General features: G+C 50.9%; 1 protein-coding gene and 1 pseudogene across 3 annotated transcripts; both read right to left on the reverse strand.

Moving 5' to 3' along the window:
* Positions 1–16,634: 16,634 nt before the first annotated feature.
* LOC308518822 (large ribosomal subunit protein eL24-like) lies at positions 16,635–17,387 on the reverse strand (annotated as a pseudogene). Its single transcript has one exon. The product of its transcript is annotated as a large ribosomal subunit protein eL24-like (transcript).
* Positions 17,388–17,749: 362 nt separating this feature from the next.
* Positions 17,750–58,713, reverse strand: EEF2K (eukaryotic elongation factor 2 kinase). 2 transcript variants are annotated; one of them, XM_081090606.1, is made up of 17 exons: positions 58,398–58,713; positions 45,957–46,057; positions 43,137–43,197; positions 41,705–41,742; positions 41,117–41,288; positions 38,686–38,832; positions 38,272–38,404; positions 37,894–38,021; positions 36,986–37,187; positions 35,065–35,132; positions 32,531–32,608; positions 31,803–31,865; positions 30,221–30,355; positions 29,886–30,074; positions 25,236–25,360; positions 21,364–21,542; positions 17,750–20,101 (listed from the first exon to the last, which is right to left on the reverse strand). In XM_081090606.1, the coding sequence occupies exons 1-17, from the start codon at positions 58,641–58,643 to the stop codon at positions 19,992–19,994; spliced, it is 2,175 nt and encodes a 724-aa protein (XP_080946732.1). In that variant the 5' UTR covers positions 58,644–58,713; the 3' UTR covers positions 17,750–19,991. The 2 variants fall into 2 exon arrangements, with proteins under 2 accessions (XP_080946732.1, XP_080946733.1); XM_081090607.1 differs by lacking the exon at positions 30,221–30,355.
* Between the last annotated feature and the right edge of the window lie 9,191 nt (positions 58,714–67,904).

Below are 67,904 nucleotides of genomic sequence, written 5' to 3' on the forward strand. Positions count from 1 at the left end.
TCTCTGCAGTCCTAGGGAAACTGTCGATTACGGCACCAAGAGGGAGGGCACAGAATCCAAACAGGGCGGATCAGGGCTCTGTCCGGGTCGTCTGAATCTGAATACCAGGTGACTTAGCTCAACGGCAGGGTCATGAAGAAACTTCCAGCTGGTGTACCTTCTGCTTCCTAGCGCTCCACGCTGGCCCTGGCACCTCCATTTCTGAGGCCTGATTCTTTCCATTTTACCTTCCATTCTGTAAACTTCTTACTTCCCCCCAAATTGCTTCTTTGCTACAGTTAGCCAGCCTTGATTTCTGTTACCCACAACCCAGAAACCCACTCCATCACCCAGGCCTCCCCCAAAGGAACGTTGTTCTTACAGAAGAGAGAGACATTGTAGTTGCATGCAGAGCACACACCCTGAGCGGGGTGACCAGCGCACCTTTTGCCTGTAGCAACTGCTTAACTCAAGGGCATAAATTAGGACTCTCCCTTGTAATCAGGGTCATCTAACAACTTGTCCATTCAAAGTTCCATCTAAGTTGCCAGACCTAAATGCGGTTTGCTGTGTTGAGTCAAATTAAGGCACAGCTCCATGACTGGTAGCACACATCCAACAATTCCTTTAAGTTTTAGCTTTGCAAACACACTGGTGTCCCCCGAGGTGCTAGTAGGTCATGGGAATAGCACATCAGTTAGCATTATGCTGGAACTCTGATGATATGTGACCTTTGAACCTCCAACTTTCCTCTTTAATGAATGAAAACGTTCTTGGCAAATGCTTTCCCTATGAGACCCCTTTAAGCCTCATTTGTAAAATAGTCACGACCATAATGAGATTTGTTGGAGAGTTAGAGATAACTATATATGTCCAGCACAATGTCTGACATACAATATATCATGGTTTCTAAGACACATTTTTCACGTTTCAATATCTCTAAAATTGATTTGCATCTTATAATTAATGGCATATAATTTGTTGTCATTTTTATTAATACATAAACTAATTGTTTTATTTATCTGTGTTTTTAGATCAATTGTGTTTTATTTTATTTATATTAAATATATTTTTATTGATTTCAGAGAGGGAGGGAGAGGGAGAGAGATAGAAACAGTAATGATGAGAGAGGATCATTGATAAGCTGCCTCCTACACATCCCCCACTGGGGATGGAGTCCACAACCCAGACATGTGCCCTTGATCAGAATCAAACCCAGGACCCTTTAGCCCACAGGCTCACACTCTATCCACTGAGTCAAACTGGCTAGGGCATCAACTGTGTTTTAAGTTCAATAGAATAGAATACTCAATACTTTAATTATTATAATGAAGTTTTAATTTATCAAATTTAATTTAGTATTTTTACTTATATATTTCACATTCTTCTTTTTTAAAAATCTGTATTGTTGAAAGCATTACATATGTCCCCCTTCTTCCCCCATCGCCCCCTCTTGCCCATCCCCACCCCCTACCCCAGGCCCTCACCATCACCACTGTCTGCACCCGTGGGTTATGCATATTTGCATACATGGTCTTACTTGATTACCTCGCAATCACCCATCCCCTGCCTTCACTCCGAGATTCTGCACACTGTTCCATGCTTCCATGTTTCTGCATCCACTCTGTTCATTAGTTTATTTTGTTACTTAGATTCCATATATGAGTGAGATCATGCGATACTTGTCTTTCTCGGACTGGCTTATGTCACTTAGCATGATGCTCACTGATGCTCACCAGGTCCCTCCATGCTGTCTCAAAGGGTAAGAGATTCTTCTTTTTTATTTCTGCAGAGTAGTCCATGGTATAAATGTACCACAGCTTTTTTATCCACTCATCTACTGATGGGCACTTGGACTGTTTCCAGATCTTAGCTATTGTAAATTGTGCTGCTATGAACACAGGGGAGCATAAATTCTTTCTGGTTGGTGTTTCAGGTTTCTTAGGATATATTCCTAGAAGTGGGATCACTGGGTCAAATGGCAGTTCCATATTTAATTTTCTGAGGAAACTTCATACTGTTTTTCCATAATGGCTGCACCAGCCTGCATTCCCACCAGCAGTGCACGAGGGCTCCCTTTTCTCCACATCCTCTCCAGCACTTGTCATTTGTTGATTTGTTGATGGTAGCCATTCTGACAAGTGTGGGGTGATACCTCATTGTCATTTTAATTTTCATCTCTCTGATGATCAGTGACTTTGAGCATTTTTTTTCCTATTAATTTTAGAGAGGAAAGGAGAGGGAGACATAGAAACATCAATGATGAGAATCATTGATTGGCTGCCTCCTGCATGCCCCCTACTGGGGATTGAGCCTGCAACCCAGGCTGGTGCCCCTGACCAGAATTAAACCCGGGACCCTTCAGTCCGCAGGCCAGCGCTCTATCTACAAAGCCAAACCTGCTAGGGCGACTTTGAGCATTTTTTCATATGTCTTTTGGCCATCTGTATGTCCACTTTGGAGAAAATTTAGGTCCTTTGCTCATTTTTTAATTGGATTGACAGTCTTCCAATTAAAAACTTTTATTAAGTTGCACGATTTCCCTAGATATTTTGGATATTAACCCTTTATCCTATGTATCATTGCCAAATATGTTCTCCCATACAGTGGGCTCCCTTTTTGTGTTGTTGATGGTTTCTTTTGCTGTGCAGAAGCTTTTTATTTTGATATAGTCCCATTTATTTTCTCCTTAACTTCCTTTGCCCTGGGAGATGTATCTGTAAACATACTGCTATGAGAGATGTCCGAGATTTTGTTGCCTATGATTTCTTCTAGGACTTTTATGGTTTCCTGACTTACATTTAGGTCTTTTATCCATTTTGAGTTTATTCTTGTGTATGGTATAAGTTGGGTGTCTAGTTTCATTTTTTTTTGCATGTATCTATCCAACTTATCCAACACTATTTTGTAAAAATATCTTTTATTGATTTCAGAGAGGAAGGGAGAGGAAGAGATAGAAACATCAATGATGAGAATCATCCTGCACACCCCTCACTGGGGATCGAGCCCACAACCCAGGCATGTGCCCTCGACTGGAATCAAACCCAGGACCCTTCAGTTCACAGGCTGATGCTCTACCCACTGAGCCAAACCAACTTTTATTTATTTATTTATTTATTTATTTATTTATTTATTTATTATTTTTATTTTTTTATTTTTGTTGGGGCTCCATTACTCAGGCATGGCTCATTGCCCACTAGCTGGTTCAGTTTCCAGCTCCTCATACCACAGGATCCAGAAATCCCAGTCTACATGACATTGCTGATCTAAACAAACCAACTTTTATTAAAGAGACTGTCTTGACTCCTTTGTATATCCTTGTCTCCTTTGTCAAATATTAATTGAGCATAATGGCCTTGGTCGATTTCTGCGTCTCTGATCTGTTCCATTGATCTATATGCCTGTTCTTGTGCCAGTACCAGGCTGTTTTGATTACAATGACTTTGTAGTATAACCTGATATCTAGTATTGTGATCCCTGCAACTTTGTTCTTCTTTCTCAAGATTTCTGCAGTTATTCAGGGTCTTTTTTTTTTCCATATAAATTTTTGTAGTGTTCGTTCTAGATCTGTGAAATATGCCATTGGTATTTTAATAGGGATTGCATTGAATATATAGATTGCCTTGGGTAGTATGTTGATTCTACCAATCCATGAACATGGAATATTCTTGCACTTGTTTATATCTTCTTCTATCTCTTTTTCAACATCCTATAGTTTTCTGAGTACAAGTCATTTACCTCTTTGGTTAAGTTTATTCCTAAATATCTTAATTATTTTTGCAATGGTAAATGAAATTATTTGTTTAGTTTCTCTTTCTGAGAACTCATTATTGGTGTATAAAAAGCCATTGATTTTTGGGTGTTTATTTTGTATCCTGCTCCATTGTCAAATTCATTTATTAAATCTGGTAGTTTTTTGGTGGATTCTTTAGTATTTTCTATGTACAATATCATGTCATCTGCAAATAATGAGGGTTTTACTTTCTCCTTTCCAATTTGGATGCCTTTTATTTCTTCTTCTTGTTTGATTACTGTCGCCAGGACTTCCTGTACTATCCTATCTAATAAAAGAGAAACATGGTAATTGGCATACGACCGCTACCCTTCCCATTGGCTAATCAGGGAGATATGCAAATTAACTGCCAGCCAAGATGGCAGCCGGCAGCCAGGCAGCTTGAAACTAACTTGAGACTTGCTTGCTTCAGTGACGGAGGACTGCAACGTTCCCCGCCTGCCTTGCCGGCCTCTGAGCTGGCAGTTTGAAACATAGTTACAAAAATAGAAGCTAAACAAAACCCCAGAAACCAGCTTTCAGCTAGCCAGGATCTCGGACCTGGAGTTGATACAGAGTTTCGATTGTAGAAGCTAAACAAACCAGATACCTGCTTTCAGGAGCGGAGGCCTAAGAGTTGGAGCCTCAGAGCTAAAGCTGGCTCAAAATGAAAAGAAAAAAAAAAGAAAAAAAGGAGCAGTTGGGAGCTTCAGTCCCAGCCTGAAAACAGCCCTCAGCCCCTCACCCAGACTGGCCAGGCACCCCAGTGGGGACCCCCACCCTGAAGGGTGTGTGACCAGCTGCAAACAGCCATCATCCCCTCATCCAGGCTGGCCAGGCACCCCAGTGGGGACCCCCACCGTGATCCGGGACACCCTTCAGGGCAAACCAGCCAGCCCCAACCCATGAACCAGGCCTCTATTCTATATAGTAAAAGGGTAATATGCCTCCCAGCACCAGGATCAGTGGAGCCGTGAGGTCTCCTGGCACTGGGATCAACATGACAGGGGGCAGCGCCCAAACCCCCTGATCGCCCTGTGGCTCTGTGTGTGACAGGGGGCGGGGCCACAACCTCCCTATCGGCCCTGCTCTGTTCCTGACAGGGGAAGGTGCCCCAACCCCCTGATCGGCCCTGTTCTGTGCCTGATGGGGGGAGCTCCCCAACCTCCTGATTGCCCTGCGGCTCTGTGTGTGACAGGGTGCGGTGCCCCAACCCCCCCACCCCATGGGCCCTGCTCTGTGTGTGATGGGGTAGAGCCATAACCTCCCCATCGGGCCTGCCCTGAGTGTGAGAGTGGTGGTGCCCCAACCCCCTGATCGGCCCTGCTCTGTGGGTGATAGAGGGCGGCGCCCCAACCCCCTGATCCGCCCTGCTCTGTGTGTGACAGGGGGGAGCTCCTCAACCCCCTGATTGGCCCTGCTCTCTGCGTGACAGGGGGTGTCGCCGCAACCTCCCCATCAACCCTGCCTTGAGTGTGACAGGGGGCGGTGCCCCAACCCCCCAATCAGCCCTACCCTGAGCGTGACTGAGGGTGGCATCGCAACCTCCCAATCCACCCTGCTTTGTGCATGACAGGGGGCAGCGCCCCAACTCCCCAATCAGCCCTGCTCTGAGCCCGACCAGGGGCTGCACCTAGGGATTAGGCCTGCCCTCTGCCACCGGGAGCAGGCCCAAGCCAGCAGGTCGTTATCTCCTGAGGGGTCCCAGACTGCGAGAGGGTACAGGCCGGACTGAGGGACAACCCCCTCCCCCCCGAGTGCACAAATTTTTGTGCACTGGGCCTCTAGTTCTATATAATAAAAGCCTAATATGCTAAGTGTCCAGTCATCTGTTCAACCAATCAAAACATAATATGCTAATGATATGCTAAGGCCACTAAACCACTTGCTATGACATGCACTGACCACCAGGGGGCAGAGAGTCTAATGGTCAACCAGTTGTTATGATGTGCACTGACCACCAGGGGGCAGACTCTGACCAGTAGACTAGCTTGCTGCTGGGTTCTGGCTGAAGGCTCCAGGACTGCTCGTGGGCCCAAGCCAGGCAGAGGGGACAACCCCCCCCCCCCCCGCATGAATTTCATGCACCAGGCCTCTAGTGTTGAATAAAAGTGGTGAAAGCAGACATCCCTGTCTTGTTCCTGTCCTTAGGGGAAATGGTTTTAGTTTTTGCCCATTGAGGATGATGTTGGCTATAGGTTTGTCATATATGACCTTTATCATGTTGAGATAAGCTCCTCTATTCCCACTTTGTCGAGAGTTTTTATCAGAAATGGGTGTTTGATTTTGTCGAATACTTTTTCTGCATCTATTGATATGATCATATGATTTTTGTCTTTCAATTTGTTTATGTGATATATCATGTTTATTGATTTGTAAATACAGTGGGGCCTTGACTTACGAGTGTCCCAACTAATGAGTTTTTCGAGATATGAGCCGTCTCTCAGCCGATTTTTTGCTTTGAGTTGCGAGCTAAAATTTGGATTATGAGCCAGCTTCAGATACCCCACCGCTAGTTGGCGCAGGGAACGTCACAGTGAATGCCACAACATCAGCCCAGCATCACGTGTCTCACTCGTTCACTTTAATGATTTGACAAATGAGTAATTTGAGTTACGAGCTCTGTCATGGAATGAATTAAACTCGTAAGTCAAGGCCCCACTGTATTGTAGCAGCCTTGTATCCCTGGAATAAATCCCACTTGGCATGGTGTATAATTTTTTTAATATGTTTTTAGATCTGATTTGCTAATATTTTGTTGAAGATTTTAGCATCTATGTTCATCAGGGGTATTGGCTTGTAGTTCTCTTTCTTAGTAATGGCTTTATTTGGTTTTGGAATTAGGATAATGCTGGCCTCATAAAGAGAGCTTGGAAATGTTCCTTCCACTTGGATTTTTTTGGAATAGTTTGAGGGGTATAGGTGTTAGTTCTTCTTTGAATGTTTGATAAAACTCTCCTGTGAAGCCATTTGCACCCAGGCCTTTGCTGGGAGTTTTTTTTTTTTATTACGGCTTCTATTTCATCAGTTGTTGGCCTATTCAGGTTTTCTGATTCTTCCTGATTCAGTTTTGGGATATTGTATTTCTCTATCAATTTTTCCATTTCATTTACATTGTCCAGCTTGTTGGCATTTTCTTACAATCCTTTGTGTTTCTGTGGTGTCAGTGGTTATTCACCACTTTCGTTTCTGATTTTATTTATTTGGGTCCTCTTTGTTTCTTATTTTTTATTTTATTTATTTTTTAATATATTTTATTGATTTTTCACAGAGAGGAAGGGAGAGAGACAGAGAGCCAGAAACATCGACGAGAGAGAAACATCGATCAGCTGCCTCCTGCAAATCTCCCACTGGGGATATGCCCGCAACCCAGGCACATGCCCTTGACCAGAATCGAACCTGGGACCCTTCAGTCTGCAGGCCGACGCTCTATCCACTGAGCCAAACCGGTTTCGGCTCCTCTTTGTTTCTTGATGAATCTGGCTAATGGTTCATCAATTTTGTTTATCCTTTCAAAGAACCAGCTCTTGGTTTCATTGATTTTTTTTTTGTTTTTGTTTTTTTTAGTCTCTATGTTATTTATTTCTGCTCTAATTTTTATTATTTCCTTCCTTCCTCTTACTTTGGGCTTTTCTTGTTGTTCTCTTTCTAGCTCTTTAAGTTGTAGGGTTAAATAGTTTATTACTAATTTTTTGTTTTGTTTTTTGAGGTAGGCCTGTAGTGCTATGAACTTCCCTCTCAGGACTGCTTTTGCTGTGTCTCAGAGAGTTTGTGTTGTTGTGTGTTCATATTCATTTGATTCCAGGAAGTTTTTGATTTCTTTCTTGATCTCATTGGTAACCCATTCATTGTTTAATAACATGCTATTTAACCTCCATGTGTTTGAATGTTTTTGGGTGTTTTTACTGTAATTGATTTATAATTTCATTTCACTGTGATCTGAGAATATGCTTGATATAATTTCAATCTTCTTGAACTTTTAGAGACTTGTTTTGTGTCCTAACATGTGGTCTATTTTTGTGAATGATCCATGTGCACTTGAGAAGAATGCGTATTCTGCAGCTTTGGGGTGAAATGTTCTATGTCAATTAAATCCATCTGATCCAGTGTGTCCGTTAGAGTCACTGTTTCATTGTTAATTTTTTGTCTGGAAGATCTATCCAGTGATGTCAGTGGAGTATTAAAGTCCCATACTATGACTGTATTGTTGTCGATCTCTTCCTTAAAGTCCTCTAGAAGTTTTTTTTTTATATATATATTTAGTTGCTCCTATATTGGGTGCATATATGTTTACCAGGGTTATATCTTTTTGTTGGATTGATCCATTTAGTATTATGTAGTGACCTTTGTTGTCTCTTGTGATGGCCTTCATTTTGAAGTCTATTTTGTCACATATAAGTATTGCTACTCTAGCTTTTTTTTCTTTTCCATTGGCATAGAAAAATTTTTTCCATCCCTTCACACTCATCCTTAGTGAGTCTTTTGGTTTGAGATGGGTCTCTTTTAGGCAACATATAGTTGGGTCATGTTTTTGTATCAATTCAGCTACCCTGTGTCTTTTGTTTGAAGCATTTAATCCATTTACATTTAAGGTTATTATTGAGAGGTACTTATTTATTGCCATTTTAATTATGTATGTTTAGGTTTCTCTCTCTGTTTCTTCTTCTCATTACAGCAATCCCTTTAGTATTTCTTGTAATGCTGGATTGGTGGTGATGTGTTCCTTTAGCCTTTTTTTTTTTTAATCTGGGAAGCTCTTTGTTTGACCATCTATTTTGAATGATAGCCTTTCTGGATATAGTAACCTTGGTTTCAGATCCTTGCTTTCCATTACCTTGAGTACTTAATGCCATTCCCTTCTGGCCTGTAGAATTTATGATGAGAAATCAGGTGTCAGCCTTATGGGAGCTACTTTGTAGGTAACAGTTTGCTTTTCTCTTGCTGCCTTTAAGCTCTCTCTTTGTATTTAATTTTTGGCATTTTAATTATGATGTGTCTGGGCATGGGCTGGTTTGGGTTCTTCTTGCTTGAGGGTTCTCTGTGCCTCCTGAACTTGTGTGGCTTTTTCCTTTACCAGGTTAGGGAAGTTTTCTGTCATTATTTCTTCAAACATGTTCTCTATCCCTTTCTCCCTTTCTGCCTCTTCTGGCACACCTGCTATTCGAATATTGTTACCTTTCATGTTTTCCCACAGCTCCCTTAAGCTGTTCTCCTGTTTTTAAATTGTTTTTTTCTTTTTGGTTCTCTGATTGAGTGATTTTTTTTTCAACCCTGTCTTTTAATTGACTGATTCGGTCCTCAGCTTCCCCTAATGTGCTGTTCTTTATTTGTGCTATGTCATTCTTTATTTCTGTTTTCACAGTTACTATATCTTTTCTCATGCTGTTGAGTGTTTTTACCATCATTATTCTGAACTTTATATCAGATAAGTTTCTTATCTCCATTTCATTTATCTCTTTTTCTGGAGAATTCTTTTGTTCTTTCATTTGGCATTTTTTTTCTCCTCATTTTGGCTGCCTCTTTAGGTTTGTGACTGTGTATTAGGTAGATCTGCTATGCCTCTCAATCTTTAGGGCAGGACAGTGTCACATGCTGTTTCTGACTAATTAGATCAGGCAAAGACATAAAGCCTCCAAAGACCAACTCTGCCTACAGACTGATAGGATTCCATCTTGAATTGCCATCAGGCAATCATCCACAGGTGTGGTGAGAGTTTTTTTTCAATAGGGTGGGGCAATTGCTTCTGCCTGGAGGCTAATTGTTATTCTCAGTCTTTTTTTTAAAAATTTTTTAATTTTTTTATTTTTTTAAATATATTTTATTGATTTTTCACAGAGAGGAAGAGAGAGGGATAGAGAGTTAGAAACATCGATGAGAGAGAAACATCGATCAGCTGCCTCTTGCACACCTCCTACTGGGGATGTGCCCGCAACCCTTGGCCGGAATCGAACCCGGGACCCCTCAGTCCGCAGGCTGACGCTCCATCCACTGAGCCAAACTGGTCAGGGCTATTCTCAGTCTTTTAATGGGCCTCAGAAACTCCAGACCATGAGGCAAGGTTTTTTTCAATAGGGTGGGTCAACTGTCTTCTCCCAGACAGAACTGCCTAGATCAGTGGTTCTCAACCTTCTTGCCCTTTAAATACAGTTCCTCATGTTGTGACCCAACCATAAAATTATTTTCGTTGCTACTTCATAACTGTAATGTTGCTACTGTTATGAACTGTAATGTAAATATCTGATATGCAGGATGGTCTTGGGTGACCCCTGTGAAAGGGTTGTTCTACCGCCAAAGGGGTCGAGACCCACAGGTTCTCAAACCGCTGGCCTAGATAGCAATTGCCTGTGTGAGAAAGATAACCTCTGCATTGTGAGGGAATGACTCACCACAGGAAACCAGGGTGTCTTCCTTCTAAGTTCTAACCCCAGAGTCTCGGATCTTGGCTTCTGCTCACACAGCTCTAGTCCACTCTGCCCTCCCTCTGCCAGGGAATTTTGTGTGTGGGCCTTTTAAGAGGGTGTCTTTATTTCCAGCCTTCTCTCACTGGTAGACATCAAACCTGCTGCTTTTCACAGTCAGATGTTGTGTGAGTACCCTTCTCAGTTCTGGTGCTCTCTGCTGGGGTCTAGCTTGAGGATTATACCCCAGAGTTCTCAGTGGCAACCCCCCCCACCCCCCCCCCCACACACAGCTGAGATATCTCTCCAGAACTTTCTGTGAGAGCCAGGCCAGACTTTTCGTGCTTCCGCCCCTATGCAGTCTCCACTTTCAATCTTCGGTTATCAGGGTTCTCTCCAGTGAGTCTTCCATTGATTATTCAGGAACTTTTTCTGTATTTTAGTTGTAATTCCAGTTTGGTCCTGGGAGCAAGCCACCATTTTTAATCTCCCCTATTTTACATTCTTAATTTGATAATTTTATCAAAGTTGTACCTATGTATAGTATCAGTTCTACAAAGCTTGTTATCAAAATTAGCAGTATACCTGCCAACTTGCACTCCAGATATCCACTTCCAACTTTTAGCTGACTCTTCTGGTTAGGCATATGATTTATCTTCATATGTCTAAATAGGATGCTTATATTGTCCTTTTGTTTTTGTCTTTCAAGTTTTAGGGATTCCCTATTGACTTCCTACTAAGGAAGATAAGAATTTAACTCTAACAACCCAACCTCCACTATCGAAAAATCTCACCTAACCCCAACCTTACTCACAGAGTCATACTGTAATTTCATTTGAGCAATAGTTAGTAAATGCTATTCCCTAAGCTTTATCTTAGCTATACACTCAACTATAATTATTTTTCCTTTTCTGGAAAATATTGTTTACTTTTTAGTTAATAATTGCCTTTTAAAAAAAACAAACAAAAATTGACCTAGCCCTGCCCAGTTAGTTCAGTTGGTTATAACATTGTCCCAATATGGCAGATAGGCCAAGGTTGCGGGTTTGATCCCTAGTCAAGACACAGGCAAGAATCAACCAATGAATGCATAAATGAGTAGAACAACAAATCGATATGTCACTCTCTCTCCCTTTCTCTCTTTCTCAAATAAAAAAATAACACATTTTTAAAAATTACCTAGTTTCTAGGAATTTATGCCTAATTCAATTTCAAATTGTGGACACACAGATACATGAGGTATTATATGGCTTTGTTAATATAGATGGTCAGGGAGCACAGGCTTTGGCCAAAATGGCACAGGGGGAGGCTTTTATACTGAGCATGCCAAAAGCTAGAAAGATGAATGATAGGGCCCAACTGCCAAAAGCTAGCATGATAATTATATAGAAAAAACCTCCCTCTCCTCCCTATCCCTATAAGAACCACAAGATTGAGCAGGAACTGGGGATGGTCTTAGAGACACATATTCTCCCAGGTCATGGCACCTGAATAAACCTCTTTCCTTTAACAGGTAGTCGAGCATGCGTTTTAAGTTATAGTTTTTGGGGACTCCACCAGGAGTGCTTGGACCTTGGTAAGTCCTGGAGGGCCTGGGTTGGAGTCCCAGCTGCCTTTTGCAAGTTGATCCTGAGAGATGGATTGAAGACTATGTACAACATTTAGGGCAAGCACTAACAACTTTGCACAAGTTTGCTGTTGCAGATCTATCCTACTCTTCTGATGAGCCCTTATACCGTTCCAGCTGGGAGACTGAGTCTTACTAAAGACCTGGAAGCTTAAGATCCTGAACAGCAGTTAACCAAGCAATGGACTGGTCCCTATGCAGTCCTGCTGACAACACACTTTCACCTAAAGCAGTGGTTCTCAACCTGTGGGTCACGACTCCTTTGGCGGTTGAACGACCCTTTCACAGGGGTCGCCTAAGACCATCCTGCATATCAGATATTTACATTATGATTCATAACAGTAGCAACATTACAGTTATGAAGTAGCAACAAAAATAATTTTATGGTTGGGTCACAACATGAGGAACTGTATTTAAAGGGCCAGAAGGTTGAGAACCACTGCCCCGAAGCTCACAGGAATCAAGCTGTTACAGAGCAGGAAAGTTTTAGGCCTGCTTAATGACCTAGCTGCCTCCGCAGCTTACAGCCTGTGCAAAGTTTCTAGGAGCTGAGCTCCCACACCTGAGCACCGGCCCACAGAGAACAGACAGAACAACACACCTGAGCACCGGCCCACAGAGAGCAGACAGATCAACACACCTGAGCCACGGCCCACAGAGAACAGACAGATCAACACACCTGAGCCACGGCCCACAGAGAACAGACAGATCAACACACCTGAGCCACGGACCACAGAGAACAGACAGATCAACACACCTGAGCCACAGACCACAGAGAACAGACAGATCAACACACCTGAGCCACGGACCACAGAGAACAGACAGATCAACACACCTAAGCCACGGCCCACAGAGAGCAGACAGATCAACACACCTGAGCCACGGCCCACAGAGAACAGACAGATCAACACACCTAAGCCACGGACCACAGAGAGCAGACAGAACAACACACCTGAGCACCGGCCCACAGAGAGCAGACAGATCAGCACACCTGAGCCACGGCCCACAGAGAACAGACAGATCAACACACTTGAGCACCGGCCCACAGAGAGCGGACAGAGCAACACACCTGAGCACCAGACCACAGAGAACAGACAGATCAAAAGTAAGAACACTCCTGACCTTTGAGTTACCCAGAAATGAGTAACAGGAGGATGAATAGCTTGGCTAAAACGACGCAATGAGCTCTTGTAACTTGGCTTTGCTCGCTATGGGAACCTGAGCACGGATGTAGTTGTCCCCTTTAAACATTGGACTCTGCAGATGGTCAGGGCCGCTTCTCTCTCGGGCTTCCCGAGTGGAGGAGCGGACACTGGCCAGTCAGTAAAGGCTCTAGATTTTAATCTGTCTGGAGCTCTGGTCATTCTGTCACTCGCACTCCACAACAAAGCCTTGGGCCCACCACACACAGTCAAGACAAGCACTACCTGAGAGGACTTAGATTTTGCTGCTGCTGCTGTACTGCAAGGGAAAGCTGGGCCCGCACTTCTGAGGGAGATTTTAAATTCCTCTTTCGGAAACGAGCTGTGCCTTTCAGAAGTAAGTGACGATGTTACTTCTCATTTTATGAGTTTTTGACAATTGTTATGCTTTATGCCCACGCTTGGACTGATAAGACCTTTGTCCATACTTCCCAGACAGTGGCTTCCTGGGCAAACTTATTCCACTGGGTGGTGTGTCATCAGGATTAGGTTATGGGGATCCTATACTCTCCCAGTTTCTGATTTCACTACAATCCCCCCTGCACCTCGTCATGCGCCTCACCAAGCACTTGCTTGTCTGCGCAGTAGGTCTCACTTTTGAAGCCCATCTGCAACACCACCTCCTGAAATACGAAGCAACCTTCCAGCTCCACTGGCTCAGCAGTGCCGGCCTCTACACACCACACATGCCACCTTCCAGAGAAAGCAACCTGTCTCCCGCACGTAAAGAACTTCCCCCCATTCTTTCCCCTTTAGTAGATAGCAAGAACCTCTGGGCCTGGAGATAGGTCAGTCTACACCCCTAACAGCAGGAGAAACTACAGAAGATGAGACCTCCACCCACTTACTCTTATAAGATTACAAGGGTCCAGTGTTTTAAAGGGTCCAGTGTTTTATTTTATTTTATTTTAAAAAATATATTTTATTGATTTTTTTACAGAGAGGAAGGGAGAGGGATACAGAGTTAGAAACATCGACCAGCCGCCTCCTGCACACCCCCTACTAGGGATGTGCCCGCAAGATACATGCCCTTGACCAGAATCAAACCTGGGACCCTTGGGTCCACAGGCCAGCGCTCTATCCACTGTGCCAAACTGGTTAGGGCAAGGGTCCAGTGTTTTAAAGGGTGAATTGTTAATATAGACCAGTGATGGCGAACCTTTTGAGCTCAGCGTATCAACATTTTGAAAAACCCTAACTTAACTCTGGTTCTGTGTCACATATAGAAATTTTTTGATATTTGCAACCATAGTAAAACAAAGACTTATATTTTTGATATTTATTTTATATACTTAAATGCCATTTAACAAAGAAAAATCAACCAAAAAAATGAGTTGGCGTGTCATAGGTTCGCCATCACTGATATAGACAGTCAGGAAGTGCCGGGGAGTCTCCCCCATTGGCCAAGATGGTGCAGGGGGAGGGGCTTACACTGAGCATGCCAAAACCTGGAAAGATGAATGATCTGGCCCTGAGCATGCCAAAGCTAGAAAGATGGATAGAAAAAAAGCCTTCCCTTACCTATTACTATAAGAATGATGGGCTTGTGCAGGAAGGGGGATGGTCTTTGAGATGGGAGTCCACCATTCTCCCAGGTCAGGGCGCCTGAATAAATCTCTTTCCTTCTGCACCAGCACCTGTCTCCCGAATTTGGCTTTCGTTATGGCAAGCAGCTGAACCTGTTTTTCAGTTACAGCTTCAGCTTCTTGGAAGACATTTTTCCCAAAGCCTCCTGGTGGGGGCGGTAAACTCTGCTTTTACAGCATCACCCTTCACCCTCATCTGGGAACTGACTTGGCCTCATTTTTTGTTGTTGTTGCTGTTCCCCTCATACTCTCCCCCCATCTTTTTTATCCTCACTTGAGGACATATTTTTATTGATTTTTTTTTTTTTAGAGGGAAAGGAAGGGAGAGGGAGAGAGGGAGAAACATAGATGTGAGAGAGGAACATTGATTGATTGCCTCCTGTACACACCCCAAATGATAACTGAACCCGCAACCTAGGTATGTCCCCTGACTGGGAATCAAACCCACAACCTTTCCTTTTGGTGTACAGAATGATGCTCCCACCAACTGAGCCACCCAGCCAGGGTGATACTTTTGACAGAGCAAATCCTCCAGTATCTTCTGGAGAAAGCATACATGAGAGATTACATTACATGTCTGAAAATGTCTTTATTCTACTCTTATACTTGATTAACAGTTTGAACTTAACGTTGTAGACTAAAGAGCATTTCCCCCTGAACTTAGAAGGCATCATCTTCCAACTTCCAGTGTTACTGTTGAAGTCATTCTGATTCTCCATCTTTTGTATAAAACTGGTTCTTACCCTCTGGAAGCTCCCAGGATATTTTCCTTGTTCGTAGTTAATGTTCTGAAGTTTTGTGAAGATGAATCTTGGTATAGGTCAACTATCCATTGGCTATGTACTTGATGGGCCCTCTTATTCTGGGAACACACATCCTTTTTTCCAATAAATGTTTTTGAATTTTTAAAAAGATTCTCTCCCCCCAGTGGGGTCCCTCGGCCTGGCCTGTGCCCTCTCACAATCCGGGCTGAGGGACCCCCACCCCCCAAGTGCACGATTTTCATGCAGTGGGTCTCTAGTATTACAGTAAAAGTGCTTGTTTACTTTTGCACAGTGGTAGGACTGTTCATTTTAACACGTCTGCTAACAGGAGACATCTGAATTTGAGACCAGATGGGAAGAAACCACTTTATTTGTAATATACAAAATGGAACTTAATACATATGCGAAAACAAATATATACTGCAAGCCACTTCTCTGGGTTCTACCAGTGTCCACTTTGTCTAGGTTACATGGTTACCCCAGAGACTAGAAACACGAATAGCACGCACAAATCCACGCAGAGAATATGCATATTCTGCCCCGCCCCCAAGTTGCATACACTTGTGTAAACATTTGCTGATTGGTAAAACATGTCCAGCACTGCAAACAAATGTGCAGGGGTCGGGGTGGGAAGAAATGAAGTCACTGAAACAGCAAAAAGGTAGTTTACCTGGCTGGGTCATCAAGGTGGCGTTCAATAAATTCCCACAGTGCCTCGAATGAGGGGGAGGGAAGAGGAATATTCAGACACAATGGTGTTTGTTTTTCCCCTTCTTACATTAATAAAACCTTTACTTTTTTTTTAATTGATTGATTTTACAGAGATAGGGAGAAAGAAAGGGAGAGAAACATCAATTTGTTACCTCACTTATTTATACATTCATTGGTTAATTCTTGTATGTGCCCTGACTGGGAATTGAACCTGCAACCTTGGTGTATTGGGAGATGCTCTAACCAAGAGAACTACCCGACCAGGGCCAAGCCCCTCCACACTCTTTCCCACCGGTAGTAAAACTGAAAAGGATTTCATAGACCAGTTTAAGTTTAAATTTTCTTTTCTGAGTCCTCTGAATAACAGCAGCTCTCAAAACCCTACTCCAGCTTAGTGGCTAACCAGCAGAGTCACTGTGAAGATTCTACCTTTCAGAACTTCAGTTTCTCCATCTGTGATTGGAAGCCCCAGATGACATCCCCAACTCTGCTTATCTAATCTCCCAGACCTTCATCTGTTTCTTCATTGAAGATAGTCTGGTATTTTCCAGTGGGACTGGACTGTCCTGGGTATTTGTAGTGGTGGTGGGGGGGAGAGGGGACAGGGGACTGTTGCTTGCATGTTCAGCATTTGTGGAAAAAGGAGATGCCCTAGCCAGCTTTAGAAGGCACAAAACTAGGTTTGTTGTTGTTGTTGTGTGTGTGTGTGTTCTTAGTGATAGTCAGGTCTTTATTTAAGAATCTCATCTGCCAACTGAGCATTTCCCACCAACACGGGGAGCAGAAACCTTCACAGGCTTCAACCCTTTGCTCAGGCGCAGCCTTTGTGGGAACCCTAGCAGCAGCCAGTGCTGTCTTGTTAGGCGCTTGCTTAGCCTTTTTTGCTTCCTTGGCAGCCCTGATAGCTTGTTCTCGTTGAGCTTTCCTAACTTCAGGTTTCTGGTTCCTCTTGGCCATTATATCAGCAAGAGATGCACCAGTGATGGCCCTCTGGAATCTGACTGCACGGCGGGTCTTTTCTTTTGAATTTCTTCCGACTGTCCGTTTTTGTGCTTTCTTCCATAGAGGACAGTCCAGTTTATCTGCCCAGGATTCCTCTTGGAAAGGAATGCCGACTCGCATTTTGCATTAAGAAACAGGAAAACCTTCCCATCGGTCCTGGCGTAGCACTGCCCGTGTCCAGGGTAGATCTTGTAACTGAAACCGCAGAGCTCGACCTTTTTCATGGCTGTGGCCGCCGGAGTGCAGGAAAGATGGTGAAGAGCACAAAACTAGGTTTTGAAGATGAAGTAAAGTCTTCTTCTGGCTCAGGAGGATCTCAACATCCTACTGATCATTTCACTCTCAATGGTCCTTAGAGAAGCATTTGCTAAACTCTACACCCAGGCCATCGCGACCTCCAGGAGGAGAGGGCACCACCTTCGACATTAAGGCCATGTGGGCGGGTGGGTGGAGATGCAGGGGTGGTGGTTCAAGCCAATCCAAACACTGCATCATTAACTGCATGGAAGACCAGAGCTGCGAAGAGTGAGTGCAGTGACCGGCTCTCCTTTGTTCACAGTTACTGAGTGCCTACTCTGTGCCAAGGCACGGTGTGTTTGAGCCCTGGAGGTCAGAAAACTGCGAGAGCTCATGCCCAGAGCTTAACACAGTAGGTCTCAATCAAGGGTTAGAGCAGAGGTGGGAAAACTACAGCCCAGGCGAGCCACCTGCTTTCAAAATAAAGTTTTATTGGAACACCAGCCACGCCCATTCACTCAAGAACTGTCTATGGCTGCTTCTGCTCTACCATAGCAGGGCTGAGCCCTGCAGAGCATACAGCCTAAAATATTTACTATCTGGCCCTTTACAAACGTTTGTGGATCCCAGTGTTAAAGGAAAGCACTAACGCATAACTAAGAACTGAGAGAGGTGATCAGGGAACAAATGGTTTGCAAATGAAGTCTAAGAGAGGGTGGGGGGCTGGCTGAATTAACAACAACAAAGGAGCATGGATTACATGAGGCTTGATTACTCTGAAGAGATAAGTCACAGTAAAGTAGCTTGGGACTTAGATTTAACATATGCAATTTAACTGCATGCAACTGGTTTAAAACAAAAACTACTACTTGATCTGCTGCAAGTGGAAAAAGAGCTATCAGCCCCAGCTTCTAAAGGGAACTGGCCGTGACAAGCCCACATGCAAACGAGGGATAGCCACTTAGAGGTCCGCCCAAGGACTGACCCAGTGGTCTTGGCTCTGCTTGGCCTTTCCTCCCGGGCACACTCTGGCTTTTGAAACCAGCCGCACAGGTTCACAGCTCCACAGCAAGGCCCTCTTTCAATGAGAAGGTCAGAATGGTTTGTATGTCACACTCTGTGTTTTAAACAAATAAAGAGAAGCTCCTTAATCACTTGGAGTTCATCAAATCAGACTGTTTTCTTTGCTATCTGAAATACAAACTGAAATCATTCTGATATTAATTGAATTCTTTTTTATTTCTTAATCCTCACCCGAGGATATTTTTTAATTGGTTTGTTGGAGTGGAAGGGAGGGAAACAGAGAGGGAAACATCAATGTGAGAGAGACACATCGATTGGGTGCCTCCCGAAAATGCCCCCACCTGGCCGAGGATCAAGCCTACAAGCAAGGTATGTGACCTTGACCAGAGCCAAACCCGGGACGCTTCAGACTGAGGGCTGATGCTCTATCCACTGAGCCAAACCAGCTAGGGCTGAAATCTTTCTTTTTTTCTGCTTCCCAATAACCCTCAAAAACAATGGCAAGTGCTCATGCCAAGTGGCACAGCCTTAGCCATCCTCTGCAGGCTTTCCCATGTCAACGCTGCTCGTCCAGCAGCTTCCCACTCTCGGGCTGGGGGAGTGAACTACGGGTCAGGCTGAAATCTTTCTGAAGAAAAAGCTCATTATGTACAATTAGCCATAGCCTGGCCGTGTGGAAACTGGTCAATGAGTGTTTATAGTTAGTTCTTGCCGCCTCGCTCTCCAACGTGGCAGATAAACCTGAAGCGCTGCTGCTGCAAGCACCTGCTGGGAGTGACCGGAAAGCAGGCTCGCTTCAAGCAGAAGATGCCAAGGACAGGGCTGGACATCAGCTGCCGAGAGAACACGAGGGGATCCTGTGCCAGGGCGGCGGGAGCCACTGTGGGTGCTGCCCGAGATGCAGAGTACATGCCGCTTGGAGGGAGGGCTTGGCCACGCCGGACCACGGTCCCTCCCTGTGGGAGCCTTAGGCGCACCCCCCCCCCCCCCAACACGCGCTGATGAGCGCTCAGAGGCAGGAAAGCGTGTGTACAAACCACACCTGTTTGAAGAGCCCCTGTAGAAACCATGCTTCAAAATGGAATTCGGCTGTATTCCAGAAAATCAGTTGCATTTCAGGAAGGAAATTAAACTAAAAGGTAGAAAAGAGTCCATGTGCGGGTCCTCCCCCTCCCATGGCAGAAGAGGGCCCGGGCGTTGTACCATCTCACTTGCATGGAGCAACACCATGCATGCTTCCAAGTGCTGAGAAGAGAGGCTGTGCCCTACGCTGGGACCGTACGCCCACGGAGAGTTCACAGAGCGTTCACGGGCAGCAACACATTCCTCATCCGACTCAGGACACAGGTCTGTGGGCCTGAGATTGCAGTCCAGCCTGAAAATGCTGGGGAGCAAAGTCCTAAGATTTTCCAAAAGCACTTTCTAGCATCTTGTGACAAAACAAAAGAACCTCAAATCCATATGCCGGTTCATTAGGCTGCTTTTTCAATCCCCACGCCCCCAAAACACCACCCTGGGGACAGCTATGTGTCTTTGCTGATAGCAAAGACATTTTTATGAGTCAAAGAATGATGTACAAAAGTTGATGTAAACACACTAAAAATACCCCAAATAGCCCCTAGATGAGTCAGTGGGTCTTTTCCCCTCTAGCCCTTGTGTGGGCACTGGCCCAGGTGATCTTCCTGGCGCGTTACTCCTCCATCTGGGCCCAGGCCTCCTCCGCCTTCTGGTAGTACTGGTTGGCCAGCCGGCCCTTCAGGGCTTCCATCGCTGCCTCGGCTGCCTGCGTGTACAAGTCGCCTGAAAGACAGCAAAGTGGGCCACACACAAATGAGCCGCCTGGTGTTTTTGCCAGCCCAGTATCCCCTCCCCTCCCTGGGAACAGCACCCCCAATATTACAAACTCCCTCTCCCTCCACAGGACCTGGGTGGGGCTCTGGGAGGTCATGCGATCAGAGTCTGGCCAAACAAAGTACCCTCCTCATTCCCCACCAGGCCGCAGAGATTGGCCCAGACTGAGGCACAGCCAATCAGAGGAGGCCATCTCAATGACTGGCATGAGGGCTGGGGGGTGCTTCCATCTGAGCCAAGGAGAAGCAGGCTGAGGCCTTTGCAGGGCCATTTGGAGAAGGTATGCAAGGGGAAGAAACAAAGATTAGAAATGGCCCCATGTCAGTTCTGGACAGGTTTGGCCACCAAGTGAATATGTGCCACATGAACAAAAACTGTTTTTTCAGAGCTTCTGAGATTTAGAAATTCCAAATAAGGAATTACAGAATTGCTCATTTTTTATACACCCTTAACATTTTTTTTAAACTTGGCCTCAACCCCATACCTGTGAAATAAGAGATATAAGGAGTTCAGTATGTTTATTATATAACAGAAAAAATATCTAATGTGTGCGTCAACTGCTGAACGGATACACAGAATATAGTACCTCTGTACAATGGAATATTATGAGGCAATAAGAAGGAATGAAGTACTAATACATGCTACAACATGGATGAACCTTGAAAGTATTATGCTCCATGAAAGAAGCCAGACACAAGAGCCACATATTGTATGATTCTCTCTTTATGAACTGTCCAGAGTAGGTAAATCCACACAAAAAGTAGGCTAGTGGTTTGCAGGAATGAAGGGGGGCAGGAGGCCACTGCTCCCGGGGACTGGCTCTCGCTGCGGCGAGTGGAAGTATTCTGGACTGAGAGAGTCGGGATGGTTGCTCAACATCGTGAAGGTACTAAACACCACTGAACTTGTACACTTTAAAATGGTGAATTTTAGGTGATGAAAATGTCGGTTCAATTGATTTTTAATAGTAAAAATAACCCCAACACCCTAAAACCGGAGCCCCTGATATATAACCATTAAAATAAAAACGCTCATCTGCACACCAGCTCCATGAAGCCCCCCTAAGCCGGCGCCTGTGGGTCCAGCCTGGCAGAATGCGGGCCTGTGCATCTGAAAGAGGAGCCGCACGCAGCCTGTGTCTTGCCGGTGGGACAGGAATCACGTCTCTCCTGCCCGGCCCGCCCGCCTCAGGGGCAGGGCTCCCGACCTACCTGACCTCTGCGGGTCCTTCTGCAGCCGGAAGCCGCCCACAGACAGCATCTCGGCCTCCCTGGCCAGCAGCGTGTACCGGGGCTCGTCGTGCACCCCGTCGTACTCCCCGCCCTCGTCGCAGTCTGTTTTCCCCAGGGCAGTGCTGTACCAGTGCAGGGCCTCTGGCCAGTCTCGGGACCTTGCCGGGGATGCAGAGGAAAAGAGGGAGGTTACCACGGCAGCCGGGCAGGATGGAGAAGGCCCAGCGCGGGAGGAGCAGGTCCGGGGTCCCGGGGGGCCGCCGCCTGAGGGTCCCGACTCACAGCCCCAGAGGCCACCGCATCGAAGGGGCACCGTCCACACCTCAGGTTACACGTCTATGAGAGCGCCGTCTCTCACTGTCCCTGACGGGGCTGGTGCATCCCACGGCTCTCCAGCAGGGGTGGGGGGCGTTTTCGTTTGAACACGATAGCACCCTGTGGGCCTGCAGCAGCAGTGGCTGGTACCAGCCAGTCTGTCCTATGACTGGGTACGAGAGGAGGTGAATGGGTCCCCTGTGCCAAGGCCTCAAGGTCACGTGAGAGTGGTCACCTTGTGGCCCGTCTCACGCTGGGCCTGTGCAGCCGGCACCGGGCAGGCTTCCGGGGAGGAGCCGGCTCCCTCTCTGCTCGGCCCCTCTGGCCTCAGCTCTTTCTCCTGCTGCAGCACGTGAATGGCCAAAGCACGCAGGTTCTAAGCAAATCTAAACACACAGACCGAGCAGGCAGGGTAGCAGCCTTCCCTTTGGGCGCACTAACTGTATCCGGGCACGTGAGCACTCTTAGCATGCCGGCAAAGAGCAGAGGGACGCTGTGAGAAGGCCTGTGGGTCTCATGAGCGTTCCGGAAAGCAGCTACCATGACTTGCTGTCCTCCCCTCCGGGTGCAACCTGGCCTGGCTCAGCCCTGGTTTTAGCTCCTGCTAACCTCCCCATGCCAGGCTTTCTGTTCCGACACACCAGCTCCATCTGCTCCTTGCCGTTGCCCTGCTGCTCGGTCAGCTGGGGTGCCCACACCGGGTCCGCAGCTCTGTGCCTCTTCTTCAGAGACGCCGTCTCCAGACCGTTTCCTACAATGGCCTCAGTCTGTTTACTCAACGCTGAGGACAGTTTCCCCGAAGACGCCAAAGGCCCAGAAAGGCAGGGCCCGCTGGTGGGTAAACACGCTGGCCAGGACGGCCGTCAGGAGCTAGTCTGACTCCACTTTATTTTACAGAAAAGGGAAATCTTCTGACAATTATTGGGACATACCCACCAGACTGAGGTTTTGACATCTGTCTGTAAGCCACTAAACCATATTGCACCCCTTTAACTCCCCTGGTCTTGACCCTCCCTGGTCTTGACGGGCAAAGCAGATCTGCCCTGAAACTTGAATGAAAAAGAGCGGAAGGGCCTAATATTTCCCGCCCCACCCACCCCACGACGCCACGCCCAGGGGTAGGTGCCCACCCTGCGTTGGAGTTTCCAATGACGTTTCCTCCCCTATTTGGGGGTAACTTCTGAGAAGGTGGAAATTTGGGCCTCCATGGGGCCTGCCTTACCCGAGTGGCCCTTAATTAACGCTCCCTGAATGGAAGAGGCTGGAGCAGCTTGGAATGAGGAAGAAGAATAAAAAAATGACTGTAGTAAAAGCTATATAAAAAAACTTTGAAAGATTAAACTACATAAATATTAAAAGTCCATGTATCCCCAACCCCATAAACAGCGGTCACGGAGTGGCCCTGTCCCCCCACATCGGTAGTAGTTATCTCTGAAGGAAATTTTAAGCCAGCTCATATGCCACAGAGTTACTAGCATCAACATCTGAAAAATTCTTACAAATCAACAACAGAAACTATCATGTCAAAGAAAAAGGCAAAGTCATAAGAACACACACGGCAAAGATCTGTCGGTGCCCGGCCCCAGCACCGCCAGGCTGGGCTTCCCCGGCACGCTCGGTGGGCACCAGGCACACGGCGTCTGATCCGCACAGTCACGCGTGCCATTCTGTTCACCCCCCGTCCGTGACAGTGTCGTCCTGTGACAGGCCACTGCAGGAGGGGCCAGAGACCTGGGCTCCGCTCTGCCCCTCGCTCCCATGTGACCATGGCAAGTCCCTTCGCCTCTCAGAACTAGTTACCTCATTCATAAAGTGGGGCCAAACAGGCCCGGCCTGTGTGTGCCAACGAGATGTGTTGGCTCATTCATTCGAACGACCACTGAGCCAGGCCCTGCGCGGAACACGGGGCTGCAGACAGCGAAGACCGTTCCCGTTCTCAGTGAGATAAAACCACCAGGGAAAGAGCGGTCCGATCACCAGGGAGCAAAGAGCAGGTACATGTCTGCACGATACGCAGGCGGCCGCGTGTCCAGATGCTTCAGGCCCTGGGAGCTTAGAACCACGGCCCTGACTTTCCTTCTCACCCGGTGAGAGGGGCAGGAGACCTTGACCGGAGAAGAGGAGCTGCCAGGCTGCGCCCCCTGCGGGTGTAGAGGAGGACTGTGCTCACCTGCTCCCTCCGGAGCCGCGGGTGAGAACTGCCTCTTCCCACTTTCATTAACGCGGCGGGGAGCCTCGCGGGAACCCCCGGAGAACCACAGGGCATCAGCAATGGGTCCCTTTACGACAAGCATGTCAAACTCGTGGCCTGCGGGCTGCATGCAGCCCACAACCAATATTTTTGTGGCCCAGCCGGTAAATAAAAAACGTTTTAACAAAAATTTCGTAACTTAATTTTTACAATATCCTGTGATACATAATGATTAATAACGAACTACAACGTTCGCTAATGACTGATTACTATCATCGTGTCGCATTCATTTCCCTTACGCGCAGGTGCACCATTTCTCTCCACTAACACCAGCAGCGAATATTTTAGTAGCCGATGGCCATGTCATTAGTCTTGTACTGACTTGTTTGGTGTGGGCAACAGGAAATATTTCGCTTTCAGAGAACAAGAAAAATAGGTTTATTTGCGTTACGCTTATTAATTTGTGCAGTAATTCAGTGTCTGGTAAATTAATGTTCAAGAAAAAATATTCATTTTTATTAAAATGTTCTATTATTTTATGTTAACGATGACTCATTTATTTCAGCCCTCTGTATTTAGCATGTCTCTATCGAAATAAACCTACGTTTCTATGAAAATTGAAGCTTTTGTGTTTTTGTGGCCCACATAAACTTCAACCTTGTTTATTTGGCCTGTGTTAGCCTTTGAGTTTGACATACTTGCTTTATGAGTTCAATTCTCCCACTGTCCTCTGCTCAGCCTGGACTTCTGGGACGACTCACTGGTCAAGCCAAGGAGATGAGATGGAGCCGGGCCACCCGCCCCTCCTCCCCCTGCACAAACCAGCCCTGAGCGGCAGCTAAGGAAGAGTTAGCACCTGCAGTCCTGCCTTCAGGAGGCTCAGCCACCCTGGGAAACCCACTCCAGGCCTGAGCTACCCTGGGCTTGCTTCCTTCCCCCTCCCTCTCAGAAGGGAAACATGAAAGTAGGCAGAGTAAATTCTAATCACCCAGATCCTACCATCCAGGGACAGCCACGCGGGCCGATCCTGCACATCCTTTCAGACTCTTTCCCAGGAGGACCTTTACCTCTACCAGCTAAGCTGCCGCATGAGCTCATGCTTCTGTGCCAGGCACGGGGAGAGTTCCACCTCATCTAACCCTCACACAACAATCCTAGGATGCAGGCTCCACAATCATTCCGTTCACACACTGAAGGGCCTGAGGCCAGGGAGGTAAAGTAACTTGCCACGGACTGGAACGCAGCGGGGAGCCAAGCCCGAAACCCAGGTCTGTGCTGGTCCTGGAGGGGAAGCTCCCACCTGGAGCCCGTTCCCACCAGCCCCCCTGAGTGGCGGCCACAGTACCTGTCTGGGCTGAGGTTCTGGCCAGTGTCAAAAGCTCGTGCCACCAAGATCATGGACTGTCTGTCACCAGCGCCAGCCGCCTTCAGTAAGTAATCAAAGCCTTTGGTTTTATTTTCTTCCGTCTCCTGTCAATGCCAACCAGAGGGGAGAGAAGAGAGATGAGGCCTGCACTGGAGGGGCTGCCAGGGCCACTGGCCAGCCTCCTCCCACTGACTGTTGTGAGAGCCGGGGGCTGGGGCTGCTGTGGAATCGCTCTCGTGAGAAAGAACAGGCCAGCACCTGGCGCCATGCTCCTTGGGGGCCCACTGGGAGGAGAATAGCAGCTCAGCTCTCTCCTACCCCCTGCCGTCTATCTGCTCCGAGGCTGCCGAAGAGCCACTCACGTCCTGCCTCCACAGGGCAGGGCTCTCTGCTCCCACTCTTTAAACATTTCAGCAGCTTTACTGAGCTATAACTCACATACCACATAATCCACCCAATGAAAGCACACAAATCAATAGTCTCAGCATATTCACACAACGTGCAACATCACCGTAACCATTTCAGACAACCGAAACACCATGCCCTGAGCTGTCACCTCCAAATTGCCCCATCCTACCCAGCTCTGGGCAACACCTGTTTCTCTTTTATTGATTTCAGAGAGGAAGGGAGAGGGAGAGAAAGATAGAAACATCAACGATGAGAGAGAATCATTGATTGGCTGCCTCCTGCAGATCCCTTATCAGGATCAAGCCTGCAACCCAGATATGTGCCTTACTTGGAATCGAACTGTGACCACCCGGTTCATACGTTAACACTCAACCACTGAGCCACACCGGCCAGGCTCATCTATCATCTGTTTCTAGAGATTTCACTATTCTGGACATTTAAAATAAATGTAATCCTATAATATGTGGCTGCTTCTTCCACTTGGCATACAGCATTCAAGGTTCATCTATGTTGTAGCAGGTATTAATGCTTCATTCTTCTTATGCCAAATAACATCCCATTGTGTAGATATACCACTTTTTGTTTATTCAGACCTGGCCAGTGTGTTCAGTGGTTAGAGTGTTGGCCTGTCCACCCAAGGGTCACGGGTTCAATTCCAGGTCAAGGGTTTGCTCCCTGCCCCTAGTCAGGGCGCATGCAGGAGGCAACCAGTTAATGTGTCTCTCTCACATTGATGCTTCTCTCTCTTTCTCTCCCCCTCCCTCCCTCCCTTCCACTCTCTGAAAAGCAATGGAAAAAGTATCTCCAGGTGGGGATTAACAACAACAAAAAGGTATCACTTCTTAGTATTTCACTACGTGCCGCCTCTTACCTATGGTCTGGAACCTGTGAGTGTGCTGTGGGGCTGCCCTGCGCCATGTAGGGTATTCAGCAGCATCCCTGGTCTCGACCCACTAGTGCCAGTTGCATCCCCAGAGTCGCGACAAACAAAAATGTCTCCAGACATAGCCCAGTGTCCCCTGGAAAGAGGGAGGGCAGAACGGCTGGCTGAGAACCACTGTTTTTTGAAACTGTGATGAACGCACCATAAAACCGTGTCTTCTGCACATTTCCTCCCAATGCCGTGTTCAGTGACGTCATACTTATCATGACATTGCCACATTTACACCACAGCAAGCGGAAATCGCTACAAGTGAAGGTTTGAGTAACTATCTTTTTGACTGTCTTGGTTGAAAAGAGATGAAAAAATATTCATGATGCAGATTAACTTAAAAGTGTTGGTGCCTGTCATTATATTGTGCTGGCACAGGAAACTGAAGAAACATTCTCCAGTGTTATCAGCAATGCAGCTGCTCGTATCAGAGGCAAATAAACGAACTTCCGGTTCTGACGGAAATCTTCCTTATTTCACCTTCATCTTACACACTGAAGTACATGAAGGTTCAACCAATATATATAATGACCAATATTTATGTCAGAATGTCACAGCCCCATCAGTTGCAACCATAAGTGGGTAGCAGATATAAAGTTCCACAAAAAGTAGCGGAAGCATCCTGTGAGAATGCCCTGACTATATAGAATTTACAATAGTCTTTTAAAAAATATATATATTTTATTGACTTCAAAGAGGAAGGGAGAGGGGGAGAGAGATAGAAACATCAATGATGAGAGAGAATCATTGATCGACTGCCTCCTGCACGCGCCCTACTGGCGATTGAGCCTGCAACTGGGGCATGTGCCCTTGGCCGGAATTGAAACCAGAACCCTTCAGTCCACAGGCTGATGCTCTACTCACTGAGCCAAACCAACTAGGGTGCTCCACATTCTTTTATTTATTTATTGAATTTATTGAGGTGACATTGGTTAACAAAATTATATAGGTTTCAAGTGTACAATTCTATAGTAGATCATTTATATATTGCATTGTGTTCATCACCCCAAGTGTTCCACATTCTTTATGTCAGTAACGTTTATAATAAACTTATATACAGATGGTGCACACCTTTCCTCCCACCCGAGAGCCAGCGGGTGAACACTCCCGGCGCAGCACTGGCTGAATGAGCATGGAGATGGGAGACACATCACCCGCCTGTCAGATCCCCTCCCGGCACCAGGCCTGCCCTCATGGTCTAACGAGGGCCATAGGACCGGCTGTGGGTTATCTCTGCCCACGGGCCCGATAATCGGCCTGACTGAACCGCCTGACACTGTCAATATCTGACCATTCCTGACCTACAAACATGGTAGTTTTGTGAAGCTCAACTTCATGTGTACAAGGCTCGTCGCTGCAGCAATTTCTGTGATATTCAAAGAATGGAACCAACCCCAGTGCCCATCGACAGGGCACAGGTTGGTAAGCACGTGGCACCCATGCAACAGAAGGTCATGCAACTGTGGAAAAGAATGAGGGCGCTTTCTCTGCACCACGAGGGGAGCTGTGGATGCTGCCGGTGAGAAAGCCTAGGGCCAGGTGAGTGCGTGGCAGGCTAACTTTGGAGAAAAACAGGGTGAAAATACGCTGTGTTGGTAGAAGGGAACCCTGTGCACTGGGTTAAGCAGTGTCCCTCCCCATTCACGTCCACCCAGAACTTCAAAATGGGGCCTGATTTGGAAACAGGACGTTTGCAGATGTTAAGATGTTGATTAGTTAAGTTGAGGTCATCCTGGGGTAGTGCAGGCCCTAAACCCCATGTGACTGGCGTCTTTTTTTTTAATCCTCATCCAAGGATATTTTTTCCATTGTTTTCTAGAGAGACTGGAAGGGAGGAAAGGGGGGGAGAAAGAGAGAAAGAGAAACATCGACGTGAGACACATCAATTGGTCGTCTCCCACATGCGCCCCAACTGGGGTGGGGAACCTGCAACTGAAGTATGTGCCCTTGATTAGGAATGGAACCCAGGGCCCTTCAGTCCTCACGGCATGACTGGTATCTTTATCAGAGGAGAAGAGACACAGAGATGGACAGAAGGCCATGTGAAGACAGACACAAAGAGGGGAGTGACGAATCTATACACCAAGGATGCTACAGATGCCAGCACCATGAGAAGCTGGAAGAGACAGGAAGGAGGAAGCACAGCTCTGCCAACACTTAAAAAAAAATGCTTTTATTCATTTCAGAGAGGAAGGAAGAGGGAGAGAGAGAGATAGAAACATCAATAATGAGAGAGAATCACTGATCGGCTGCCTCCTGCACGGTCCGAGCCCTCAACCCGGACGTGTGCCCTTGACCAGAATCAAACCTGGGACTCTTCAGTCCGCAGGCCGACACTCTATCCACTGAGCCAAACCAGCTAGGGCTCTGCCGACACTTTAGTTTTGGACTCCTAGTCTCCAGAACTGTGAGAGAATGAATTTCTGTTGTTTTAAGCCACCTAGTTTGTGGTCATATGTTATGGCAGCAACAGGAAACTAATACACTATGGAATTCTATACAACAAACTAAAATTTTAAAGAAAATAAAGGTTTTGATCAGGTAAGATAAACCTCTTACCTATTCAAAGAGTTAAATAAATAAAGGACTTTGGAGTGCCTTCTGGTCTGAGACCCCTCCCCACAGGCCACATCCAGGCCAGTGAGGAGGGCAGTGCCCGGCCACGCTGAGCCCAGCCTCACCCAGCCGCCTATCCACCCACGTGCTCGACAAGCGCTTCTCAGCTTCTCCGGGGAAAGACTGAGTTTTGTAGACCTGACGGGGCCTGCTCACTCGGTGCTTTCCTCACTGTGCCCAAGGGCCAGGGAGGCGGGCGGGGGAGCGGACCTCATGGGCTTCCCGCCCCACATCCCGCAGTCTCAGACCCCACGCAGCCTCCAGTCCTTAGACCCGCCAGCCTGTGTGCGGCCCTGCTCCCTGAACTGCTCTTAATCACCATTTGGCCTTTCGGTCTAACTTAAATATCATTTTATTCATTGATTTCACAAGCAAATCCTAAGCACCTACTATGTGCCGGACTGTTCTAGCCTCTAAGGGCACCACTGGAGCCATGGCTCGGGAAGCAACCTGACCCTGGAGCCCCAGGCAGGACCCTCCCTCATTTGTTCCCACGTCTCTCCTGCTTCTCCCATCACCCCTGCTGCACCTGCCTGGAAATGGGACTGTCACCTTCCACTCAGTCCCCAGGCCGGAGACCCACTCTCACTCAGAAGTGGGGGCTCTACCCGGTGATCAGACCCCAGGCTGGGGAAGGTGGGCTGGGGAGGCCGCCGCTGGCCCCAGCCCCTCACCTTCAGGGCGACGTCGGCCAGGATGTGGTGGGGCAGCTGCGAGTACAGGAGTCCCAGGCCCACGATGGCCTCCAGCTCGCCCAGGTCGGCTGCGTGCTCCAAGTGGAAGATGGCCGACTCACGGTCCCAGTCCTCGTCCTTCTCACAGAAGCGCCCGCCCTCGTGGTATCGCACCATGGCCAGATGGACCTGCCACACAGATGGGGTGCTGGCTGGGCAGTCTGGGAGGCGACGGCCACACCCCAGGGCCCCCAGCCAGCCTGCAGGAGGCGGTCATGAGCGGAGGTGAGTGCCAGGTTAGTGCAGAGAGGGCTCTGAAAAGGCATCACCGATACCTTCCCCAGAACGGACTTCCCGATTCTCTTGCCAAGGTCCAGAGCATTAAGCCTGTGCACTTCCAGGGCCACGGTGGAAGGCCTGGGCAGGTGGAGGCGGGCGGGGTTAAGGAGGTTCCACTTCTCCACACAGACCTGAAGGGAGAGAGCCGGGCATGGCATGTTTCCAGGCCAGAGAGGCCGGGGCTGGGGACAGACAGGCGTCAACAGCTGTCAGCAGCTCCCACGACATGAGCCTGGCTGGCCAGGTGGGAGCAAACCCTGATGGTGTCGAGTTTTCTAGGACAAACAGGGCTCCATTTCTAGTCACTCAAATTCTGTCAGCTCGTGGGCACCGAGGGCCTAGGACAGCAACGGGACAGAAAGGCCAGCAGCACAGACGCAGCGGCTCAAAGAAGTGCGTCGCTCACTTGTCAGTCTGGGTGAGGCCGGGGAGGCTGGGCCCCAAGCGGCCCATTGGCCCGCTCTCCACGCGCCAGAGTCAGATCCCTCTGCTTTCCTCTGGACATCAACCGGGTGCTCCCGGGAATGTCTCCCAGCTAAACACAGCCCGGTTTTGCCCCATCGGCATGGCTCAGTGATTGACCTTCCACCTACGAACCAGGAGGTCACGGTGCGATTCCTGGTCAGGGCACATGCCCAGGTCACGGTTCGATTCCCGGCTGGGAGTGTGCAGGAGGCAGCCAATCCATGATTCTCTCTCATCACTGATGCTTCTATCTCTCTCTCCCTCTCCCTTCCTCTCTGAAATCAATAAAAATATATTTAAAATATTAAAATAAAAAAATAAACACAACCCAGTTTACAGGTTCCTCCAGAGCAGCGCCAGGCAGATGTGTGTGCCAAACACGCGACAACACATGGCGGCCCCACAGCAGAGGGTGGTCCAGCTCAGAATGCTGGTGGTGTCACGGTTGAAAACCATGCCCGTGCCTGGCTGAGCCCTGACCCGACGGGGAAAGAACACCTGGTGAACCCTCTGTGCGCCAGAGGGAGGGGAGGGAAGCCTGCGGCGACCAGGAGGCCCAGTGGGAGAACAGCAGCCTGGAGGTGTGCCCACGGGCAGGAAGGACCTTGCAGGTGGGAGAGCCTCCTCAGTCTCTTAGGCGGGAGGTGGGCTCCAGTGCTCCCCAGGCAGCTAGCGAAGAGCACGGGCTCCCGGGGGCGGTCCCTCCCTCGCCCGCCAGAGGGTCAGGAGCGCCTAAGGTAGCCAGGAAGCTGGGAGGCTAACAAGACCTGTGTCCTCAACCTGAAATGGGGGCGAGCACATCAGCCTGTCTCCCTGGGTGTCGTCAGGAGGAAGTTAATTAATGCCACGAGCGGCTCTGTGGGCGGGGCTTGAGCAGTGAGCTGTGGCTGCTTGATCGCCCCCCCAGGGTGGGTGATCCCGGTTTCCCTCACCCTCCCCAGGGGTCCCCACCGTCCAGCCCAGGCAGGGGCTCAGAAAGTATTTGCCCAGGAGATGGGCTTCTTTGCACCGTTTCCTTTAGGAAACTGTGAGGCGCCGGGCAGGCTGCGGTGGCGTGAGGGGGAGAAACAGAGGCAAGCACACAGCACGGCAAGGGGTCCTCGGGGAGCTTACCCGTCCGCAGCTGCCCAGGCTGTCTTCGTCCGACTCGTCCCGCTGGCTACCGTTCGAGTGGCCCTGATGGACGCAGAGAATAGAGTTCCAGAGAGCAGCTTCCCCCAAGGCCGGGCTGGCCAAGAGCCTCCTCCCGAGAAACTCCTCTCAGGGACGCCCGGCCCCCGGGAAAGCTGGCGCCTGCCTGGCAGGCCGAGCGGGTGCTGGCAGCAGGCGGACCATGTGCCCGAGCAGCCACAGCCTTCCTCACGGGGGATCCCAGAAAACGGGGCCCAGTCCTGGATCCCGCTGCATGTCTTTCCTGAAGGACAAGGCTAGACCAGAGGGCTTCCGGAGGTGCCCTGCGGCCGGACTCTGGCATTGGCACGGCTGGCGGGACACGTTGTGCCACTGCCAAGGCCACCCTCACCGAAGCCGTGGGAGCTGCCTCGGAAGCCCGTCCTCTGGCTCTCCCAGTGCCTGGGAGCTAGGCCAGCCTCTTACCCAGCATCCTCTCCGCTTAGCCACTTTCAATCCTGTGCCTAACCCCATCCTGGGCTCCTTACTACACTCATTGGTGCCCATTCGCCTGTTTTATCTTGGGCCCTGCATCCACCTTTTCCTGAAATGAGCTTATTTAGTAATTTATTCATCATGTTCTCATGACCCACTTGCATTCCCCCTACCTCTCTACCCTCCCAGACAATGAGGGAACAGAAAACTGGTCTTATTTCCCAGGAGTTCCCTACCTGTTCTCGGGGCTCTGGGTCATCCAGCTCACCCCGCTTCTCACTGGGGTATCCACTGTCCCCACTGTTCTCAGAGTCCTGTGGAGAGAAGATGGCCCGAGATCTCAGTGGGCCTTTGAGTGCCTGGGGGTGACATCTGGACATGCCAGCCGTTTGCTTCCTCTCCTTTCCCCATCATCTCACTTAACATCCTCCTCTGGCCCGTGTTGGCTGCATGACAACCGAGCAGTAGAGCTAGACTGCTCGGCTCTGACTTTGGGACTCGCCAGCTGTGACCTTGGACAGCTGCTTGCCCTCTCAGTTTCCTTCTTACGGGGACTCATTACAGCACCCACGCCAGAGGCTGTGAGGGTGGAACCGACGGTGGGATCACAGGAAGCGCAGTGTTAAGTGTGGCTCGTCCATTTCACAGGCAGAAAAACAAAGGCTGGGTTAAGGGTTAAAGCCACAGATGAAACGCAGCCTTGGGGCCCCCATTACTACAACTCCACCCTCTGCCCAAACCGCACAGGTCACCCGCATATTTTTTTTGTTTTGTTCCAAATCTGAGTCCTGTTCAGAAAGGAATCTGGTGTAATTTACAACAGCTAAGACCACCACAATGTACCTACCAGCCTTGAGTTCTGCATCACTATTCAGCTCCCACTTTCATTACTTTCCTTCTTTACTGAGAAGTATTTCAAACACACAATAGGAGCGGAGACCACGGTGAACACCCCTCCTATCCCCGGCCCTGTCACTCTCAACAGCAGGCCGTAGTTACTTTGGATCTTGCATTTTTATTTATTTACTTTTGTTAATCCTAACCTGAGGATAATTTTCTATTGATTTTAGAGCGTGGAAGGGAGGGGGAGAGACAGAAAGGGAGAAACATCGATGTGAGAGACACATAGATTGGTTGCCTCCTGCACATGCCCGGACTGGGGCTGGGGATCGAGCCTGCAACCGAGGCACATGCCCGGACTGGGGCTGGGGATCGAGCCTGCAACCGAGGCACATGCCCGGACTGGAACTGAGGGCCATGCTATAACCACTGGGAAAACTGGCTGGGCTAGATCCTCTATTTGTAAAAGGAATTAAAACACTACGGCCCAAATGTAGATCTCTAGTGACCCCCCCCCCCCTTCCTCCTCTAGATAAAGCCACTTACGTGGACTCATACTTCTCATTTGTGGTTTTCCTTTAGAAAGCCATTTTATTTTACTGATGTAAGTATCTTTTTAAAAGAAGCTTGGCATCACTAGCTTAAATGTGAAACTTATCCCACTCCCCGGAACAGCCAGGAGCCACGCAAGCCCACACAATGCGATCCTGGTCCCTGGTCCGGCTGGGACCCCTCCACCCAGGCGCCTACAGGCCTCCCTGCCAGCCTCCCCCAGAGCCTGTATCTGTGTGAGCAGAATGGCTGTTCTGTTGGGTGTGTTTTCCCCAATTTTTAAAATTGAGGCGTTATTTACAGACCCCCAAGCTGCAGTGTTCAGGGAGTGGAGTGAAGGCTCCTTATGAACATGGACTGCAGGCTGCACTGAGAAGCTCCGGGCAGCCTGCTCCTTGCACCCGTCCCTCCTTCTAGAATCATGACCGAGCTGAACATCAGCGAGCCCCCGGCACACCCCAGCTCCGGGCCCTGGGTGAGGCAGCCAACCTCTCCAGACCGAGGTCTCTTCACCTGAGGAAAGGGGGGACTACCCATCTGAGATGGAGAGCGCAGGCCAAGGGCAGCAGTCAGGGTGAGCCTGAGCACCGGCTCTATCGCCCAGTGACCAGGAGCAAGTGGCCAAGCTCTCTTGCCTCAGTGTCCTCAGGTCTGAGTCAGGGATGCTCAGAGGCCTGCCCAGCAGTGGTCATGGGAGGGAGCAGGCGGCTGAGGGGCGGAGGGGGCGAGGCACGTCGCGTGCTAATGTCTGTTAAAAGGACGAACTGAAGCATCTACCAAGTCCCCACATGGCGTCTGCCCTCGGTGATGACCCGTGTGTGTCAGCTATTCTTTTATTCTTCCCCTCAACCATTCTGAAACGCAGCCAAGAGTGAACTGAACCTTTGGAGCCATCTGAGGGTGCAGTGGTGGACTGGGCGAGTGAGACAAATCTACAAAGTCTGTGAATTTTAAATTTGACGCCGGGATATGTTTGCCTGAATGCAAATATGATGCTTTCCGTTTCTTACCACTGAGCCCCCAGAGCTGCAAGAACCTGTTCCATTTATCCAACCGAGAGTCCCAGCTGGCAGTGCCCCCGTCCCCAGCACAGCTGTCCACACAGGGGCCAAGCCCGCTGAGGGCTGAGCCGCAGCTGTCTCTGCTGCTGACATGGCTCCTCTTCTCTAACCAGTTCATGGAAGGGAGGCCCCGGCTCTCTCTGAAAACACTGCTGCTGTGGGCGGGAGGCTGAGATTGCCTGTGCCTCTCCCCCCTCCGTCGGCCCCTGGCCTGTGCAGAGCAGACCGGGGCTGCCCACCTGGGACCCTGAGCATCACCCTCAGTTCCCACTGGACTGTCCTCTCCGCCCAGCCTGCTCCTCCTGCCCGCTCCTCACCCGGTGGTTGTCGGGATGGTCGTGATCTTGGGGAGCCATGTTGTCCGGGTCGCTGAACACTGGCCAATCTGAGCAGGAGAAAACACAGACAGATGATGTGCTGGGGCCACTACTGGGGAGTCCCCAAGACCAAACTACAGCCTAGGGCTGACTGCACCTGGTGAAGCCTTTTTTTATATTTTAAAGATGCAAAAAGAGGGAGGAAACTGCTGTCAGCACCCCGGGCTACAGTTCTCTTTCCTCCTTGAGAACTTCCTCCAAGTCTCGCCAGCTGTGGGCCCTGAGCAGGCGGCTTAATTGGCGTTGTCATAAAGCAACATGTCTGTAAGCACGTGTGCAGGGCCCGAGGCGGCCCCCACGGCATGCAGCTGTGAAGGAAGAAAGGCCATTTGTACTTTGGGGACCAAAGAAGCGCGCCATGCCGGACACCGGAGGGCAGAGCAGCGGTGTTGGAGCGTGGCTCCGCTCCGTGACGGGTGGACATGACCATGCTACAGTGGGGGTCAACGTCCCAGGCCTCCGTCGCCACAACCCTGACAAGGCCCATATGCAGACCTGGCCTGCTTTTCCGGAGCGCGCAGTGGGGACCCAGATGGCTGCAAATCCAGCCACTTCCCGGAGGGCCCAGTCTGTCTCCTGCTTTGAGCTCCCCTGAGCCAAACCTGGCTTGCCTCCTGATTTTTTCTTTTTTAAATATGTATTACTGACTTCAGACAGGAAGGGAGAGGGAGAGAGAGATAGAAACATCAATGATGAGAGAGAATCATTGGTCAGTTGCCTCCTGCACGCCCCGCACTGGGGATTGAGCCCACCACCCAGGCATGTGCCCTGACCAGGAATCGAACCATGACCTCCTGGTTCATAGGTCAAAGATCAACCACTGAGCGACACCAGCCAGGCTGTCTCCTGTTTTTATGTGGTTTCTTTAAGAATGGTTTTTTCCTTTTTAAATGATTGAAAATAATGAAAAGAGTCATATCTCCTGATATGAAATTGAAACTTTGATGCCCACAACAGGAGCACTGGCACAGGAGCCACGCCTGTTTGCGTAAGCCGCACCTACACTGCGCTCAGAGGCGAGGGCAGACTGTGCCCACAGAGCCTACCACATTTACTCGGGCTCGGACGCTGCTCAGTGGCTGAGCGTCAGCCTATGAACCAGGAGGTCACAGTTCGACTTCCTCAGGGCACATGCCCGGGTTCCGGGCTCAATCCCCAGTGTCGGGCAGGAGCGGGCAGCTGATCAATGATTCTCTCTCATCACTGACATTTCTATCTCTCCCTCTCTTTTCCTCTTTCTCTAAAATCAATAAAAACATTAAAACAAACAAACTTGTTTGCTGACACCTGCTCTGTGGAGAGGCCTAAAGACTTCTTTAACTCGGACACCGGAACCCTCTCCCGCTCCGCTGCGCCGGCCCGGCGAGCAATGGCCACACCGTCCTCCACAGCCCCAGAGCCAGCCAGCTGTCACCTCAGCCTCAGAAATGGTGGTTTTTCTCCTGGGACCTAGTCAGGTGATGCTAGCCCACTCCCTAACGCTGCGCACCCTCAGATTCCTGTGAAACCCTGTCTAGGACAGACGATGCCCTTAAGTCACTCATCGTCTTTATTTGTTAATACCTTATTTAGAATTTCTGCATTACACATTTATGAGTGAGGTCTGAATACAGTTTTCTTCTTTGGTGTTCTATCAAGCTTTGCTAGTTTCCTAAAACACACTGAAATGTGTTTTCTACAACACGGGTTGTTTTACAGCATCCAGATGACCTGCGTCTTGAACTCGCCTGTAAAACCCTCTGGGCCATGCATCCTTTTAGTTAGTGTGTTTAAGTCTAACGTTCAGGGAAAGCCAGTGTAGCTCTGTAGGCCTGGCACCTGTCCCTCCAATCACAAGGACCCGGGGCCAAGCATCACTCACGGAGGTGGTCCAGCTTCTGGCTGTGTGGCGTGGCTGAAGATGGGGAGGAGGAGAGAGAGTCGAAGGTCACGTCGCTCATGTTCTCGTCTCCAGAGTTCTCTGACAGGCGGAGGAGCAGGGGTGGCCGGCTCCCAGAGAGGGTCCTCACTAGGGGGCTCCCACACTTTTCCTCTGTCCCCCTCAAGATGGTCTTGGCTGATTGCTGGAGAAGTAACAGGGACGTTCAGTCACAGAGGCAACGCTGGGAATGAGGAGCTCCTCTTATCTGTTGTTGCCCTAGGCTCCTATCCATGCCCGTTTAGGGTCTGGTGGAAAATCTAAAAATAGTCAGTGAGGATTAACCCAAAGGGGCATCTGGGAGCCGGCCAGCCAACATTCCTCAAAGCGCGGACCACACTGCCAGCCCTGAGCTGGGGAATTCACATCGCTACACGTCCAGAATCCCAAGCTGGTCTTTGCCAACGTTCTTGTACCTGGGCCATGCAGGGGTAGGGAGTGGGCACATCCTCAACACAGCCAGGCGCAAGTCTAGCCCAGCTATTTGTCGACAAACACAACCTCACGCACACGCACACGCACACGCACACGCACACGCACACGCACACGCACACGCCACACATCTCTCTCCCAAGCTCTGCTCACCTGGTCTCCTCACTCTGGTAAAAATGGGCCCCAATCAAGCAGACCCCAGCTGCTCTACTAGTGGGCACTCAGCTTAGTGCACGGACTTGGGAGGGAGGAGGGGCACAGAAGGGACTGAGATCCCTCCGGTCCTGATGGTCTTCAATTAAGCACTGCAGGCCGGGGCCGCTGTCACAGTGAAGCGCAGTGTGTGGCTGGCAGCAGAAGGCCCGGCAGTACCCCCCCACCCCCACCCCAACCACCGCAGGCTCCCGCGGGGCACCCACCAGCAGCTTGGTGTTCTGATTCACTGTGTCCTGCTCTCTCGGTGACAGGTCGAAGGGAGTGAGGCCCATACTCTTGCAAATGCGGTTGCAGGCGTGGGAGTAGAAGAAGAGCGCCATGCCCCGGACACCTGCGGACAAAGCAGCCGTGTTGGGAGCATGGCTCTGCCTTTTGACGGGGGGTGGGGGGGTGGGGGGGTGGGGGTGGGAGGGGCATAACCATGCTAAAGGGGGGGGCCAGGGGGGAGTGTCAAACGTCCCAGGCTTCCATCGCCACAACCCTGACAGGACCATCCGCCCTTTTTCCTGCGTGTGCAAGAGCTGGGAGAGCTGGGGAGGGTGTGTGGTCTCCGTGGAAACAGGCTTTCTTTGCCCATCTACCTAGGTTGCCATCTCCAAAGTCAGTGCCCTTCTCGGTGTGGATCTGTGGGTCGGTGTAGAGGTCGCCCACACCCTGGATGTCCACCACGATCAGCTGGTGGCCGGAACGCTCAAAGGTGAAGTGGCTGAAGGCCTGTGGGGGACGGGAAGGAAAAGGTGACAGGAGGCCAGGCTGTGGGCACTGCCAGCCACCACTCGGAGAGAGACCGGACGTGGCAGCTCCACCCACGGGGGGCCTTCTCTGCACAGAGGCGCTGCTTAGAGGACAGCGGAGAAAGCGGTCCTGTCCAACTGGGCAGGGACCTCGGGGCTGACAGAGCCGGAAGGAGCCAAGGGTGCCCTTGGGAAGCCCCACCGGCTTGAGGGCCGCAGCGGGGAGACCCTCCCCAGAGGGACCCCGCCCCAGGGCCTCACCTGCGGCGTCAGGCGCGCGTCATCACGGACGAAGCCCGAGTTGGAGTTGTACTTGGTGTACTTGCCCTCGATGTAGTGCTCCAGGTGGAAGAGGGGCGAGCCCGGCCTGTCCTTCAGCTCCACCACACACATCTGCACGATGTCCACCTGTGGGGGCGGGGCAGGAGGTCAGGGCCCGGCGGCAGCTCCTCTGGGGCGGAGTCCGCCCGCAGCTCTCCGAGGCACCAATGCTGCCTGTCCCCAGAACCCACTGACCCTTTCCTCTGGGAATGGAAACCCCTGCCACGGCCCAAATGTGTTCCCCTCCCCAAATTCATGTTTGAGTCCAGTGGTTCCCAACATGGGGTACATGCCCCATAGGGGGCAATTTGAATTTTAAGGGGGGCAATTTGAGAATGAGTTATTAAGAGTGAAATTTTGCACTTTTTATGGTTGGAGGGGCCTCGTAAACAGTATATAAATATATATTTTGACACATTTATGCATTTCAGTTCTCTATTATAGTTTTGAAACTTTATTTGCAATTTTTTTATCACTTCATATTATTATTATTTTTTAACAATTTCTAGTGATCTCTTCCTCAGTACTTCAACTGTCCTTTCGTTCTTTTATTTTTCTCTTTCATGGATGCCATGTTCTTTGGAAGCTTGTTTAGACCAAGTTAATGGCCTTTTAGGCTTCCTCCGCGTGAATAGGAGCTCACTTTTTGAAGATAAGAATTCTATGTGGGGGGGGGGGGGGGCATCAGGATGTTAGCGATGCTTAGGTGGGGCGTGGCCAAAAGAAGGTTGGGAACCCCTGGTGTAGTCTTACCTTCTAAGCAGTGGTTCTCAACCTTCTGGCCCTTTAAATACAGTTCCTCATGTTGTGACCCAACCATAAAATTATTTTCGTTGCTACTTCATAACTGTAATGTTGCTACTGTTATGAATGATAATGAATGATAATGTAAATATCTGATATGCAGGATGGTCTTAGGCGACCCCTGTGAAAGGGTTGTTCGACCGCCAAAGGGGTCGCGACCCACAGGTTGAGAACCGCTGCTAAGGTGATTGGTATTAGGAGGTGAGCCCTTTGGGAGGTCATTAGGCCGGGAGGGTGGAGCCCTGATGAGTGGGATGGCTCCCTCCTTCCACCATGTGAGGTCCCAGCCAGAGTGCTGGCTATGAGCCAGGAGGCCCTCACCAGAGGTGACCATGTCAGACTTTGATCTTAGACTTCTCAACCTCTAAAACTGTGAGAACTGCATTTCTGTTGTTTATAAGTTGCCCAGTCTGTGGCCTTTTGTTGTAACAGGCCAAGTGGACTACGACAACCCCCAACCCTGACTATTAGCAAGAAGACACTGCTGGGCTGGCCTTGCAGCTAGGTGTAGCCATGTGACTGAGCTCAGGCATCAGGAAGTCCTGCCGGCTGCCTGGAGTGTGGCGCTCCGGAGGCGCCCAGGGGTGTCTGGGACGAGCAGGCGCTCACACAGCGGGAGCCCAGCATGGTGCACTGCAGCCAGGCAGAGGCAGGCGCCCTGTCCTCGAAGGCCCGCAGGCGACAGGAGCTTCTGCTTAGCCTCCTCTCTCAACGCCTGGGGCTCACGTGGAGACGCCACCTGGCAGGGGCTTGGGAAGCCTGGGTTTCTGCGCCCTGGCTCCATCTCTGCCTGTTCAGGCAGGTCACGCAACCCCTTTGGGACCTTGTGTCCCCAGGAACAGATACCCACTCCCCTCTCCTCCTTCTGCTTTCTCTCGGGAGTCACAACCTCAGTCCCAGAGGACCCACATTCCTGGTTCTACTGGTGGGCAAATAGCTCAGGCCTGCCCAGCCTGCATATTTCCTTCCCCCGGCCATCGTGATGGGTTCAGAGACAGGTACCTGATTTAATCAGAGCCAATGAAACCCGGTTCTGAGACTTTCACTAGAACTTCTGGGAAAACAGGCGCTGTTTTGCCAGGATTGCTGGGAGAACAGGAAGGAGCTGCAGCTGCTGGTGGCTGGCATGCCGCTACAAGTCGAGGAGCTGCCCGGGAGGGATGCCAGCTTGAGATCGAGGCAGATTCCCAACAGCCGCAGCTTGCTCCTGGACCCAGCCATGCCTGTGGTCAGCGCTACTTCTCAGTCCCATGAGGCAATACATTTCCTTTTTGTATTAAATCCTTTTTGGGTTTCTGCCATTTGCAAACAAAAATCCTGGCTATCAGATCCCATCTGCAAATGGGATGAAAACATTCCAACCTGGCTCCAAGCGCTGCTTTTAGGAATAAACAACTCCGCACATACAGCACCTGGCCCTCTGTGCGCGATAGATGGCGGCTGTTATTAGCTACTATAGTGAAGGCCGTGAAGAAGGGAACCTGTGGCTGGCACCAGCATCACCTGGTCTCTGGACACTGTCCCTGGACACCTGGTGGGGGCAGGTGGCAAGGAGGGGGCCACACACCTGCTTGGGGGGCTTGTGCCGATTATACTCCTCTCCCCAGAGCTTGGCCTCCATCTGTAGACGCACGTCCTCAAAGTACACGTTCCTGTCCACCGGCTCAATGTAACGCTTTGCCACGTAGTTGGAGGCCCCCTTCCACTGCTGGGTGTGCAGGAAGTTGGACAGCTTCTTCCTGGGGAGAGGCAGCAGGGGGCCGGCCTGGGCATGGGCTCATCAGGGACCAGGCCCTGAGTCCTCCGGTGAGGAGACCTGGCTGAGCCAGGAACAAGACGCGGGAGGTGGGAGGGGCTTCCCTACTGCCCTGCACCCTTCAAAGAGCTGGGCAGGAGAACCAAGGGGCTTTGGTAAAGGCCTCCTAGCCCAATCCCTTGGCCCCCAAGGACCAGGGCTGAGATGCATAGGACACTGTTGAGCTCATCAGCCCACAACCAGGCCCAATCTATGGTCCAAGGGAGAGCTGATGGAGAGGCGCTTGGGCTAAAGAAGCACAGACCACTGACTCCCTCCCTACGCGGAAATGACACAACGCCCTTGCCCTCTGGTGCCTGAGGAGCCTGGGCGGGGCCTCGAGAGCCAGCTGTCACTTACGTCCGGAAGCACTCCCTCATCGCTCCGCGGCCGAAGGGCTGAAAGACACACAGGGAGGGTCGTCAGTCCCCGTGCCCACCAGGAGCAACCCTGAGTGAGGAGCTCTCCCCGGGGGTGGCACCCACCAAATGGATCTCATCTCGATCCTTCGATCTGCTCCTCCCACCCCCGCTTCCTGCACGGCAGCACCGAAGGCTGGAAGAACTGCTGGCCTGGAGGCTGCCGATGGGAGACCCCGTTCCCTGACCCAGCTGAGCAGAGGCCCTGGGGGGAAGGTGTTTTGGGGCGATGGAGCGGGAAGACAGTGCATGCGGAGGGATGTGTGTCCAGCCCTGTCTGCAGCAGAGCCCACATGTCCATCAACAGTACAGTAAGTCACGTGGGTTCACGTGGAGAAATACTGCACAGCAGCGAGAATTTAACTTTCAGGTCCAGCAAAACCAGGTACAAAGCTCACAGACAAAATGTTGAGCTCAAGAAGCCGTACTGAAGGCACCCCTACAGAAAAGGGGCTCACCTGACCTAGGGCAACAGGGTTCAGGCCAGCGCTGACCTTCAGGGGCAGGGGGAGGGGCAGGCTGAGGGCTCCCAGGCGCTGGGGACATGTGCTCACCGTGAAACCCCTCAAGCTGCACGCTCTCTGCTGCGCATGCACTAAGGAGCTTCCCACAGTTCCCCTCCCCACTCAGAGCAGGAGGCGCTGTCTTTTGCAATCTATTTCTTTCTTCAAAAGGCTGTGGCCAGCCACAGAATTCGTTTCACTCAGTAATAGGTGGCAACCTGCAATTTTATAACTATTTACAGTCAACTGATTTTCAACAAGAATGCCAAGAAGGATATTTTGATATACAATGAATATATGAAATGTCCAAAATAGGGAAATCTATGGAGATGGAAGGTAGCTTAGTGGTTGCCCAGGGCAGGGCACAGAGGGAACTGGGTACTGACTGCATTGGCTCCGCTGGGTACCAGTCATGGTGGCGGCTGTGCCACTCTGTGACTATGCCAAAAGCCCTGGACTGTACACTGTACATGGGTGTGTTGCATGGTGTGTGAATTATGTCATAAAGCTGTTATAAAAAATTAAATATACAAGCCCTGGCCTGTTTGGCTCAGTGGATAGAGCATCAGCCTGTGGACTGAAGGGTCCAGGGTTCGACTCCCAGTCAGGCCATGCGCAGGTTGTGGGCTCGATCCCCAGTAGGGGTTGTGCAGGAGGCAGCCAATCAATGATTCTGTCTCATCATTAATGTTCCTAACTCTCTCTCCCTCTCCCTTCATCTCTGAAATCAATAAAAATTAAATATACAATACTTTAAAGAATGCCCCAAAGTTAAAAAAAAGAGTGGGTGTGGAGGAGAGGGAACATGAACTGCCATCGGCGTGAGCGAGCCCGCCCAGCCCGGCCCCCGGGGCTCGAGGACCTGCTCACCTGAGAGGCCATCTTGATCAGAACCTCGTCCTCCAGCCACTCCCCGGTGACAGCGTTGTACCTGCGGAGACAGCGCCCGCCGGTCCTGTCACTGGCGACGGGTGAGAGGCCTTTCTGGGCTCCCCGCTGCCTCAGGGTCAAGCCCACGCTCTACTCTGTGGCCCAGCCGACCTCCTGGCCGGGTTTGTGGGACTCTCCCACCCTCCCAGACCCCCCCAGTGTCCTCCTCCCCTTTCCTCAAACACAGGTGCCCTGGGCACCGCGTCCCCTCAGCACGTCCTGTGGTGCTTGGGCGGCTCCCTGCTGTGACGCCACCCAGGCAGGCCCATGTCTGTCCTGCTCACGAGGGGCCTGGTGTGGTGAATGCTTATAAATGCACATTGGATAAATGACGGAGTAGTAAATGTCCTTATCACCGAGCTACATAACCAACGGTGTGTCCCAGGACAGGAGGCAGCAGTGCCCTCGGCCTTGCCGGCACTGTGGGCAGCCCAGTCCGGGGCGCGGGGTGCCTCCGAGTCCAGCAGGAAAGGGCGCTGGGTGCACAGCCAGCCTCTCCCTGCCCAGGAGCCTGCTCTCCACCAAGCCCGTCTGCCCCAGGCCCGGCTGAGCCTCCAACAGGTTTGCGGGGGAGAAAGTGCCTCACTCGGTCACTCCCTATCCTGACTCATCGCCCAGGGCCCAGGTGTTCTCAGCTGCACAGAGGCCCCGCCTGGGGCACAGCCACGAGAAGGCCGCCAGCCCCAGTGAGAACAGCCTCCCAGAGCTGACACCTCCAGGAGGAAGCACGAGGCCTGGGAGGTAGCCTCCCCCAGGCCTGACGGGAGGAAGGCTCACCCCTAGCGCATGGCAGGTGTTATGCTCAATAAATAATAGCAATGATCATTCTCATTTCTACGTGGAGACCAAGGTAAGGGAAACAGTCTTCCCTCACCTTCAGAGGAGACTGCAATCGGAGAGGCACCGGAAGGGCGGGTGGGGGAGCGGCATCCTCTCTGTCCTCAGGACCACGGGCACCATAAAGGTCGGCACTGCTCCAAGCACCGTGTCCTGTGTGCTGGCCGCTTAAACAGCTGCCTTCAGCGGCCTCCGCAGCAGCCCTGTGAGGCTGGCAGTTACTGCACCCGCTTTCCTGCTGGGGAAATCGAGGCTCCGAGAGGTGAAGTACTCTGCCTGAGAGCTAGGATTCAACCAGAATCTTGCTCTTAAGCAGCCTGGGTCCAACCCCGTGAACGGGACATCTGCCCCAAAGGGCCGGCTTGCATCAGCTCTTTCAAAACTGGGAACCCAGGAGGCAGCGTCCAATTCAGAAACCTCGGGAGGTCCCGGCATCAATGCTTGACCTCTTCCCAGCCAGGGCGGCTAAGGCAGAGCCTTTGGTTAGGAACTCAACAGTTGGGCTTGGTCCCTGATCTCAGGTCCCTGCGAAGCTCTGGCACAGAGCCAGCCCAGGATATGGGTCTTGCTTTCCCCGGGGCCTCCCTGTGTGGCCTGGGGGCCTCGGCCTGAGGCCAGGTCTCACTAGCCAGCCACCACGCTGCCCTGGCAGGAGGTAGGAGCAGAGCTCACAGCCTCCCCCGCAGCCCCACCGTGCTGCCCTGGGCTGCTGGCACACACTCCAGAGCCTGGGAGGTGGGCCTCTGGCGGTGGAAGGGGGTGCCGGCCAGGCTCTAGTATCTCCGCGCAGGTGAGAGCAGGCACGTGCTGCTGAAAGGTGGAGAGGGCTCCACTGCTTCTGCATCCACTTCCCCTTCTGGCAACAGCGCACCCATTTCCTTTGGGGAACCCTGCCCTCCGTTCTCAGAACATGCGGACGGGTGAGGCTGACCCCAGCACCCTCTGGCTTGTGGCATGAGCCCAGGCCTGGCCCATCAGAGCAACGCTCCCTGGTACAATGACTGGTTCAGAGACGGGCATGTAACCCAGCCAGGTCACTGAGATTCAAATATGGAACTTTTGTTTTTAAAAATTTGAGCAAGAAAAGATCCTTTTCAGTAGGGTGAGATGAATAGCGGGGCTCTCAGCCCCTCTGTGCTGCTGATATAAGAGAGTCTATCTGAGGTCAAAGCTGAAAGCCTCCTTGGAACATCTGGAACCAGCTGTGCCTGAAGCCCACACACAGGGTGGGGCAAAAGTAGGCTTACGGTCGTTTTTATGGAAAACAATACAATAGTTAATAATTAATAATAACACAGGAATAACTCTGTGTTTCACATACAACTGTAAATCTAATTCTGTCCCTGCTGGTACATGAACCAAACGTTCCCTTTTATCCTTAAGCTGCTGTGAACTGAGATTCTGTTACCCACATTTGAAACAGAGTTCTGACTAATTTGAAGGCACTGGGCTGACCCTTGACAAACCTCTCACCCGGGGCCAATAAGGGAACTGAGAGGTTTGGCTCATTCAGAGCTGGAGGGGTCTACAGAGGTCACGGGACAGGGGCAGGCTCCAGGGCAGGTCCATGAGTCTCCTAAAATGATGAGCAAAATTAACATATGTGTGCAACTTCCTGAGATGGCCCTCGCCGGGTTCTCAGAAGGGGTCCCCAGTGCCTGACGCGCTCCCTGCCCAGGCTTTCCTGATGACTAAATAGACGCAGCGCCTGGAACCGGCCGGCACGGAGAGACTCAGGAAGGGCCCCCGTCTCCGCTGTCCTCTTATACTCTTCCCTCCCTTTGCCTTCCAAGCAGGGATCGCACTGGCTGATGTCTGTAGTATTCCCTTCTCCTTGATCTCCAAGGGGACTCGGGTCTCGCTGGGAGCAGAGCAGGACCCAGGAGGCCTTGGGGTCACGCGGCCGCCCCGACAAGCGCTGACCTGTGGCGCGTCGCATACTCGGTGGCGATGTCCTCCAGGTGGAACTCAGCCCAGGGGTCGGGCATGTGCTTGGCCTTCTCCACGGCATGCTTCCAAGCTTCCTGCAGAGGGCAAAGGAGTGTCAGCCCGGGGCTGCGGGACAGGGCGGTCCAGGCCCTCCAGCCCTGGAGTCCCGGGGCCCCCCACCCGGGGGAGGCATCCGTGAGGGAGAAACAGCCCCATCCACCATCCTTTCAGGAACCTAGTCCCCGAAGGACCCTATCAGCTCATGGGCACAGCCTTCCTGGGGTTCAGGCAGGCAAACGTTTTCACGATTGCTAACAGCGAGTGCTGGCCAGGGTGCGGGGAAACAGGGGGTGCCCCCTATGCTGCCCGTGGGTGTGAGCCTGCTCTCAGAGGTGATCTGGTAACGTTAGAAAATAGAAAATGCAGTTCTTTATTTTCACTCAGAGTTCTCCATTCGAGGAACGTGTCCTACAGCGAACAAACGCAGTGTGCAAACCTGCCCGAGGGGCGCCATGGCTGCGGCTGTGCAGCTGACCCACAAGTGTTCCCTAGTTCTAAATGCACCCATTTCACTGCCCGGAAGGAAAGTCAGAGACAACATGACCCTCTCGGCTCAGGGCACCTCAAAACCATACAGAAGGTAGGTCGCCTTTACATAAACGTAGCGCTAGGTGCTTAGCGACAGGTTTCCATCGATGTGCCAAGGCCTGGGGATGGGGAAACCCACCGCCTGTGGTGCCCTCCCCTGCCGTGGCGGTGATGACTACAAACGCCATCCGGAACTTTCACAGCTGCTGAGGGCCAGGCTCTTTGGGAACCACCCAGAAAGATGACGAAGCCACATGATGAACAACAGAGAATTCTGATTCTCAACTGTCTCATGGTACAACCCCAGTTTTTGTTTTAAAAACCTCATTTCATTGCTTTTACATAACCTCAAAGTGGAATCCTTCCCTGCCCCCACCAACAAGCACTCCCGACACCCACTCTAGGTGATCCTCTCCCTCTTTCCTGAGGAACCGGAACCTTTGCCCTACGACCACCACAGCATCAGAGACAACTCCCTTCCAGGCCCCAGGCCGGAGCCAGGGGAGGAGCTGGAGGGCGGCTGGACAATGCCGGGCATGGCAGCCCACCCGCTTCCAGACCTCCTCACCCCCCGCACCATCCCTCAGCCATCAGACCAGCCCTGCAGAAGCCCACCTCCCACAGACTCGGCCCAAACAGGACAGCATCCTGCCCGTGCCCTCCCCCGAGCCCATCGCTGGTCCTGCTCAGAGGAGACAGGGCCGAGGAGCTGAGCCTTCCAAGAGACAGACAGACAGACAGGCACACACACGCACGTGCACACGCACACGCACACGCACACACACACATACACGCAGCCCAGGGCTCCTTGCTGGGCTTTCTAACATTTCCAAAGTCAAAAAATAAAGCCTGTAATTTTTTTCTTTTAATTTGGAAGCTAATTCACATTTAATACAAATACTTGGAGAAAAAGAGGAAAAATAAAACCAACTAAAACAGCAAAAAAAGAAAAATTTTAGAGAGAGAGGAAGGAGAGGGAGAGAAACATCCATGATAGAGAAACATCAACAGTGATTGGCTCCTCCTGCACACTCCCTCCTGGGGACTGAGCCTGAAGCCGGGCAAGTGCCCTGACTGGGAATTGAACCTCCTGGTGCATGGGTCGAGGCTCAAACACTGAGCCACGCTGGCCAGCCCCGGGCATTTTTAAAATAAGTCTGGAATGGCACTGTCAGTGTAATTTACAGCATTGCAGGAGCATGGGTCGATGGGACTCGGTGCTTTTCGTTAGCGATCTTGAGTTTTGTCCTGACTCCAAAGGTGCCATCTGTTATCTACGTAAGACAGTGCAAGCACGGCAGAACTCTGGAGGAGGAAGCGGACGTGCTCTCTAACCCCCACCCCGCACCCACGGCCACAGCGCTGCGGGCGCTCTGCACTGGCACGCCGCGTCTGAGACCCCGCACATGTGCTGCCTGTGTCGGCTTAACAGCACCTAGAATGCCTTTCCATGGCATATGGACACAGGCTGGTTGGCCTCACCTCCCTCCGTGGCTGTGAGATATGTAATGTGTAAATGCACCTCGAGGCGTTTCTCCCTCAGTTCTTGGGCAGCAGGATCCTCTCCAGCGCTTCCTAGTGCAGACAGTGCTGGAGGGACATCCTCGCGTGAGGACGTGCAAGATCTCAGGAGCATGAGCCTCTGAGAAGTGATTGCTGGATCACGTTTAAATTTACAATTTGAAGCTTTCTTCCAAAAAGGTTCTTCTGAGTTCACTCCAAGAGACAGCAAACATATTATTTAGAAATTTTAACACAAACATGACTGTGAATTTACAAGGTAGTTGGCATAAGGATCCATGGTATGGTTTATTGACTTGGCCATTCACCTATGACTCACCACAGGTAGACTTTGAGCTCTTCGCTGGTTTACCCTGTTATAAATAACCCTGCAGCTGACATGTTTACAGCTAAGGGAGCTTCTGAATTTCTGTACGCTACAAAAGGGAAGGCAGCGGCCACCTGTGTCAGCAACCAGTAGGCTCTTTCTGAGCGTGCCTGTCCGGGTGCCCTGTCCTGTGTCTGACACACAGCTGTCCAACCACACCTCTCTCAGCTGGGGACTCAAACGCTCCCCAAAACACCAAAGACAGGGGCCCCACATTAGATTACAAGTACCCACAGAAATCCCCTCCTGGCTGGAGGCTGTGGCACAACCAAAACAGCCAAGGAGAAAGGAATTTTACAATTAGAGTGTTATTGTACAGCATGAAACTTACCTTTTTTGCAAAACCCAGAAAAGACACATGCCATGCCTTGTTGGCAACAGATGGGTTTAACGCAACTGCGTTTTATAAAAACACAGTATAAAAAGTCCTATACTCAGACATGGTTCCCTTGACTCCCGTTCCCACCCAGCGCTGACTAGCTGTTGGAATATCCGTTTCCCTGTTTACAAACAACAACGAAGAATGTTTTGACTACCAGTGGTCAACTTTTTCTTGCCCCCAAACCTGGGGTAGCGATGTTCCCAACAGAAATAGTGGCTCACTGAGGTCACAGTGGTCACTCCAGGTAAGCAAGCCCTCCCTGCACTGAGAGTCACAGGTGTACTATTTACCCATCAGGTTAGGAAAAACAGGCGTGTATGGGTGCCTGGGAAGTGAGTCCTCTCAGCGAAGGCAGTGGGAGTGGGTACTGCCGCCACTGGTGGTGAAACGTCCTCGCTGACGTGGGACCCAGCCGTCTGACCACCGCTGGGTGTGCGCGGGGGAGCTGGCCCAGAGAGGCGGACACTGGTGCACGGTGACGTTCCGTCGGTGACAGTGGTCCCATAGGGTTACAATGGAGCTGAGAATTCCACCAGCTGTTGTGCCACCGTAGTGCTTGATGATGACCATCAGTGACTATGTTGCTCATTTATGTGTTTACTATATACAGTGTTTGTTATTTTAGAGTGCACGCTTCCTACTTATAAAAAGTACACCTCCTGTTCACCGCATCTTTTGATTGCAGCATTTTCTCTCGTGCTGGATTTAATCTCATGTTGCTTTATAAGTTCAGCGAGTGCACAGTGCTTCCGAAGTCTGCAGCAGTGGGCAGGGTGTCGCTCCTGCACACTCACTCACTGCCCCCCACAGCGGCTTCCAGTCCCGCAGGCTCCCCTCATGGTCAGTGCCGTAAAGGGTGTACCACCTGCAGTATTCAGTACCAGCTGCACGGGCATACAGCTGGGAGCACCAGGCTCTGCCATGCAGCCTGGGGTGTAGCAGGCTGTCCCCTCCAGGGGTGTGTAAGCGTCTCTAAGATGTTCACACACTGACGGAATTGCCTAACGAGGCGTTTCCCAGAACGCACCCTGTTGTTAAACCACACATGACTGTACTTGCACACAGCCGTTCAAAAGATCCAGGTGCTGACATGGGCAATCTCTAAGACTTATTGTTTACGGGAAAAAGTAAGTTGCTACATAATGCAAATCATATCACCCCATTTAATGGTGGCGGAAACCCCTAAGTTGCTATCATAGGTTTCTAAGGGTGTATGTGTCTGCAAATCTATATATATAAAACCCTAAGCGACCGAACACCCAAACAACCGAACTGCTATGACATGAACACAGGAGCTGCCCCCTGGTGGTCAGTGCACTCCCACAGCCAACCTCCTGTGGTCCCTCCCCCAGGCCAGCCGTCTCCCCCCTCCCCCCCCCACCGCCTTCCCATCAGCCCTGATTGCTGGCCAGGCCAAGGGACCCCACCTGTGCACAAATTCATGCACCAAGCCTCTAGTATATACATAAAAGTCTATTTACATATAATGCATTTAAAAAGGTCTGAAAAGTGACTTCCACCAAACAGACACATGATTCTCTCTGGGAGCAGAGGATGTGAGGTTAATGGAGACCAGTGTCCTCTGCACTGTGTGTGTTTAGCTTTGGGACTGTCTTAGGGATCGCACATGTAAATCAAAGCCCACGGAGGCCACTGGGACGGTGATTCTGCAGGCCCCGCAGCGCTCATTCTCTGGTTCTGAAGACCCCAAAACTCACCTGTGAGGGCTAACGCACCTTGCACGGGCAGGACTCGGGGTTTCATGAAAAGGAAAGCAGACCTTGCCTAGAGAACAGAAAGGGTTTGGTTCTTCAAAGCTGGAGAGCACAAAATAAAAATGTAACAGAAATAGTGAACATAAGTCTCCAGGGGACCAGGAGGAGGCTGGATGTGAGTCATGTGTCTGCAATGTCTTTGCCACCCAGGGCGTCGTGGCTGCTGTTTGATGTCACTCACTGCCCCCAAGGCCTCCAGAGGGCACAGAGGCCCCAGAGGCTGCTGGAGGCCTTCTCCTCCAGACGGCAACTGTTACCTTCGCCCACTGGGCATTACAAAGCGTGTTTTTCCGTCCTCACTTCCGTGACATAGAGCTGTGGCCCCGCCCCTCCCAGCCAACAGGAAGCCACGCCCAAGGACAAATCAAAGAAGTGGGAGGAAGTGAGGACGCAGTCAGTCACACTCTGGGATGAGAAGAGACCAACAGCGCTGACCGCTGCCCGACCCTGGCCACACGCATTTAGAGGTTTCGTGCAATTTCCAAGAAGCCCAGCACCGAATCCACCAGTAAAAGACAGTCTCCCACCAGAGGAAATGCCCAGGAAGCAGTGGTGCCTCCGTATGAGGGCCTCCATGGAGCCATGAGAAACAACGAACTGGGTCCCTGTGCACAGATGTGTGAGGACCACCAGCTCGGGTGCCGGGCGAGCACTGGCCACAGAGCCTGCAGAGCACAGTCCTGCTGTGAAATACCAAGTCCCTAGTTAGGGATTGGGCTTGTATTTACACTGAAATACAGAAAAGTCTGAACTATACACCCAGACCTTCATAGCAATTACGTGTGCACATTCACTGTTTTCTGCAAGGAACACCAATTACTTTTACAATAAATAAAATGAGTAATTGAAAAAGAAACAAAGCTGAAAACCCTCAGGAAATCTTCATCAAAAATAGTAGTGGCAGCTGATCCCTCCCCAACCAGTGGGATTCAGAGCCCTGGCTAAAGAGAGCAGGCTGGGCAGGCTGGGGAGAACAGCAGAGCAACAGCAATAGGACGAATGGTGCCCTTGCCCCCTGGGGGCCTTGCCCCCGACAGGACCCCGACAACCTTGTTAAGGGCAGACAGGCAGGTAGGAGAGTTCTCAGCTCAGTGATGGGGTACCCGAGGCTCAGAGAGCAAGGAGCTCAGACATGCAGGCCCAGGACTCAATCCCAAGCTTGTCGCCTGGCCAGCGTGGCTCAGGGGTTGAGCGTCAACCTATGAACCAGGAGGTCACGGTTCCTGGTCAGGGCACATGCCTGGGTCGTGGGCTGGATCCCCGGTGGGGGCGTGCAGGAGGCGGCTGATCAATGATTCTCTGTCATCATTGGTATTTCTCTCTCCCTCTCCCTTCCTCTCTGAAATATATATATAATTTTTTTAAAACACCCAACTTGTCAAGCCACAGCTGCCTGCTCTTTCACAAAAAGAACAAGGGCCCAATATAGAGTATTCCACTCCTAAGCGTCTACGCAAGAGAAATAAAAACATGTCCACACAAGATCTGCGTAGCACCATTCATAATAGCCAAACGGGAGAAACAACCCACAGGCGCATCGGCTGACGGGCGGATAAACAAATGTGGTCTATTCCTACAACGGAGTGACACTGGGCAATAGGAGGAAAGGAAGTGCCGGCAGAGGCCACGCCTGGGTGAGCGTGGAAGACATTATGCCCAGTGGAAGCAGCCAGGCCCGGAAGGCCACCGGCTGTCTAATCCTCTTTGTAAGAAATGTCCGGAAAAGGCAAATCCACACGGACTGGAAGTAAATTAGTGGCTGCCAGGGGCTGGGCGGGATGGGGACGCTGGGGGTGATGGGTAAAAGGTATGGGCTTCTTCTTAAGGTAATGAAAATGGCCAACATTGACTGTAGTCATGAATGCATGATTTTATGAATATACCAAAAGCCATTGAATCGTACGTTGTAAATGGGGAAGCTGTGTGGCCTGTGAATGATGCTTCACTGAAGATGCTAAAAACTTCTACAACATGAACTAAAAGCAGGCGGACCCTTGTGCCGCAGCACCTCCACGGAGGACATGGGCATTTACAGCACAAGCACAGACTCTGGAAACATGGTCCCCACAGCCTGACGGAACCTCCCCCACCTCCTGCTTTCCAGAGCCCAGGTCACCAGGTGGCGCCTGCCCAATGCCAGCATCACTTTTTTCCTTCATCTGCCCAGCAGGTCCTTATCTTGCTGGAGGGCCACATTTTTTTGGACCCAGGATGCCTAAGCTTGCCTCTCTGTGTCTGCGTTCTCAGAGCAGCAGGCAGAGCTCAGAGTTGGTCACCCGTCACCTCTGGATGTGCACAGAGCTTCCTGTGGTCACTGGGCAGGGGCAGAAGCCCAGTGCTGCCAGGCATGGCCTCCCAGGGCTCAGGTGGGCAGGGCTGCCTCTCTTCCCAGTGAGTCATCAGGCTCTGCCTCCTCCGTGTCATTCCCAGTGATGGCTGTCTCCTGAACAAGCTGTGAGAGCCACGCTGGGTGCGTTAAAAAAAAATCAGCATCATCACCAAAGCCTGCCAACAAGGGTGCAGGAAGCAGGGATGCCCACACATCCTGGGGGCAAGGATACTGGTACGACCTCTTTGCAGGGCAACCGGCAATGCCCAGCCAACTTCTACACCTACAAATGTTTTGCTCCAGCCATTCCCCCTCTGGAGGAGGGGTGGGGTACCTGGCTGCACGCCCCTGTGGGCAGGAGAACATACAGGGATACTATGGACGCACTGGTTTTGGGAGCAGGAGGCTGGAAATGACCTGCATATCCATCCACAAGGGACTGGCTACCTATGTTATGCTGCTTCCAAGCAATGGCATTATATTCAGCCATTAAAAAACAACAGTGTGGCTCAGTTGGTTGGAGCGTCATCCCATGCACCAAAAAGCTGCAGGTTCGATTCCCAGTCAGGTCGCAGGCCCAGGTCGTGGGCTTGATCCCCAGTAAGGGGCATGCAGGAGGCAGCTGATGAATGATTCTCTCTCATCATTGAAGTTTCTCTCTCTCTCCCTCTCCCTTCCTCTCTGAAATCAATAAAAACGTATTAAAAAAAAACAACAAAATATGCAAGACAACACACCGCAGTCATCCAGAGCAGCCAGTGGTGAAGGCCGCAGAGGCTCGCTTTACTGTCTGTCAAAAGCTAACCGTCAAGGTCTGCTGTGCAGGTTACAGGAATGGACATGAGCCGCGTGCAGCGAGCGCCCCGCCTGCCCACAGCGCCTCCAGGAAAGCGCTGGCTGGCATCAGCCCACCGTGCAAGGAAAGAGGGGCCCGAGGCGAAGGCTTTTTGATGTGTATAATTCCTACAGTGTGAATTCTTTTTACCTTGTTCATATATTCACACGCTATAAAATATATGCATTTTAAACTTTGCTCACATACATGTAGAAACACATGTATTACGGCAGTGAAACAACATAAGTGTCCCTCAAGAGGGCTCACCTCACCCACACACCTCGTGTGACGGAACACAGTGTGACCCACCTTAAACACGGGAGAGTGTGCTGATGTGGAGCGATGCCCAGTGTCCCAGGCCAGGAAAGCAATTTTTAAAAATAAATTGTCCTCCTGTATTGAAAAATGTAAAACATAGACTTGCTTATTCTGGAAAACAGAGAAATGAGAGAGAAGGAGAAAGGCGCGACTCGCTCGTTACCAAACACTGTCCCTGTGGGCGCGCGGAGCGGGCGGAGGGCCTGGCCTGGGCAGGGACAGAACCCGCATCCAATCCACGCCCAGCACCTGCCTGGTGGAGCTGCTGGAGGAATGCCAGGTGGCCATTTTGCTTAAACCAGCCAGGTTGCCATGTCGACAGTAAATAAAAAACAGGCTAGGTGTGCCAAGTGCCAGGGAGAGTGAGGTTTGGAAAAATGAGCTGCTGTCTCCCTCCAAAGTCACCACCGGCCAAGGAACCCCGAGCCCACTTCCGACGACCTAGGGCCTAGGTCGTGGGCACCCAAAAGCTCCACCTTGGGCTGACCCATCCACAGAGAATGACAGGGAGACAGGCTCAGAGAGCTCAGAGGGTGCCCAGCCCCAGGGGGCACAGGAGAGGGCCAGGGCACCTGTCTTCAGCTCAGGTCCCAGAGCCTCTCTAACCAATCTCCAGACACACAGAGAGCCGACGACAGAGGCTTCAGGAAGAGGCACCAGAGGCAAAGCCAGGCTTGGGGAGGGCTTGGAACTTCGCCTTCTCGATTTGATTTTTGCTTTATTGTTCTTCTAAAAACATTTTTTCTGCATGTAAATAACATACATGTAGTTTTTAAAGCTCCAAATGTTTAATATAATGTGTAATGTATAATATATAACATATATAATATGTAATAATGTAGATCATCAAAGTCCCCCTTAACTGCACCCTCCCCCTCAGAGAGAATTACTGTTCATTGTTGCAGGCAAAATTCTGTCAGTTTTTGTCATGCAAATACAAATATGTGTGTATATATATGCTTATATAAAAGTGGAATTGTATTATAATTCAACTTGCTTTTTTACTTATCAGCATATACAAAAAAACAGCAGCCCTAGCCGGTTTGGCTCAGTGGATACAGCATTGGCCTGCGGACTAAAGGGTCCTGGGTTCGATTACAGTCAAGGGCATATGCCTGGGTTGTGGGCTCAATCCCCAGTAGGGGGCGTGCAGGAGGCAGCCCATCAATGATCCTCTCTCATTATTGATGTTTCAATCTCTCTCTCCCTCTCCCTTCCTCTCTGAAATCAATAAATATATATTAAAAAATAAAATAAAAACAAAACAGCATATGAAAATCAAAACAGATGGTACGTAAGGACCAGCACTGTGCCAAAGGCTTTCCACAGACCCGCCCCCAGATTTACATATCTTCGCCCGGTTTCCAAGTCCAACCACAGGGAAGGTCACCTCTGCTCGCATGTGAATGCAGCCCTTGGTGGAGCTGGGTCTGTAGCAGGTTCCTCTGGACGGACATTTGAGCGGTTCCCATGTTTTCCTCCATCCCCAGCAATGCAAAGCACACTCTGAGTGTGGAAATCTGAGCGCTGGTGCAAACGCTTCTGTCCTGGTTCTTGGTGGAGGCGGGACCCCATGGGGATTTGCAAACATAGACGGAGAATACTTGGGGTTGTCATAATGACTGGGGTATGTGGCCCTGTGGGCAGGGCCAGGCGTGCTGACTCCTGCAGTACAAGGGACATTCCTACCCACTAAGGACTGTCCCTCCCAAAGTCAGCAGCACCCTGGATGGGACCCTTTGGCTGAGGATGGATCTTGGAGAAGGGATTGCCGTCTGAGCTAGAAATGTTTTACTGTAATAACTTCTGTCAGTCAGATGGCCCACAGGGGCTTTATGTAAATACTGTCTTCCATGTGCTCTTTAGAGAGACAGCACCCACAGGGCAGTGAGCTCAGCATTCAACCATCGCCTCACTGATTCCAAATGAAGCACCTACTGTGTGCACAGTACGGCTCTAGGCACTGGGGTGAGTGGTGGAAGGTCACACAGGGCCCTGCCCTCACGAAGCTCATGCTCTAAAGCAATGGTTCTCAACCTTCTGGCCCTTTAAATACAGTTCCTCATGTTGTGCCCCAACCATAACATTATTTTCATTGCTACTTCATAACTGTAATGTTGCTACTGTTATGAATCGTCATGTAAATATCTGATCTGCAGGATGGTCTTAGGCGACCCCTGTGAAAGGGTCGTTCGACCGCCAAAGGGGTCGTGACCCACAGGTTGAGAACCGCTGCTCTAAAGCCACGCCTACAGAAAAAACCCTTCCTGGGTCACTCATCCTGCGCTGCCTTTAAAAGCCTCACCATACTGAGCTGCTGTGGTCAGAGACTGTGTCCATCCGTGTTTAAGACCCTTGAGCTTGGGGACCCACTCAGTGTGTGCTAGAGGCCCCCCAGACCCGTTTCCTGAGAACAGGCAGCTGGATGGAGCCCCTCCTGAGTCCTTCCCGGTCCCCCCCGCCCCCCCTGCAGAGACCAGCAGGATCCTCCTGCCCTGGAAACAGCCCCTCTTCTGTGACCCCCCCAGCCCCAGCCCCATCCCATGCCCTGGCCAGCACTGACCACATCAGAGATGGAGGATGCCTGACCCAAGCTAGGCCGACCAGGTTCCCCTCCTCCCACCCGCGGAATTGGGGTGCAGAGGTCAAATCTGCCTTTGCATGTGGCTCCGTCTGTAAGGAGGGGACCGTGGCTGGGAGGCCCATCTTCTCACTGTGTAGACCGAGAGGCAGAGAATAAAGAACAGGCAGAGCGGGCCTGGCCGGCAGCTCCGTCAGTTAGAGCATCGACCTGATACGCCAAGGTTGTGGGTTCGATCCCCGGTCAGGGCACATATGAAAATCGACCAATGAATACATAAGTGGAAAAACAATTCCTCTTCCCTCCCCTCCCCTCCCCTGCCCTTCTCTCTCCCCCCCCTCTCTCAAAATATCAATTAAAAAAACACACAACAAAACAGAATAGGCAGAGATTGAGAGACGAGATAGAGACGGTCCTACTGCCTCTGGTTCCTGGATCTGGTCACGGCTACCCCTGGGTCCTGAACTGTCACAGTAAATTCCCCTTCGCCTGGAGCTTGGAGCCCGCGTGAGCTGGTTTCTGGTTCAGGAGCCCCTCCGCCCACCCCTCTGGGGCAGGACGCCACACACAGGCATCCGGTGCCTGGAGCCTTCCTGACCTAAAATGGACAGCAGGAGGCCAGACAGCTCTCCCGCCCTCCCTCGGGGCCTCTGTAAAACAGGCAGGGGGTCAAGCCACAGCCTCACCCTGCAGTGGCCCCAACCTCAGTGGGAACCCCCGGGGCTATTTCTGGAGCTGCCTGCCCCAGAGGAACTCAAACCAGACTTCTGGCCCTGAGAGGAAAAAATATTCAACTGTCCAAGAGCTTGAATTACTGATTTTCCAAAAACAGATTAATTCTGAGGTTACAAACGTGATTTTAATTTCTAAGCACTTTGCTACCAGACACTGTATCTGTTTGTGAGGATTAAGTGAAATAAGGACAACAGTACTGCATTAAACTATTTTCACCACCAGCTACACAAAAGCCCAGCAATGTTTCTCTCCCTCTCCTCTGCATAAGCTTTGCCGTGATATGAACACAAACCCCTAACAAAACAAGTGCCCTGTCCCTCAAGCCAGGAGGATGCCCAACCCAAGCATGGGCTTTCTTTATAAAAAAAATGTTTTTATTGATTTTCAGAGAGAGAGAGAAAGGGAGGGGGATAGAGAGATAGAAACATCGATGAGAGAGAAACGTCATCAATCAGCTGCCTCCTGCACGGGGGATGGAGCCCGCAACCCGGGCATGTGCCCTGATCAGGAATCGAACCGGTGGCCGAACCAGTGGCCGTAGTTCCTGGGTCGATGCTCAACCACTGAGCACACAGGCCGAGCCAAGCACTGGCTTTTATTACTGCAACCAACATCAAGGACTACATTTTACATCACCCACAGGAGTGAAATAAAAATAGTTAACTGGTCTGTCGTGAGAAGCTAAGTTGATCACCACGTTTATGTGCGTGAACGTGTGCACACATGTTCCGAAAAATAATATCTTTACAATTTGCAATGCCCCCCAATATTCCCTCCTCTTCTGTTCTCTTCCATTTCTTAAAAAAGTTGATCAAGGTTTTCCCAACCCCGGAGCGGGTCCGAGCTGCTCTTTGGAAACACTACTCTAAGCCGGCTATCAGCTTAACAGGCACAGACTCAGACCCAGAATGTACACGCTGCCCCGGCTGGAACACAGGAGACCCGACTGCCCGTCCCTGGGGGGTGACCTGGCCTGGGGTCGGTGGGGCCGGCGATCCACTCACCTTGATCTTGAAGGAGCTCCCCGGGGAGGCGCCGAAGCCGTGCTGCTCGCTTTTCCTTAGGTCGCTGCAGTAGTCACCAACCTGGCAGCTGCCATGCTGGTGTGCCCGGGGGTCGTCGGTGATGGGGCAGATGAAGTACCCTTCGTCGTCGTCGCTGTCTGTGTCAGAGTCCCCGTCATGGCCAGCCCTGGAGGTCTGGCTGCCGCCAACGCCTTCCAGGCGGAAGATGAGGTCTTCGTCGGCCATGCTCCCAGGGTGCCCGTGGTACCCAAGGGGGGGGTGGCACAGCCAGAGTTCCTGGGCAGCTGCTGTGGAGAAGGCCCTGCAAAAGGAAGCACGAATGTGGGTGCTGGGGCCGGGTGGAGGCTGGCTCACCGGCACCTCATCTACACGCCGCTGGTGACAAGAGCTGCAAGCTCAGACTGAAGACCACCGCCGCCCTGTGGGAGGCACCTGGCGGGCGGCAGGTAGGAGCACATCAAATGTACAAACTCGGCAACCAGCAATCCTGCTTCCAAGAACTCAGCACTGAAAACAAGGCAGGGAACGAAGCGCTGCCTTAAACAACCAGAGTGATCTTCTCAGGGCATTCAGATCAAGGGTTCCCCTGCCCAACTCGCCCTCAGCTCCTCTCCACATTCTTGGTACAATCTCAGTGCCTTCGAAGGGCCCAGGCCCGAGCGACCTGGCCTCTGCCTGGTCTCCTCCAGCTGTGGCGGCCCCCCACGCCCACTGCTCTCTCCCATCCGTGAGCACGGGGAACCTATTCCCACCTCAGGGCCTGTTCTTGCTGTAGCTCATGCCAGGAACAACCCTCCTAATCTTCCAACACAGTTCTTCCTTGTCATCTGGATCCCAGCTCAAAAGCCACATTTCTAGGAATATTCTCCGACTCAATTCAAAGAACCCCTCAAATTCCTCAAAAAATTACAAACAGAACAACCTCACGACCCAGCAATCCCAAAATAGTAATTTGTAAAGATATCTGCATGCTTATGTCCGTTGCAGCGTTATGTACAATGGCCAAGATATGGAAGCAACCCATGCCCATCTGTAGACAACTGGATAAAAAAGTGGTGCTACATATATACAATGGAATCCTGTTCAGCCATAAAAAAAGAACGAAATATTACCACTTGTGACAACATGGATGGACCTAGAGGGCATTGTGCCGAGTGAAATAAGTCAGACAGAGAAAAGATCAATACCACATGATCTCACTTACATGTGGAACCTAAAGAACAAAGTAAACAAACAAAATAGAAACAGACTCACAGATACAGAGAATATTTGAGGAGCGCCAGATGGACGGGCTGTTAGGGGGATGGGTGAAAAAATGAAGGGATTAGGAAGTACATCGCTGGCAGTTACAAAATAGTCACAGGGATAGGGACGATAGGCGATCATATTGTAATAACTGAGTAAGGAGCAGGTGGGTACTAGGCTTATCAGGGGGATCGCTTTGTAAGTCATATAAAGGTCTAACCACTATGCTGTACTCCTGAAACTAATATAACATTGAACATCCACTGTATTTAAAAAATAAAAAATTATTATAAACAAAAAACTGCTCTCAAACGCATAACTAGTCACTCCCCTAACACATAGTCTGTTTTACTTCTTTATAGATCTTCCCAGACTGAAATCATCTCATTCACTCATTTACTGTCTACTAGAGGCCCGGTGCACAAAATTCATGCATGGAGGGGGGGAGTGTCCCTCAGCCCAGCCTGCACCCTCTCAAATCTGGGACCCCTCGGGGGATGTCCAACTGCCAGTCGGACATCCCTCTCACAATCCGGGACCACTGGCTCCTAACCGCTCGCCTGCCTGATTGCCCCTAACCGCTTCTGCCTGCCAGGCTGATCCCCTGCCGGCCTGATCCCCCCAACTGTCCTCCCCTGCCAGCCTGATCACCCACAACTGCCCTCCCCAGCCTCCTCCGCCTGGACCCGCCTCCTCCGCGCAAGGCGGTGGAGATGCTGGGACCAGCCTCCTCTGCGCTGCAAAGAGCCGCAGGACTCCCAGGCTTCACCGCACCGAGTGGCCACCAGGCCCCACCTCCTCTGTGCGCGCAGCCATCTTGTGATGATGTAAGGGCAGGACGCCACCTAGGCTATTATTAGTATAGACTACAGGCCCGGTGTACAAAATTCATGCACTCAGGGGGGGATCCCTCAGCTCGACCTGTTCCCTCTCACAGACCGGGACCCCTCAGGGGAAGGCCAACGCTGTGGAGGCAGGAGAGGCTTCTGCCACCACCGCTGCGCTCACCAGCTGTGAGCCTGGCTTCTGGCTGAGCGGCACTCCCCCTGTGGGAGCGCAGTGACCACCAGGGGGCAGAGCCTACACTGAGCATCTGCCCCCTGGTGGTCACTGCGCATCATGGTGACCAGTCATTCCACCCTTCTGTCGATCTGCATATCAGCCTTTTATTATATAGGATGTCCCAGTGCTTCAAAGAGTGCCCGTCAGAGTGGGCACTCAATTCATGTCCCCGGAATGAGTGAGGGGCCCTCAGAGGTTCTTGGTAACAACCCAGTGCTCATCCATGGAGGCCTGCCCAAACCAGGAAAGGCTTTGGGATTGTCACAGTGCGAGCTCTGGATAGATACACACAGACATACAAAGATAGTCAAGAAAGAGTTCATCAAGGCTGATGAACAAAAATCAGTATTATTTCTATATACTACCAATGAACAATCAGAAATGAAATTAAGAAAATAATTGCACTTACCAAAACAAGTGCATGACTTGTACAACGAAAACAAAGCATGTCCAAAGAAATTAAAGATCTAAATAAATGGAAAGACATCTGTGTTCAGAAGATTTATATTGTTAAGAGGACAGTACTCCCCAAATTGATCTATAGGTTCAACCCAATCACTATCAAAATCTGAGCTGGCTGCTTTGAAGAAACTGACAAACAAGTCCTAAAGGTCACATGGAAATTCAAGGGACTCAGAATAGCCAATACAATTCTGAAAAAAGCAAAACAAAGTTGGAGGAGTCATACTTCCTGAATTCAAAACCAAGCTACAGTGATTAAGACAACTGGGGCAGAGGTCTAGATCAATGGAATGAAACTGAGACTCCAGAAATGGAACTTCACATTTATGGCCAACTGACTTTTGACAAGGTTACCAAGACTATTCAATAGGGAAAGAATAATCTTTTCAACAACTGGAGCTGGGACGAATGGATCCACACTGAAAAAGAATGAAGTTGCCAAAGCCGGTTTGGCTCAGTGGATAGAGCGTCGGCCTGCGGACTGGGGGGTCCCAGGTTCGATTCCGGTCAAGGGCATGTACCTGGGTTGCGGGCACATCCCCTGTGGGGGATGTGCAGGAGGCGGCTGATCGATGTGTCTCTCTCATCGATGTTTCTGACTCTCTATCTCTCTCCCTTCCTCTCTGTAAAAAATCAATAAAATATATTAAAAAAAAAAAAAGAATGAAGTTGAACTCCTTCCTTACAGTATGCACAAAAATTAACTCAAATGGATCAAGGACTTTAATATAAGATCTAAAACTTTATCAGAAGAAAATATAGGAGAAAATCTTTGTAACCTTGGGTTAGACAAAGACTTCTTAGAAATAACACCAAAAATACAAGTTACAAAAGAATAGATGAGCCCAGCGGGCATGCTCAATGATTAGGCATCAACCTATGAATCAAGAGGTCACAGTTCAATCCCAGTCAGGGCACATGCCTAGTTTGGGGGCTCAGTCCCCAGTTGAGGTGCGTGCGGGAGGCAGCCGATGGATGATGTTTCTCTCATCGATGTTTCTCTCTCTCTCTAAAAATGAATAAAACCATATTTTAAAAAATAAAAAAGGAAAAGGATGTTTGTAGAAGCAGCAAAACTTTCCACAAAGACCCACGAAAACTCGCCAGCCCTGTGATGGACTGTGGGGCTGGCGGGAGCTTTTTAGGGTTAGGATAAAACAGCACATTTCTATACTGTTTTAACTTTTCTACAAAACTGGGTCACCTTCAATATAAAATAATAAATAGGTGAAATGTTTTTTAAAATGTTAGATCAAGGCAATGATTCCAATTATGATTAACAGCTCTCTCTGTGGACAGGGGGGTTCCAGATCCAAGGTGGGCACTTGCTTGAGGGTCACCCCAGCAAGTGACCCTCAAGCAAATGCACTTACATCCCAAGCCAGCGCGCACCCATCAACCTGACCTGACACCTCAGGACACGGCTCAGCTTTACCTCGTGCAGCGCACTCTGCCTCTGTCAGTCTCTCGTTTTGTTACCGTTCTTTCTTTTTCCTCAATGCATCCCCCCTACTGACTTCACTCAGCTTGACAATCGACTCAGCTTGACAATCGCTGCTCTGGGTGTTCACTGCCGACTGTGTATCTTACCCTCAGGGCAAGCTAAGGTCACTGCCTGGATCCAGTGCCTGAGCCACTGATCCTGTCACCAACACCTCCCTGGGCCGCTCTCCCAGCCCCAGTGCCTACTCTGCCCTGGTCAGCCCATGGCCAGGATCTCTGCAGACAACATGGCGGGGAGCCTGGAGCTGTGAGTAGGCCCAGCCGGGTCACTGGCGTCTGGGCCGGGATGATGCCGGGGAGGAGCCACGGCTTCGGCCTGCAGCCCTCCAGGCAGTGCTAACCAGTGCTCAGAGCAGTGGTTAAGGGCCTGGACTGCTGGCCACCTTGACCAGATGAATTCATCTCCTCAGCTCCCCCATGGTGAAGGGGGCTGCGAAGGTAAGTGTCCTGAGGGAGGTTCCACGGCAGCCAGTTCACAGGGGAATTATCCCCAGAACCCCGGTCCGTGGCCCCGTCCACCACAGACCTGCCGCCCTCCCCGGCCTGGAGAACAGAAGCAGCTGTGCGCCGGGCACGGGGCCCTGTCCTCGGCAGGCGCTTGGTATGTATGCCAGAGCTGAGTGAGCAGGTCTGTGCCATGGCTTCAGTTGTCATAAATTTGCTCTTAATGCAGCTGTAGCAGCCGCCTGCTAACTGTGCCCCAGCAACTGTTTGCTCTTTCTTTGTAACAGAATCACTGGTTTTTGCCTAAGAACATGGCCACTTAGACTAAGTTTTACTTTTCCCGGGTTCCTTTGTAGTTAAGTGTGACCATGCGACCAAGTTCTGGCCAAGAGGATATAAGTAGGACTGTTTTCAACTATAGGGAAGGGTTTTTATTTATTCGTTTATTATGTCTTGTGTGTTCGTTTTCTTAAATTAGAGGGGCTTGAGCATTTTTTAAAAATATATTTTTATTGATTTCAGAGAGGAAGGGAGAGGGAGAGAGATAGAAGCACCAATGATGAGAGAGAATCATCGATTGGCTGCCTCCTGCACGCCCCACACTGGGGATTGAGCCCGGAACCCGGGCATGTGCCTCCTGGTTGCTAGGCTGACGCTCAACCACTGAGCCACGGCGGCCGGGCTGAATCTTACATCTGGAGGCAGCATGGTAGCCCTGGACTGACAATCTTCAGACTTTGCTATCTAACTTTGTATAGCCTACTATAATTTTTTTCCTTACGACTTGCTAATTCTCTATGTTCCAGTAGCCCCTCTCTCCCATATTATAAAAAGCCACATCACATCTCTTATGACAGGCTGATGCCTGGGTAGGTCGGCCTGGGAAACCTGTGGCCGCAACCCAGAGTCCTAATGTGACAGCTGCTCCCACATCTGCTCATGACGCCTGGGCACTGGAGGGTGTTGGACCCTCCCAGGCGGGCAAGGAGCCCCCAGGGGCCCACGCTCAGCCCCACACTGCCTGCGCCCATACTAACCAGGGCATCGGCTTCCTAACAACCTCCATCTAATGGGGCTTCCCTGTTCCTGCGAGTAGGAGGCTGAGGCCAGGAGCAGAAGCCAGCTCCCAAGACAGCAGGACTCTCTGGAAGGTTCCCTCTGCCCTCACTCAGGCCCCACACACCGGGAAGCTGCAGCTGAGCTGGGTTCTGCGCCAGGCAGCCCTGAGCCCACGCCCTGGCGCTGCCACTAGGTCTGGTTGGATGTCTGGTTAGCAGCCAACCCCGCTTCTTCAGGGTTCCACGGGGAACAGGCTATTTTAGGCTCTGGCCACGGAATCGCTGTGCTCACTGGGTCTCGCTACGAAGGGCTCCCCTGGCAGCCGCTGGGGCAGGAACTGTGCTTGCAATGCCCTGGTCAAGGCTGCTAGTCCTCCTCGGGGCTCCTCACACCCGCAGGAGCTGCCTTCCTGCTGTAGAAAGGAGCTGAACTCCCCCGCCGCCCACGCTGGGAACCAGCGCCTGAGCCAGTATGGCCTGCACAGAGCTGGCCCGCCACACACTGGTCCTTGCTGCAGCCACAGAGGACGGGTGCCTTAGGGCCCCCTGGTGTCGTGCACCTGCTTCTGTTCGGGGACCTGCCTATCGTCTGCTCTCAGGCCATGTACCTGGGGTTGGGGACCCACCGCCTAGGCCCCGGGTGCCACGTGGCCCAGGTCTAAGCAGAATAGAGTTTGGTATCAGCCACGGTGACTGGCTCAGAGGTGGGCATGTGACTCAAGCCAAACCAACCTGACCCAATCACAGCTAAGCCGGGAGCTTTGGCCTGAGTGGCTGAACGACAGGACACGCATCTGAGACAGGGACTGAGGCCACCAGGGAACAAAGCTGACGTCTGGTGGAGAGCAGAGCAAGAGAGAAACACAGTGCAGCGTGCAGACGATGGAGAGCTGTGCACCGGAAGCCTGTATAATTTTGTTAACCAGTGTCACCCCCAAAAATTCAACGAAAAGGAAAAAAGAACAAGAGACAGAGAAAAATGAACAGTGATGACATCACCTGAGACCCTAAATCCAAAGGTGGCTGAAGCCAAACTACCACCCGGACTTCTGCATACAAGACAAGAACCCTGGCCTCGCCCTGGCCAGTTTGGCTCAGTGGATAGAGCGCCGGCCTGCGGACTGAAGGGTCCTGGGTTCAATTCCGGTCAAGGGCATGTACCTTGGTTGCGGGCACATCCCCAGTAGGGGGCGTGCAGGAGGCAGCTGATTGATGTGTCTCTCTCATCGATGTTTCTGACTCTCTATCCTTCTCCCTTCCTCTCTGTAAAAATCCAATAAAAAAAATATATGTATATAAAAAGATTATTAAAAAAAAAAAAAAAAAGAACGCTGGCCTGTGGCGGCAGGAACAGCTTGGCGGGCCACACAGAGGGTTTGTCCAAACCCGCCAGGACGCAGGGCCACTGTATGTTATTTCTGTGTACTTAAGAAATAACACTTTTATTAAAGCACCTGGTTAAAAACAGCACTGCGGTCCTGTTAGGGCCCCTGCCGGGCTCCCGTGAACAACCTTTGCAACGGTCCCGGGCAGCCGGCCTCCCACCCGCAGAGACAGCACTTCCGGTCGTTCTGGATGCCACTCGTGGGAGCCAGCATCCCGTCTCTAATAACACGCGTGTTCTGCTATTTCCTCACTTATCTCGTTTGGTCCTTATCTGTTGAAAGACAGGTGTAATAAATGAGCCTTCACTTCACTTCCCTTCCCACGGCACCCCAGGCGGCCGGTCTTCTCCTGGCCCCTAGACACCAGGCCAAGATCTCTCTTACTCCACGAACCAGAGGAGCTATGGGTTTCCTCTCAGTTTAGTGTGAGCTCCTCTCACCGCGAGAAGGAAGGAAGGATGTGGCTTTGCGCTGCAAATGAGTGACAAGGCAGAAGAGACCTTTGCTCCTATCGACCTCAACAACGCGTATTTTTCCTAAATAGGCAGACACATGCACATGTGCACAGCTGGCTGCAACCCGGCACCACACTAAGCACTTGACGTAGACTTTCTCATCTGCCTATGACAGGAGCTGCAAGGCAGAGAAGGGGCTGCCCTCCGAGGGGCCCGGGGACGGCAACCCAGCAGAGCTGGCTGCCCTGGCTGAGCAGCTGGAGCTCCCGACTGAGTCCCCATTTCCTCCAAACTAGAAAGAACGCCTCTCTGAGGCGTCCGGCCACGCTCGCTGCGGCGCGGTTCACGAGAAGACACGGACATACTAGTCACCTGTCCGTGGACGGGTGATGGGTGAGGACACGGTGGTGCATATAGGATGGAACAGTATTCGGTCTAAAAATCAAAGGAAATCCTTTCATTTGAAACCACATGGACATACCTGAAGGGCATTATTAAGTGAAATAAGCCAGACACAAAAAGACAAGTCCTGCACGACCTCACTTATATTATACATAGAAGCTAAAAAGCCAACCTCACAGAAGCAGACAGAACGGCCGGGGGCTGGGGTGGGAAATGGAGAAGGTGGCCACACAGCACAAAGCTTCAGTTACGCAGGAGGCGTGAGCCCGCCTTGGAGATGCGTGCACAGCGGGTGGCTGCCGCTGGCCGTACCGCACGGTAAGCAGAGGCCCGCTAAGGGAGCGGGCCCCGAGTGCGCGCACCACACACACAGGTAACTGTGAGGAGGGGTGGTACTTAGCTTGATTGTGGTCACCAATTCGCCATGGAGACACCTGTCAAAGCGTCACACGGGACACCTTCAGTTCATATAATTGTAACTTGTCACTTATACGTCAACAAACAAAAAAAAAACAAACAAAAAACACCAAAGCCCAGGACAGTGAGAGACCCTGTGCCCTGTCACCACATGGCCGGGCCTGCATTCCTAACCCCGTTAGAAGGTGGCCCTGTCTACAGAGTGGCTCCCCAGCCACTGGCACTGAGCAGGACCAGCAGGTGCCGATCAAATGCATCTCCTGGCGGCGCTGCATTTCCTTACCGGAGGCGGGAGGTGGAAGTGTGTTGGGGGCCAGATGTAAGCTGGCAGGGTCCTTGCCCCTGAAGGGGCTAGCAAGGCTGGGACCCTTACCCACACAGTTTTCCCAGACTTGTTTGGATGGCGGTTATCAGTAGAATGAGAGCAACACTTGTAGAATGAGAACAGCCTTTCATAGCTTACCAAGAAGTCTGTCACTATTTACTGAGATATGCTGTACTGAGAACTTGTCCTTCTGCTGTGTCTCTCCCTTAGAGATTAAGAGGAAAAAGAATACATTCCTCTTGACAGACCTCCGATTCAGTGTGTTGTGTATAAATAGGATTGTATAGCTAATAAACTCGCTTCAGTTCATCGAGAGAACTGGGGTCCTCCCGACCCCGCTTTCCTGTCTTTCTTTCTTTTCTCAATTCCCACTTCCCTGCCTCAGCCCGGCTCAACCCTGTCAGGCTGGCCCTGGCAGAAGTGGTGACAGCCAGGCAGCCCTGGGATTCCCTAGCCAAGCCCCAGCCCGCACTTCAAGTTGGCGTCTTATTACTGCCTGTGCCCCCGCATGTGGTGGGCGCTCACACGCAGACATTTAGTTACACTGCTGTGAGCGCCCAGCCAGTGTGCTCAGCGGTTGAGCTTCAACCCAGGAACCAAGAAGTCACCCCTTTGATTCCCGGTCAGGGCACACGCCCGGGTTTTGGGCTCAATCCCAGTAGGGGGTGTGCCGGAGGCAGCCTATCGATGAAGTTTCTCACTGATGTTTCCATCTCTCTATCCCTCCC

This window comes from Myotis nattereri (genome assembly GCF_964212035.1).
Source record: "Myotis nattereri genome assembly, chromosome: 4".
Lineage (NCBI taxonomy): Eukaryota > Metazoa > Chordata > Mammalia > Chiroptera > Vespertilionidae > Myotis > Myotis nattereri.

What these genes read in the sequence shown, in the direction of transcription:
- EEF2K (XM_081090606.1), bottom strand. Translation starts at nt 58,643, where the DNA reads ATGGCCGACGAAGACCTCATCTTCCGCCTGGAAGGCGTTGGCGGCAGC. An exon ending in ATGAGGGAGTGCTTCCGGAC is followed by an intron (nt 41,289 to 41,704) that starts GTAAGTGACAGC and finishes GCCTCTCCCCAG; the next exon opens with GAAGAAGCTGTCCAACTTCC. An exon ending in CAGAACCTCAGCCCAGACAG is followed by an intron (nt 21,543 to 25,235) that starts GTACTGTGGCCG and finishes ATCCCCGGCAAG; the next exon opens with GTCCCGAGACTGGCCAGAGG.